Source organism: Anopheles cruzii, chromosome X (genome assembly GCF_943734635.1).
Source record: "Anopheles cruzii chromosome X, idAnoCruzAS_RS32_06, whole genome shotgun sequence".
Taxonomy (NCBI): domain Eukaryota; kingdom Metazoa; phylum Arthropoda; class Insecta; order Diptera; family Culicidae; genus Anopheles; species Anopheles cruzii.
The window spans coordinates 3,298,159-3,367,655 of record NC_069143.1 but is presented as its reverse complement, the minus strand read 5'-3'; the positions used below and the strand labels follow the sequence as shown (position 1 = coordinate 3,367,655).

At 49.0% G+C, this 69,497-nt stretch overlaps 6 protein-coding genes across 9 annotated transcripts; 5 read left to right on the top strand and 1 right to left on the bottom strand.

Moving 5' to 3' along the window:
- The first annotated feature begins 20,050 nt into the window (after positions 1 to 20,050).
- LOC128277569 (forkhead box protein K1-like) lies at positions 20,051 to 25,527 on the top strand. Its single transcript, XM_053016049.1, has 5 exons — positions 20,051 to 20,478; positions 22,309 to 22,888; positions 22,971 to 23,182; positions 23,645 to 23,934; positions 25,403 to 25,527. Exons 1-5 carry the CDS (start codon positions 20,051 to 20,053, stop codon positions 25,525 to 25,527), a joined length of 1,635 nt encoding a protein of 544 aa, XP_052872009.1.
- A 5,172-nt stretch (positions 25,528 to 30,699) lies between these two features.
- LOC128277559 (sodium- and chloride-dependent GABA transporter 1-like) lies at positions 30,700 to 32,691 on the top strand. Its single transcript, XM_053016038.1, has 3 exons — positions 30,700 to 30,795; positions 31,377 to 31,619; positions 31,697 to 32,691. Exons 1-3 carry the CDS (start codon positions 30,700 to 30,702, stop codon positions 31,784 to 31,786), a joined length of 429 nt encoding a protein of 142 aa, XP_052871998.1. The 3' UTR covers positions 31,787 to 32,691.
- Positions 32,692 to 39,764: 7,073 nt separating this feature from the next.
- LOC128271560 (uncharacterized) lies at positions 39,765 to 48,166 on the top strand. Its single transcript, XM_053009144.1, has 7 exons — positions 39,765 to 39,832; positions 40,769 to 41,403; positions 41,503 to 41,672; positions 41,771 to 42,040; positions 44,591 to 44,914; positions 44,993 to 46,842; positions 46,915 to 48,166. Exons 2-7 carry the CDS (start codon positions 40,908 to 40,910, stop codon positions 47,954 to 47,956), a joined length of 4,152 nt encoding a protein of 1,383 aa, XP_052865104.1. The 5' UTR covers positions 39,765 to 39,832; positions 40,769 to 40,907; the 3' UTR covers positions 47,957 to 48,166.
- A 166-nt stretch (positions 48,167 to 48,332) lies between these two features.
- On the bottom strand, positions 48,333 to 51,902 carry LOC128272570 (serine hydroxymethyltransferase). Of its 3 annotated transcripts, none has more exons than XM_053010401.1 (3): positions 51,554 to 51,902; positions 49,937 to 50,136; positions 48,333 to 49,842 (listed from the first exon to the last, which is right to left on the bottom strand). In XM_053010401.1, exons 1-3 carry the CDS (start codon positions 51,755 to 51,757, stop codon positions 48,639 to 48,641), a joined length of 1,608 nt encoding a protein of 535 aa, XP_052866361.1. In that variant the 5' UTR covers positions 51,758 to 51,902; the 3' UTR covers positions 48,333 to 48,638. The 3 variants fall into 3 exon arrangements, with proteins under 3 accessions (XP_052866361.1, XP_052866377.1, XP_052866368.1); XM_053010417.1 differs by lacking the exon at positions 51,554 to 51,902 and adding an exon at positions 50,228 to 50,364; XM_053010408.1 differs by lacking the exon at positions 51,554 to 51,902 and adding an exon at positions 50,201 to 50,353.
- A 789-nt stretch (positions 51,903 to 52,691) lies between these two features.
- LOC128277463 (BTB/POZ domain-containing protein 17) lies at positions 52,692 to 57,541 on the top strand. 2 transcript variants are annotated; one of them, XM_053015921.1, is made up of 5 exons: positions 52,692 to 52,950; positions 53,438 to 53,634; positions 53,705 to 54,704; positions 54,811 to 54,986; positions 55,723 to 57,541. In XM_053015921.1, the coding sequence occupies exons 2-5, from the start codon at positions 53,551 to 53,553 to the stop codon at positions 55,975 to 55,977; spliced, it is 1,515 nt and encodes a 504-aa protein (XP_052871881.1). In that variant the 5' UTR covers positions 52,692 to 52,950; positions 53,438 to 53,550; the 3' UTR covers positions 55,978 to 57,541. The 2 variants fall into 2 exon arrangements, with proteins under 2 accessions (XP_052871881.1, XP_052871889.1); XM_053015929.1 differs by lacking the exon at positions 52,692 to 52,950 and adding an exon at positions 53,191 to 53,258.
- Positions 57,542 to 63,318: 5,777 nt separating this feature from the next.
- LOC128268509 (uncharacterized) lies at positions 63,319 to 64,525 on the top strand. Its single transcript, XM_053005630.1, has 4 exons — positions 63,319 to 63,551; positions 63,608 to 63,863; positions 63,934 to 64,090; positions 64,153 to 64,525. Exons 1-4 carry the CDS (start codon positions 63,417 to 63,419, stop codon positions 64,265 to 64,267), a joined length of 663 nt encoding a protein of 220 aa, XP_052861590.1. The 5' UTR covers positions 63,319 to 63,416; the 3' UTR covers positions 64,268 to 64,525.
- Positions 64,526 to 69,497: the final 4,972 nt, after the last annotated feature.

Below are 69,497 nucleotides of genomic sequence, written 5' to 3'. Positions count from 1 at the left end.
AATTTTGAAACCCTTCGCCACTTTACAAAGGGTGGCTCCCATACAAAATTAGGGTAAATTGCAGCAAAATTCGAAAAGTGTTCAAACAATTTGAGTCAAATTTAGCTGGTGCGAGTTTTGCCATGTATCCAACGGGAAGCGGGAAGGAAAGCCAATCGGATACATCACCGGGAAGCCCTATCATTCGGAACAGAGTAACGGGAGGAGGAAAGGGAAACTGAACAAATACGTCACCGGGAAGCCCGATCGTCTGAAAAGTAGAAGTAACGGGAAATGCAAAGGGAAGCTGATCGGATACGTCACCAGGAAGTCCTTTGAAACGTCGGATAATCGAGAAATGAGGATGAAATGAGGCGTGGCAACGCGCGCCGGGATCAGCTAGTTAGTTATAAGTATGATAAAATGACTCGATGCTACGTGGCATAACATATAATTTAAATAGATTTTAATCGAAAACATGTTCATTTCAATCATTTTGTTACCTTAGAATTAACAAATAGCTGCAATCCCAATGTGGAATATCTCTGTAACCTAATTTAACCAAACATTTATGTATAATAAAGATCAAATTTAATTTAAAAAAAAAAAAAATTATTTCCTTAATTTGCCGATTTTTTTTGTTAATTTAATTGCCAACATCCGCGGGTGAACGCAGCCTAATTTAAGACGTGCCCAAGAAGAGCTGCCCGCTGTGGTGCCCCTCTCTGCCTCGGAAATGTACGCCTACTACAAATTGACGTGTTTGGTTAAAGCACACCGTCCTACAATAAAGGGTGTTACGGACAAAAACGAGTCAAACAAAAACATGTGTAAAAAAGTCAAAAAAATTATTAAAAAATCAAGTTATATTTCACTTGAAAGCTAATTTTATACAGAATATGTGAAAAAATATCATTCAGTCCTCCGTCTTAAGGAATGCGAATTGCCGAGCTTTTCGTTTTACCCCTTTCATCAACTCTTGCACCGTTTTCTTGGTCGCTTTCTTTGCTGCAGACCGCCAACGCCAGGAACGCATTTCCACAAATGAAGGCCAAATTTCAAAATCGAATAATACGTATGATTTTTGACAAAAATATCTTTAAAATAAGAGGTGTACACGATTTTTTGATGCACTGTGACAAATACTGCGTCAAGCTGAAGTTGACTCGTTTTTGTCCGAAACACCCTTTATACAGAGTGTTTCTTTAACGATGCATGATTTCATTTGGTTATAAAAAAAACGGCTGAATATTTTTAATGCTGAACATTTTTTGAAAGGTTCATTCATGACATTTATGTATAAAATATAATTTTGGTTGCAGAAAATTGGGAAATATGAAAAATTATTTCCAAAGTGGTATGTCGCCAAATCATTCGTCAAAAGTACATTTCATTGAAGATCATTTCCACCTCTGTGGCTATGTTAATAAGCACTGTTGTGGTTCGGAAAAGCCATAAATCGTGCAAGAGAAGCCAATGCACCCACAACGAGTGACTGTTTGGTGCGGATTTTAGCTGATTGGTTTTTCGGCGAAATTGAAGCTGAGAACTTGGACGGCGTTTGGTTTGAACAGGACGGCGCTACGTGCCATACAGTGACAGCCACAATCAATATTTATGTTATGCGAACATACCAGCAGCTATTGACAACCTTAAGACCGAAATTCAAGTTGCTATTAACGAAATAGGACCAATACAATCGAAAATGTACTCAAAAATAGGTCGACCGAATGGGCTACGGTTAAGCCAATCGTGGTGAACATTTGACCAAATTTTTTTTCCACAAAAAATTGTAATGAATTAACCTTTCGAATAAAAGTTCAACCATGGAAAAATATTCAGCCGTTTTTTTTTCATAAGCAAATGAAAAAGTGCACGCGTTTTTGACCACCCTGTACAAATCACCGTGTTTGGTTAAAGCACACCGTCCTGGTATACACTTTTTGGGCGACTTCATAGACCGGTGACGGATGTGACGAGTTTTGACCGGTTTATTCCGCTGAGCTCAAAGCGCCAAGCGTCTTAGAAGCCACTCGCCAGTGGAGAACCTTCGCGAAAGAGTAACTGTCACATTTTGCCACAAGTCACAAGTTGGATCCTTCTGAACATTTACTCACACACATACGCATGCAGACGCACATCGAGGCATGCTAATCGAAGGCAATTAATGTAATCAGCTGACACATAAGGCAATGTGCAGACGGAAAATTCCGTACCTTTGCCCGAATGCCAGCAGCTCGGTGTATCGCTAATCATTTTAAAATTCCACCATTCCGCTGCTTCTGGGACGACCTGGGATCAATCCGTGGTCCGGATTGACACAACACCCCTCCGGCCGGGGGTGGTTGGGAGAGGGAATGTTACGTGACACCCGGGGCTACCGGGATGAGGACAATAATAACAGGACGCGTTCCCCATCCTCCGGTAGTAGTCAGAAGAGGTGACCGGTGATTCTTATGCAAATATTTTATTAGCAAACCAACGCTCTATCGGAAGCCGTATCGGCTCATCGTATCGTCAGCCTAACGGCGGCCACCTGAGCCAAACGGCGGCCACCTGAGCCTAACGGCGGCCACCGGCCACGACCACGAAGATGACGTGATGACGTGCGACGATACCGTGGCTACCAGCATGTGCCGGACGTTCTCGAACAGTTTCTAGGCGGTGTTTACCGGCACCAGCACCATCGCTCGCTCTCTCCGGAGCACCGAAAACGATTATCATTATCAACGAAACGGCAGCAGACAGGGTGAAAAAGGTGATTGTTTAGCGTATCCAGCCGCCGTCAAACGCGCGGAATGCTTGCTTTATAAAAATACTTAAGTCTGTCTGTCTGCCGGCAAACCCCGAAGGTTGCGAAAGCACGTCGCCGTCGTAGGGCGAACGAAGAGTTGCCAATTATTATTCCGATTCCGATTAACCACGGTGCGGTGTGCCGTGCAAAAGTTTTCGCCGGGCGCAATTAGCGGATAATGACGGTCAAGTAGAGGAAAACGCAAGCAACGCAAGCAAATGAAAAGCGCAAAAGACTGTGTTCCGCCCGCCCGGTTCAATGGTCGTTTGCAGGAGGTCGTGTATATTCGCCGAAACTTCTATTCATCGACTCATCAGTTGCTTCTTCACTTCTAGCTTTCGAAAGAACACACGGCTTCAGATATCAACGGTGGCCCCGATCAGCATATTGATATATATAGTGTCACCATACTATTTCTATAATATACATGCACCTGTACATAACATTATGCATATTATGTTGTATCATCAATCGTTTTATTGTCGTGATTGAATACATTTTACGTGCGTAAAGCGTTACACGCGTTCGGAATGCACTTCGAAGCTTTTCGTGTCAACCGCACAGTACCGTAGGGCTCATAGGTGCCCTCTGTACCAATTATGTAGCCACTCATAACATTCGGTGGCCTGTTGCCCGTTGGCCCCGAACTTCGAATGCATCCACTTTATAAATCGTTTGCGCACCTTGCATTTGCAATCGTACTTGCATTTGAAATGCAGGTACGCGGAGAGCAGCTGATGCGTATATTTGTAGCCGGCCTCCTCAAGTCGCTTCGCCAGAATGGCATCAACACCACGAATTGCCGTGACGAGCCTATTCTGGTCATCATGGCTCATTTTGGCAATATATCGAAACATCCTGGATCCGGTTGGGCTTAGAATGAACTAGAATAAAAACCCACCATGTTGTGTTAATTTATGCGGTATGGACCACTTTATATCGTTACTTACGTTCAGATAAAACAATTCACACAGGCACGGCACGACAGCAAGCGGTCGAATGAAACGGGGGACCGAAGTTCTTTCTCTGTACGCGAAGAGAACGAGAAGAAGAGCGGCGTAAGCTTCCGAGTAAGACACTATAAACGTCAAAAACAGTGCTACCAACTTTAAGCGGATGCGCAATGATTAATTCGCGTTGTGCGTTTGTATGTGCACCACGCAGCTTCCACCGCTAGGCGTCAAACACCTATACACGCGCACAACAAACGTCAAACAGTAATCCTTCCGACAGTGCACATTCACGATCACGACGTAGGGTGAGTTTTGCGCAGCATAATTAACGGAGCTAAACTTTGAGAATTGCAATTTGATGTGATCGTGTGCTAGGCGTGTTAGTTAACTTCCAGCCTAGCTAAGCCGCGAATGTGAAAAAGTGCTGTGAAAAAGTTCGCTAAGCCGAGAATGTAAGCCGAGCTGCTGTGGTGTGAGTGCTCCCCTTGGCATGGGAGCATCGGCCCTCTCATACACGCGTTCCGAATTTCCCAAAGAAGTGCGCGGAAGCAGTGGAATGAAAGAAAACAAAAACCTTTGAAAGTGATACCAATATTCGCGGGGCGCGCTGCATGGACGGCGGCTTATGGGATGCGCTGGGATTGAAATCTTCAAATGGCCCGCGGGTTCGGGAGTTTGCCTACTCCCGGGAACATTCCGACAGGCGACCGTCGGACGCAGGACGATAATGATAATCGGAAGCGGCCAAGTCTGGTGAATACCACCGCGCGGTTGAAGCAGCTCCCAGCCAAGGGCTTTGAGTGTATTGGTTTGCTTTTGCAGTTTTGCTTTGGAGGCGCCAGGTGACGCCGCCATTGAGCCGCACCTAGCTCCTCCATGGCGACGACACGGAAGGCACGGCATTTTGGTTGTTTTTCGATCGAATGCATGGTTCAATCATTTGATCATTTGTTGCCAGAGCGTTCTGAGCATTTTATTTCCTTATTTTGGCGATTTTTTTAAAATTTAATTGCCAACATCCGCGAGTGAATGCAGCCTAATTTAAGACGTGCCCAAGAAGAGCTGCCCGCTGTGGTGCCCCTCTCTGCCTCGGAAATGTACGCCTACTACAAATTGACGTGTTTGGTTAAAGCACACCGTCCTGCAATAAAGGGTGTTACGGACAAAAACGAGTCAAACAAAATGTGTAAATCAGTCAAAAAAATTATTAAAAAATCAAGTTATATTTCACTTGAAAGCTAATTTTATACAGAATATGTGAAAAAATATCATTCAGTCCTCCGTCTTAAGGAATGCGAATTGCCGAGCTTTTCGTTTTACCCCTTTCATCAACTCTTGCACCGTTTTCTTGGTCGCTTTCTTTGCTGCAGAACGCCAGTTTTTTTTTATTTTCATCTCACTGACAACTGTTTTAAGAGTCTGTGTAAGTTACACTTGACGATTGTCCAATATTTTTCGATTTGGTGGAGCTCTGGCATGTTGCGGTGGGGAGGAGGGGGGGGGGGGTTCATGTCTTTGGGCACCACCTGGACATTGTTTGCGGCATACAACTCCATGACATTTTTCGTATAATTACAAGATGCTAAATCGAGCCAAAATAGAAAAGAACCTTTGTACCTTTTTAAGAAAATCAAAAGATGTTTATTTAGGAACTACAGGACATACATTTTCTGGTTGATGGTCCCGATCGCGATGTAAATGCCACTTTTTAAACCATAGGACCAGATAGCCTGCATACGAGATATTTCTTTGCGAATTTCGACAGCTTATAGTTCTTGTAAATATCTCCTACGATTGCAAACGATACTTCCAGCTTGCTTGCGATATCTCGGACGGAGAGTTTGGGATTCCGCTTGAAACAACTGATCACTCGTTTCGTCGTTTTCGCGGTCTCCTGGTTCCGACTTCCACATGATCCAGTCTTTCTGACTGTCGTCAAACGTTCTCCAAACACTTTTAATACATTGGTGACCATTGGTTTGGCCACATTCAACAATTTCGCTAACTTGACGTGCGAGTAATTCGGTTTTTTTTTTTCGCTGACGGTGCAAAGTTTTGAGACGATGCTCTTCTTGTTTCGACGCTATTTCCACAAATAAAGGCCAAATGTCAAAATCGAATAATACGTATGATTTTAGACAAAAATATCTTTAAAATAAGAGGTGTACACGATTTTTTGATGCACTGTGACAAATACTGCGTCAAGCTGAAGTTGACTCGTTTTTGTCCGTAACACCCTTTATACCGAGTGTTTCTTTAACGATGCATGATTTCATTTGGTTATAGAAAAAAAACGGCTGAATATTTTTTAATGGTTGAACATTTGTTTGAAAGGTAATGATAAGCAAATGAAAAAGTGCACGCGTTTTTGACCACCCTGTACAAATCACCGTGTTCGGTTAAAGCACACCGTCCTGGTACACACTTTTTGGGCGACTTCATAGACCGGTGACGGATGTGACGAGTTCTGATCGGTTTATTCCGCTGAGCTCAAAGCGCCAAGCGTGTTAGAAACCACTCGCCAGTGGAGAACCTTCGCGAAAGAGTAACTGTCACATTTTGCCACATGTCACAAGTTGGATCCTTCTGAACATTTACTCACACACATACGCGTGCAGACGCACATCGAGGCATGGTAGTCGAAGGCAATTAATTTAATCAGCTGACACATAAGGCAACGTGCAGACGGAAAATTCCGTACCTTTGCCCGAATGCCAGCAGCTCGGTGTATCGCTAATCATTTTGAAATTCCACCATTCCGCTGCTTCTGGGACGACCTGGGATCAATCCGTGGTCCGGATTGACACAACACCCCTCCGGCCGGGAGTGGCTGGGAGAGGGAATGTTACGTGACACCCGGGGCTACCGGGATGAGGACAATAATAACAGGACGCGTTCCCCATCCTCCGGTAGTAGTCAGAAGAGGTGACCGGTGATTCTTATGCAAATATTTTATTAGCAAACCAACGCTCTATCGGAAGCCGTATTGGCTCATCGTATCGTCAACCAGAAAATTCGTGGCACCCCCGCCCCCGGTGCCGCGTGGGCCTCCTGGGCCTAACGGCGGCCACCGGCCACGACCACGAAGATGACGTGATGACGTGCGACGATACCGTGGCTACCAGCATGTGCCGGACGTTCTCGAACAGTTTCTAGGCGGTGTTTACCGGCACCAGCACCATCGCTTGCTCTCTCCGGAGCACCGAAAACGATTATCATTATCAACGAAACGGCAGCAGACAGGGTGAAAAAAGTGATTGTTTAGCGTATCCAGCCGCCGTCAAACGCGCGGAATGCTTGCTTTATAAAAATACTTAAGTCTGTCTGTCTGAACGCAAGCAAATGAAAAGCGCAAAAGACTGTGTTCCGCCCGCCCGGTTCAATGGTCATTTGCAGGAGGTCGTGTATATTCGCCGAAACTTCTATTCATCGAATCATCAGTTGCTTCTTCACTTCTAGCTTTCGAAAGAACACGCGGGGCATACAGCTTCAGATATCAGCGGTGGCCCCGATCAGCATATTGATATATGTACTGTCACCATACTATTTCTATAATATACATGCACCTGTACATAACATTATGCATATTATGTTGGAACATCAATCGTTTTATTGTCGTGATTGAATACATGTTACATGCGTAAAGCGTTACACGCGTTCGGAATGCACTTCGAAGCTTTTCGTGTCAACCGCACAGTACCGTAAGGCTTATAGGTGCCCTCTGTACCAATTATGTAGCCACTCGTAACATTCGGTGGCCTGTAGCCCGTTGGCCCCGAACTTCAAATGCATCCACTTTACAAATCGTTTGCGCTCCTTGTTCAAATGCAGGTACGTTGAGAGCAGCTGATGCGCATAGTTGAAGCCGGCCTCCTCAAGTCGCTTCGCAAGAACCGCATCAACACCACGGATTGCCGTGACGGGCTTATTCTGGTCATCATGGCTCATTTTGGCAACATATCGAAACATCCTGGATCCGGTTGGGCTTAGAATGAACTAGAATAAAAACCCACCGTGTTGTGTTAATTTGGCGGTATGGACCACTTTATATCGTTACTTACGTTGAGATACAACAATTCACACAGACACGGCACGACAGCAAGCGGTCGAATGAAACGGGGGACCGAAGTTCTTTCTCTGTACGCGAAGAGAACGAGAAGAAGAGCGGCGTAAGCTTCCGAGTAAGACACTATAAACGTCAAAAACAGTGCTACCAACTTTAAGCGGATGCGCAACGGTTAATTCGCGTTGTGCGTTTGTATGTGCATCACGCAGCTTCCACCGCTAGGCGTCAAACACCTATACACATGCACGTCAAACGTCAAACAGTAATCCTTCCGACAGTGCACATTCACGATCACAACGTAGGGTGAGTTTTGCGCAGCATAATTAACGTAGCTAAACTTTGAGAATTGCAATTTGATGTGATCGTGATCGCTAGGCGTGTTAGTTAACTTCCAGCCTCGCTAAGCCGCGAATGTGAAAAAGTGCTGTGAAAAAGTTCGCTAAGCCGAGAATGTAACAGCTGCTGTGGTGTGAGTGCTCCCCTTGGCATGGGAGCATCGGCCCTCTCATACACGCGTTCCGAATTTCCCAAAGAAGTGCGCGGAAGCAGTGGAATGAAAGAAAACAAAAACCTTTGAAAGTGATACCAATATTCGTCCCTCGGGGCGCGCTGCATGGACGGCGGCTTATGCGCTGGGATTGAAATCTTCAAATGGCCCGCGGGTTCGGGAGTTTGCCTACTCCCGGGAACATTCCGACAGGCGACCGTCGGACGCAGGACGATGGCTACCGGAGAACATTGTGTACTGTAACTTTGACATTGTGCACTGTGTGTTTGGTGTGTTGGTGGATTGTGGCAATTTATCGTACCAGACAGAACCGAAATCGGTTTGAAGCTGACGGGCATGTGTCAAATGTAGGGCGCGCGGGCGCGGGCCAAATAAAACATTGGAACTAAACACCCGGCCATTCAGCAGTCAGGTGCGCCCGATGCATCGTGGCGTGTGGACGCTCCACCTTGGCTACGATGCATCGTTGCGATGCGTCTGAGCAGTGTGATTCACTGTTTCACTCAAATGTCACTCTAATTATCGTTCGGCTCGATGTACGACCGCAACCGGGAGGGTTACGCTTCGCCGGCAGCGGCGCCACAACAATAGCGATCCTGATTTGCCAGGGGCGTGATAGTCGTAGTGGCAGGGCGTTTGTAAAGCTACCCGACTGCGACTTGGCGGCTTGGCGGCTCCATAACGCGCCGTAATGGCAGTCGCGTGACGTGGTTATTTAAACACGAAAACACGCCATGAGATGTGAGAGAAAGAGCGGCAACAAGGAGTATCCTATCCATACAATGTATCTTAGCGGCGATAACTAATCGAATAAGGCGATTCACTTTGCCTTTGGACGAACGATACGGGCGGTTTCCGGGAGAGGAGTAGGGGGGGGGGGGTTCGGGGATTGTAGCATGGGTTATGAAGTGGCCTATATGTTTATCATGTTTACACCTGGCACGCGGCACGCCCGGGATAGCAGTAGCTTTTCGTGTTAACGCCCTCTCGAGTTAGTGTTATCGCCGGGGCCAACGGCGTGATAAGGATCCACCCGACAACGTGAGCGGGACCGGGGTCCCAGCAATAGGCATTGTAGGCCCCGTTGGATATGCCGTTGACCAACAAAGCACATGGCGCAGCATGATCCGAACCGTTGCTGTTTGCTCGTCGCTCGGTTCCGTTGTTCCGGTTCCGTTCGGATTGGGTAGGTTTTTGGTAGCCCGCCGTAGCCCGCCCAGCCCCTTGGTGTGTACCAAGCGTACGTTTCTGGCTCTGAAACACAATTGTCAAGTAATTGTGTAGGGCCCTTGTGGCCATTTCTAGCGCCATCCGTACCCCGGGAAGTGGCTGGAAGCGATTAATTAAGCGCTTCGAATCACAGTACGCTGATTCCAATCGGCAATGCTTGCGAACTACAAATACGGCAAATATCCCGGGTGAGGTCCCGGGTGAGCCGCCGAGCATGCGGGTTCTTCGCAAACGGAAACCATCGGCTTCGGAACGGAGGAAAACATAAAAATTAAATTCACTTTCAAGACCGACCACCGACATCCGGCGTTGCCAAGCAGCACAGTTCACAGGCTCGAATTCGATTAGCCGCGGAGAGCAGGAACTGGCGCTTCCGGGATCCGTCCGGGAATTTGCGTCCGATTGTCCGGAATGTCAGGTCGGATCCGTCGATCCAAGTCGAACTGAATCCGGCCACCAACCCCCCTCATCCATGATGAAAGGCCCAAGGCGCCCCCAAACTGGACCGCTTGGTGTTTCGCATTCGGCCCAGCGAGTTGGGGCAGATGTACGAGGTGTGTTCAAAACGTTCTGACAATTTTAGTTTTTTCGCAGGCTACGTATGTATCCGATTTTTCGACTTTTTTTTTGTTGCTCCTGTTCACTCACTTATGGTGACAATTGGTCGGTCATTTTGAGTAATCAGTCAATCTTTGACAGCTGTTTTACTGTACGCGTGTTTTGGTCCATCGGCGATTTGTTTATTCCGAAAACTGGATGGCAAAGAATTTCGACGCAGTTTTGACTTTGGCTAATGGCAATCCGTTACTAATGATGCCAAAGCTACCGTCTATTCCCCGATCTGGCCCTCGTGTTACTTTGTCTTATTCCGGAAACTGAAGGAAGCCATGAAAGGATGACGCTACCATACGATTTAAGCGATAAAGACGGCACCGCCGATTAATCAAAACCAAGCAAAACAGCTTTAAAAAATAGACTGATAGACACTGAAAGTGGCCGAAATTTGCACCATAACTGAGTGACGTGAGTAGCAACATAACGCGTAAATACAAAATTGTCAACACTTTTCGCAACACACCTCGCATTCTCGGACTAAGAGAAAAAGGATACTCCATAGGCATACGTTGGTCGCTCGCTGTGGGCGACAGGGCGACGTCGTCTTTGCCTCTCGCTGCAATGGAACCCATGGCACGCACGGCACAATATTTGACTTATTTGCTTTTGGCTCGGGGCCCGGGGATCGGAGGGCTCGGACGTTTCAGATTTTGGTGGCCCTTTCGAAATTTCATCGCACAATTCCGGTGCGGGCCGCTGGCAAAGGGAAATTTAATTTATTCGCCTGTTCCCAGGGAACTCCCACAGCTGTGCTGTGTGCATCCTTTGAAAGCGCTCTACCGTAACCTACCCCTGCCCCAGTAAACCCCCCCTTCGCAGGCCCCCAAAGTGGAACGGATGAACGGACACTGTACGGTGAAGGCGAAAAATGGAAACCTAGGCTCTATGTCTTCTAACCTTTTTCTACGCCATTGCCGCCCCGCCACCATCATATTTACCATATTTGCCTGGCTGCCAAAGGCAGGCCGGGGGGACAATGGCAGTAAATTGATCGGTAATCGATTGGTGATGGCATGGCACAGCAACGAAGTGATTAATCGAATTTTTCACGCGTTCACGGGCGGCTCAAGAGAACGAGGTTCAACATCTCAATCACAACGTTCAACGAAGAAGTGCGAGCCTTCCCCCTCGTCCCCGTCCTCGTGGCAGTCAAGGACGTGGGATCCCTCGAAAGCCTCTCCTGCCTCTGGGGGCTCGGCTGGCTGGCGACCAATTTGTCGGCTGTATCGCACATAGCGCCATCCTGTTGAAACCAAATGTCGTCCAAGTTTTCAGCTTCAATTTCGCCGAAGAACCTAATCAGCCAAAATCCGCACCAAACAGTCACTCGTTTTGTGTGCATTGGCTTCTCTTGCACGGCTTGTGTGTTTTCTGGACCCTAAAAACGGCAATTATGCCATCGAGGTGGAATTGAGCTTCAATGAAATGTGCTTTTCAAGTATCCCTACCAGTTTGAGTTGAAGACCCTACCACTTTAGAAATGAGTGTTTCATATTTCCCAATTTTATGCACCCAAAATTGTATTTTCCACATAAATGTAATGGATGAACCTTTCGGATGAATGTTCAACCATGGAAAAATATTAAGCCGGTTTTGTTTTATAAACACATAAAAAATATATCCTTAATGGTCCAAATATCTTATATCACGCCAAGCCGTGGGCCACGTTCCCGCACCACTTGACTGGTTCCGCTTGTCTCGTGCTCTTCGAGTTTGTGTTCGAGATCGGCAAACACACACACACACAGCGAGCGCGTGACGAGGGACAGAGATTGTGAAAAACGAACAAGTAAAAATTAATAAAGTGTCAAGCACTCGCAACGCAACGAAATCAGGGAGTTGAAGACAAATTCAAACGAATTGGAGCACCTGCCGCCGTGGTGTCCTGGTCATCTTCCTGGTCGGTGGACACAAGCAAACTGTGAACGGCGGCAAACAGCGGCTGTGCCGGAAATAGTCGCCTCCACTCCGGATGCCAAACAGTAAAAACGAAGTATACGGCATGTGCCTCCGGCTGATTATTTCAAGAGCAATCGCTTCTTTTAGTTCGCTCCGTCGCGGACAACTATCACTGATTGGACGAGTCCGTAACGAGTGATAGAAAAGCTTCTTGCTTTGCCTTTTTGCTCCTGGGACGCTTCCAAGTGCTCGTGATTCCATTGCTGCCGCCGGCTGATGATGTTCGAACGCAATTGCCGCATTCAATCAAACGCTGAGCATAAAACAGAAAACAATCACCCGCCAAACTAAAGCCCAATCAGTGGGGGGCAACGTTAATCGGCAAATGAATGAATAAATAAAACTAATAAAAACAATCCACAATAGTGATGGGCATTTTCCGCAGGAAATCTGCTACGACGCCCCCTCGCTTTCTGTGGGCAAATCGTTCCATGCCGCTTCGCCTTTTTCGCCATTCGGTACGGATGATCAATCGACCGGATGGGGTGGAAAAAAAAAAGTTGAACCATTTCGCTCCGCCTCGTTCGGGTGGTGCTGTCGGCGTAAATTAGCCGTAACAAAGTGAAAAAAAAACAAAAAAAAACGTCCCGAGCCTGGGGCCTCCGGCTTGTGCACGGTCGCTTCACGCTAATCGAGATTTGATGCTGATTCCCATTGACTATTGTGATGCGGAGTTAATGAAGCATCATTCCCCGATCCGATCCGAGCCGGCTAAACGGCCACGCCGTGACGGCGCAGAAAATAGCACGCAACATATTCAGCCTAATAACAATGATGCCAGTAACAATAATAATAATTTTCCGTCGCGATCCACACACACACACAATGCTGATCCCGTGCGTTCAACATGCCGCAGCATACAGGAAAAACAACACAGACAACCACAGATACACAGTGCACACTGCGCATTGGCTTTGTTGTTTACTTTTGTCGCTAAGTGGTAGAAAAAGAAACAACACCCATACAGACACGGCGCACGGCAACATAAATCGTACGTTGCTTCAGGATCGCATAGCGCCACTTCCACCGTCGGCTCCGTGTCGAAATGAAACGATAAAGCTCACACACACACACAACGCTTTATTTTAGTTCCAAATCCAAAATGTGCGCCCTTTTCGTGGTACAGTCGTCGTGATAGACAACGACCTCAACCGGCCGTAAAAACAGAACGTTACAGAGCGCAACAGAGATCAACATTGTCTCTCTGGTGCGGCAGGGCCTGCGACCGCCCGGTGGCGGTTGTAGTCGGGCGGAGAGGAACCTAAGTAACTAAGCACCACGCCATCCAAAGTACTTCAACGTGGCCGCAATGTTGGGCTCTTGGGACCTAGAAGACCCGCTTCTCGATCTCGATCCGATCCGAGAATATGGACGGAAAACGCGCGAGAAATATTCGGTGTAAGCCTTCATTCGTACCGTGTTTACAATAGATGGCATAATACGCACTAAATGTCACAATTGTTGTGCAATGGTACAAAAAGGTGTTACAGACAAAAGTGGGTAACACCCTTTATGTGTGTTTGACAGCTGTTACTTGTCATTACGCGTCTAACACGCAGTATATAGATTTTTTGGTCACAGTGTACACAACAATCTGGTAAAGTGGTTTTGGTTCCTGGTTCCTTGTAAAGTGGTTTTTGCGAGGCGTGTTTCTTCATTAGTTCAATAAGAAGCAAACTGTAAACTGCTTCCATCAAATATTAATGGAAGTGTTATGGTGTTAATGCAAGTTACTGGCAGAACGTGTCGGCACGGTAAGCACGATTATCAGAACGTGGGGATTTTTACTCGCATGACCAGGATCAACCCGGGCGGCCAAAAAAAAAAGTTTCATGTTTCATGTTGGCAGCGTTGGCCGATCAAGATGCATGCTCGCAAAGCTCGGGACGCTGCGCATGCGTGAATTGGGCCGCTGTCGGTGGCCAAGGAGGTGCGCGTACCTTCCAATCCCGTAGCCATTCTTTGCGCCCCCCGGCACCTCGCTTGCACCTCCCCGCTCGTCGGCCATGGCGGCCGCTGAGCTGTTTTTTTCGACGCACGGTGTCCTCACTCTCGCGACGTCAGCGAGTTGGCGTCATCTTCGGTTCGAGCGGACCGTCGAAGGCTTTTGCTTGCATCCGCACCGGTTTGGCGGTTCGATCGTGTTGACCCAATTCGTGGGCCCCCGTTGTTGTCCCCCGTCGGCCACGGCGGCCGCTGTCGTTGAGCCATTATTCCGGCGCTCGTCGGGTTGGTGTCCTTACTCTCGCGAATACTCCGAAACTTCTGGACCGATTGACTCGAAATTTGGTGTACAGGGGTTTTAGGGGCCGGGGAGTGTCGTTGTCATGGTTAGAAACCCCTCACCCCCCTCTTTCTTTGCCATCCCATACAACTAATTGTTAGAAACATCAATTACTCCACAAGTTATGGACCGAACTTCATCCAAACTTGCACAACAGTTGCTGGTCACCGGAGAAACCATGTGACAAAATTTGGTCCCTGCAGGACGAGGGAAAGGGTGGGCGGGGTGGGGGGGTCCCGATACAACCCCAATCTATACAATACGTCCTAGGGCAATATGGTATCGTTTCTTAGGTTTTGGTGGTCTCTAGATCGATTGGTTTTTCTTAAAAGCCTTTTCCTTCCTTCTTCCACCTATCACCACCCTTCATTCCATCCATCTTGAAGAAGTGGGGGGAACTGCATAGTTTAATTTTTGAAGAAGGTGAGAAAGAGAGGGAGAGAGAGAGAGAAAGAGAGAGAGAGAGAGAGAAAGAGCGCGAGAGAAAGGCTCGTTGAGAAAAGAAGTTAGTTTCTCGGAACCCTCGCAGGCGCGCACAGTCTTTGACAGTTTCCCGAGGCACACCACGATGGCCCCCGGCATGCGATGGAGGCGCATGGCGCGGCACGCGCCAGATACGCGAAATTGAATTCCGCGCCGGTTTTCCCGGTTGCAGCTTTTGATTTACTCGCCATTACTCGGCATGGCTTCGGCAGCCGTCCATTTCCGTCCTGTAACGCAATTATGCCGCCCTGGGACAGGGCAGACCGCCGCCAACGTCAAGGGACCGGGTCTGTCACCCGGGTTTAAGCTTTCCCCGGGTTTTGGGCTTTGGCCTCTGGCCCCCTCTCTGACGGCGAGGAGCTTTGACGGCGCCGCGGTGTGGAAATCAAACATCACCGCACCGCACACGCGGCGTGGCGTGTTGGCGGCGCGTAAATGTGCGCGACAACGATGGGCAATTTATTTTCTCGCCACAACCCCCCCGCCACCCACCGTCGTCCCCGCCCCCGCCGTGGCCTAGGTTGCGAATCAACAAGCCCGTGTTTGGTCGGGGAGTTGGGCACGGCAAACCATTTATATTGGTGGGTGGGGGGGGTTGGGGCGCCAACCCTTGTTGTCGAGTGTGCTCACTTCGTGTGAAATGAATGACAGGGTTTTTTTTTTGTTTCGGTTCCGCCCCAACACACCAACACACCGTCACAATCGATAGTTATGGGCGAAAACCAAAACCCCACCGGGCTATGTCGGGCGCCGACCCTGAAGGAGTCGGCAATTTTGTGCCCTTTTTTTCGCTGTTTACTTCACCACTAAACATGGATGGTAGAGGGGCGGTGGGCGGAATGAACAGCATTTAGCATAACAGCGAAACAGCGAAGCAGTCGTCATCTGGTGCGTGCGTCATTCGAGGCTCGGCCCTCCAACTCCGACCGGCCGGCCAGCCATCCGGCCGAGAAGAAGTGAAAAAGTCAATAAAATTGCACACACAGTGATGTTTGCCTTCGAACCGTCGGGCGAACCGTCTTCCTCTATCCGTTGGCCGTTTGATCCGCCTCGGATCCAATCCCGGCAACGTGGTGTTTGCTCAATTGACAAGAGATCGGCCAGGGGTCGCCAGGCTCCGGGTTTCGAGTTCCAACGGTTCCAACGAACCCGATTAATATCTGGAAGAAAACTTCACGGGGAGGGAAACCGAGAGCTTCGGGGGGACGCTTGGACAACATAACGCGGGGGCCCTTGGACCGCGGGGGCTGGAATGGCATGGGGAATGTTTCGATTCGAGCATCGATGGCCGGCTGTTAGGCGCTTTTAAAGCGCTTTTTACAAACGGTCAGCTTTGCTAAGGACTACGAAATCCGACGAACGGGAGCAACAGCTGTGAACGAATGGAGTATGGGCACTAATGTTCGGCTCGGAGCGAGCTATGGCTACACGCACGCACGCACGCTCGAAGTACGTTGCCGACGAGGGGTGCCGTCGTACGTTCGTGTAGTCGTTGGCACCCGAGGCCGTTGGCTGCCGAGCGCGTTAGTGTCCTGCGAGCAGTGGCGCCGACGGGTGCCGAGTGTGCTCGTCTCGGCTGACTGCGAACCGGACAGCGGGCCTGCAGTCCTGCGGAAGTCTGGGTGAACATTTCGTGGATCCGAATGTACAGGGTGCGCCATCTAGAGTGCCGTTTATCATTTGGTTGTAAAATAAAAAGCGCCGTAATAATGTTCGATGCTTGAACTTTTATTTGAAGGTTGATTCTTAGTTTTTTTTTTTTTTTTTTTTGAAACGCAATTTCGGTAAAATATCCACTGCGACTGGCTTGGTAGTAGCTCATTCGGTCGACCTATTTTTGAGTACAGTTTCGATTGTATCTGATCCTATTTGGGCAATAGTAACTTGAATTCGGGAATTGAGGTCAGCAATAGCTGCTGATTTGTTCGTGTAACATAAATATAGATTGTGGTTGTCGCTGTATGGCACGTAGCGCCTAAAACCAAAGGCCGTCCATGTTCTCAGCTTCAATTTCGACGAAAAACCTAATCAGCCAAAATCCACACCAGTCACTCGTTGTGGGTGCATTGGCTTCTCTTGCCCGATATGTGGCGTTTCCGAACCACAATACTGCTTATTAACATACCCACCGAGGTGGAAATGTGCTTTTGACGAATGATTTGAGACCTACCTCTTTGGAAAAATGTTTTTCATATTTCCCAATTTTCTGCAACCAAAATTGTATTTTATAACAGCCGTTTCTTTTTATAACCAGATGAAGAAGTACGCGTTAATTTGCTCACCCTGTATATACATGTTAAATTAAAAAAAAAAAACTATTTGTAACTACACTGCTTTTCATAATGATAGCCTCACCCGTTTTTTCAGACTGAGGTTAAGATAAAACGCTGAACCTATTTTTCGTAGATTAGGAATCAATTAGTTTTGCAAAAGAAATAATATCCATTGTTTGATTTTTCGAAATAAAAATTATTTTGACTTAGGGAGCCAAAAAACGATAAAACGGCTGTTTCAAAATGATAGACTCATTATGTATTCTTCAAGAAAATAGGGCCACCCCGGTAAAAATGAATGACAATTATGATGTTTTAATAATCGGTGGAGTCTCCACTACGATTTATTACTTATAATATACGTTTTGGCATACTTTCGGATAGGTTCTTTGGCACGTTCATCGACAGGGAACCCCAAGCATTTCTAATCGCTACTTCAAGCGTCTGTATGTTTTCGTACTGCTTGCCATCCGCATAGATCTCTCAAATTAGAATTCCCCAAACATTCTCAATAGGGCTGAGGTCTGGAAAAACAGGCGGCCAGGTCATTAAATTGATTCCCAAATGTTCCGAGTAAGCTTTTGTTGCTCTACTTGCATGGACAATTGCATTATCCTGCTGGAAAATTAGCGGGTGGTGGTTGAAACGATGCAGGTATGGCTTCAAATTACTCTCCAAAATGGCTATGTAACCTTCACTGTTCATTCGTGAAGGAACTATTGCTAAATCACATTTAGCTTGGCTGTTAAACGCACCCCATACCATGATGGAACCTCCGCCGTAATTCCGTCGTCTAAAAAACGAGGTCAAATCTCGCCAGTAGTGGCAAAAACCATCCGGCCCATCAAGATTGAATTTCTTTTCGTCACTCCAAACGACCTGAACTTAAAAAAAACTCAAATATTGGAGAACTCAATGTATCGATAGCTTACATAATTCCATTCATCTTTCCATGACATATGCTCGTTCGCAAATTGCAATCTTGCTGCTTTGTGGTGTGTCTTCATTACTGGAATTTTTCTCATTGATTCTCTGGCAATGCTTACAGAGGAACTAAGAGTTCTCCAGATTGTAGCATAGCAAACATTCATGTGGAATTAATTTTTAATACGCCGAAAACATTTCGTAGTGTTAGACGCAGTTTTAACTACTCTTCGTTCATCTCGAAGGTAAAGTAATTTTGGCCGTCCAGATGACTTCCGAGTCCCATATTCCGATGGATCTTTCAAGTAATTACTGACAACCTTTGGAAATCGTTTCTAAGGCTATTTCACGATTTGACTTCCAAACACTATCGTACGCTTCAATTTTTCACCTTCTCCTAATTGAGTTCCACGATCCATTTTTTATCAAAATGGCCAATTGACTACAGGAAATATGCGAGACTACTGAGATAATAAAACTCAGTTACTTGACAATTCAACTACTTTTAGTAGGACTGGACTAGGACTGAGTTTTACAAGTGAGGCTATCATTTTGAAACAGCCGTTTTATCGTTTTTCGGCTCCTCAAGTCAAAATAATTTTTATTTCGGAAAACCAAACAATGGATATTGTTTCTTTTGCAAAACTAATTGATTCCTCATCTACGAAAAATAGGTTCAGCGTTTTGTCTTAGCCTCAGTCTGAAAAAACGGGTGAGGCTATCATTATGAAAAGCAGTGTAGTTCAAGGTCTGATAAATAATGGAGAGCGATGTTTGCATTTCCAGCAAACCAAAACTAGCATTTTACTTCTTATTTTATGCCCAACGCTCCAATCCCCCTGTCACACCGGACTAGGAAATCGAACCCAGGCCAGGTCCCAGGACAACGCGAAGCGTTTCTGACTACCCTGAACTACCCAAATTACCGAATGAGCAAAACCAACGAAGATGAGGGAAAACAACTAAGATGGTGATGGCTTGAAATTTGTATAATGTCCCACATGCACTGTATTGTAAAGTAAATCATGTGCGTCTAGCGTCTATATCTCTTCGACAGTTTGTACATAGCTTAACACTGTGTTGTTATGGATTATTTGAAGATCATTAAGCTTGTCAAAAAAAATTAGGCTTGACAAAATTTTGTTTTGTCAAAATTGAAATTAAATTGAAAATTGAATTGAGACTAGCTGTTTTAACCGGCTCGCCACTAAGGCCATTCAGCAGCGCGTTACTCCGTAAAACTTTTATTATTAATTTTTGCTTAAACACTTGCTGAGTTGAACACTGAGATGAGATCATGTCGGTCGGTAGACGATTGGCCTGTCAATAGTAGCTCCGACTCCAACCAGGGTTGCAGGTGAATGTTATGAAAAGATCAGTATTTCCGTAATGTCTCATATATGTTATTGTCTTCCTGTGCATATTCATGCATGTCTCTTGGAATTGCGTATCGTATCGTCTAGGACATGTCTATGCATAGCGGGCAGTATGACCAGTTTCCCAATATTGGCAATGTTATCATCATTCGCGACTGCAAGTGATAAAGAAGTTGCGTTTGCGACCATTACAATAGCCACAATACCTTTCTAATAGCAATAATACTTTAGGTCGTTGTCTGTTTAGTTCTTCTGTTTGTTTAATTCAAGTTATTCCTTTCTCGTTTTTGTTTTTTTAGAAACCAACATGTAATGTGGAGTGCTGGAAGAAATACAACACATTGACTATAACTCAAACATTTTGTGCAGAAATATACACTCAAAATACCCGTAACGTTTCCTAAAGCTATATGCTCGTGGCTGTACATAAAATAGCGTGTTTTAGTGCTTGTTCATGTGAATTAAATAATAAGTTGGCCTACTTAGCGGAAGTGAACTAAACTACAGACTAGCAGCAGGAATAGTTGTGTATTGGTGCAGTCGGTTTGGGCTGCTTATTTTGCTTGCTTTCGTGATTGTGGGTTCTCAAATACTTACCGCAGCATGATGTCAGGTGCAACGCAAGATTGTATACCATCCCGTGGTAATGGCGAAGTGAGTGTGATTACACCAGAACCGTTGGGTAATGTGCCGCAACATTTAAACATTGGCAGTAGTGTTATGGGAACGGTTAATAACTCAGCTGGTGGTATTAGTAATAGTAATACGGCGATCTATTACAATTTCATCGGACGGCTGATTAGTAAGGACAACATGTTGCTGATAAGCGAGGACGTAATCGAAGTTGGTCGCAATTCATCCAAGTCGCTGGTCGATTTTCATGTTGGGAAAAACAGCTTGGTCTCTCGAAAGCACTTCATCATTCAACATGATATGAACGACGAGTTTACGCTGTTCTGCCTTAGCAAGAACGGTGTCTTTATTGACAACGTATTTCATCGTAAAAGTGGCGAACCGTACAAATTGCCGAAACTGTAAGTAATTAGCATGTGTAAATTGGATTAGTATTGGATATGTTTTGTGATGTCACATTGAATACACATTATTAGTAAAGAAATATGTGTTAGGTTATTTTTACTTTCATTAATCACCTTTCACCTTTCTTACCTTCATAAATCATCTTTCTACATTTCAATGCATGTTTATCTCTTGTATGTCTTCTTGTAAAAAAACGGAATTTGTTCGTAATTCAGAAACTCTATATATATTTTTCTAAATTCATTTGAGGAGGATATACCATGGTACTGTCAACATGACCTTGATTTTTAACTTGCTGTAACGTGTTTTTTTCAGTTTGTGGCCATATTTATACAAGGTTAACCTTTATCACTCGATTATTCACTCGATTGGTGGGTCGTGTCCGAGTCGTAAGCGTAGATTCATGTCTCATCGTCAGCATAGATTCATGTCTAGTTATGACGTGGTTAATTTTGTTTGTTTTCATGCTTTCAATTTTCCGATTTGCGTCAAATATGCACATGACAAATGGCTTAAAACTATTTGATTCTTAATCTTTAGGTTCTGGTCGATGCTCTGACTACTAACATGCCGATCAACTTTGATTGCCGATGTCGATCAACATGCCGGCTTTAACATAACTGACACGGGTCGACAAAACCAAAATTTCACGTAGCTAGCTGTTAGAGTATCGGCACCATAAACATCATGCAAAACTTCAGCTGCCTAGCTTGAATTTTCGCCTTTTTCAAAGAAAAATTGTAAAATGTACCGAATTTTCTCTATGGTGACTTCCATTGTTAACACCATGTAACTGCACAAACGAATGGAACAAACAATAAATAGTGAAAGCATCTGTTTAAGTGTAAAGTATCAGCTTTAAAACGAGCCCAAAACTTGAAACTGTACAATCGATACTTCACGAGCTATCGATCACTAAAGCATCTATCGTGAAAAACGTCGATTGGCTTTTCCCCAACCTAATATATAGAGTGTGTTTTAAAATTACAACTACAGTATCAATAGTATTTATAGTATTGATCATAGTGGTGCACGATTGGCTTGGAAGCTGTCAGAAAATGCATTTAACGCTTGAAACGTTAACCACATAACGGTTTGGAATCATTTATGAAGAGCAGGTTTATCGTAAAAGCTCGATACTTGAGTGGCATATTAATAGGTACGTTCTGTTGTTTGATGAAACTGAAAAGTTTGATTTTCCGAAGTACCAACATTGAAACCCTAATCTAAAAACTAAACCTGCTCATATCTTCCCTGCTAGATCTAACCATTTTTGAAGCGACTTATTTCTGAAAATGAGGAATGGATTAAATATGAGAAGAATCAACGCAAGCGCTTACATGATTAAAACATGATTAAAGCAGGTGATCTGTCACACAAAACACTTCAAATCATGAATTGACGGCTAACAATGCTGTGCGTTTGATGGGATTGAAATTTGGTTAGAATGTTTTGGTGCATCCACACGGATCATATCCGACTACTATTTTTTGGTCCTTGCCAAATTCTCTTAATGGTATAAAATTGGTTAAGCGAGAGCCAGTAAAAACTGGTAAATCACAGAAGTTCTACACCGATTTAAATATGAAGTTACCCGAAAAATGAAAAAAAGGTAACGATAACAACGGCCAATATGTTTTTTAGTAAAAACATTGTTTATAAAAATCATAAAATAGGCAATAATTTTTACTTTATCCTACATCACTACCAGTATATTAGTATTAAATCGTTACAAATATGTTAGTTGTCATTGATTGTATGTATTCATTATACTATCAATAATAATTGCTTACATTAATACAAATTTTGTTTTTATTTCGTTGTAGATGCAGTATCCGCTTTCCAAGTACGAATATCAAAATCCAGTTCGAAAATCTGATTGGTCTAGCCAACAATGGTATTATGATCGATTTAAACGAGCATACACCAGTAAAAATCACTGGCTGTCCCATGAGCATCCCACTGCAAAATATCACCAGCAATAGCGTGGGCAGCGGCGGTAGCAGTACCAGCACCGGTGGTGCTCTCTGCGTTTCGGGCAACAAATCACCATCGTGCAGCGTAATCTATGCGCCACAAAAAATTTCGATTCCTTCCGAGCAGGGGGCTAGCGGTGGAACCGGACAGGGCCTTCTGAACGACATTCCGCGTGGACGCTGTCGTGGTAGTCTTGTTGGTGGCGTAAGTGGAGGAAGTGGTGGTCGTGGTAGTGACATACACGGCGGTGGTGGAGGAAGTGTCGGCAGCGGCTACCCGTCGCCGACGGGTACGATAAGTGCTGCAAATAGCTGCCCAACTAGTCCTAGGCAAAACGTCCCCGACTTTGCCCAGTACAGTAGCAATCATCATCACCATAGCAACATTAATCACTCTACTGGCACCAATACCAACAACAACAATTATTCTGTAGGTGTATGCTAACATATGCGCATATATATGATCAATTTACTTTATGTTTAATCTTTGTTTTTTATTTGTTTACCAATAGGAATTTCAAGCACCTGCTACACAATCTTTGGAAAGTGACAAACCACCGTATAGTTATGCGCAGCTTATCGTGCAAGCTATATCTGCATCGCCAGAAAAACAGTTAACATTGTCTGGAATCTACTCGTTTATATTGACAAATTATCCCTATTATCGTACCTGCCCTATCAAGAGTTGGCGAAATTCAGTCCGCCATGCCTTGAGCATGGGTAGGTAAGTCACTATGGAAGTCGAGGATTACGTTTTAGTCAACCTTATATTTGTGATTTATTTGATTTGGAGAATCCGAAACCCAAATCTGTTTTCGACAATGACCTTGTGATTCAAATTTTCTAGAAGCATACAAAAGCCTGACTCACTTAACGTAGCGTCACAACTATACAGTATTTTTGTCGTAAACCATAAACAAAATACAGATATATTTGTAGTTTGCATACCGATTTGAAGAACAAAACTATAATTATCGCTCAAGCATATTTTAAATCGAACCAGGTACCAAACAAGATCCGTCGTCTCATACTCTCATATCGCATTATCATCAAGTACTCTCATATCGGATTGTCATCACACGGATGTTTTCGTTGCCATTGTTGGATCGATCTATAATCGTGTTTCTCTTGTTCGCAATTAATTTAATTTCTTTTTGTATTCTGTTTTTTTCTGTTTCATCATAAGTTATTTCAACAAAGGGAAAATTGCACCAAACCAACTGTTCAATGCCCACTTTTGGACGATAGATCCATCCCGCAAGCAGAAGCAGATAGACCAGTGCTATAAGAAAAAACCCAAAATGCAATGTTCGCAATGTGGTCGTTCTCCATTCGGTATGCCAAGATCTGCGCCGGTTTCTTCTAATTATACGGACAATTCGCGCGAAGGTTCCCCAATCAACGAAGAACTGCTGCTGTCTGCACCAGGTTCTCCCGGACAGAACAATAGTAGCTGCTCTGCGAACAATCATGATGGTATGTAACATTGTTAGTGTTAAAAATACTAAATTTGTTTTATCTTGTTGATGATATCACGTGGGTCAGTATATACAAATACGTATGCGGTCCGGTGTGTCGGGCATAATTTTATAAAATCCACGTGATTTTTAATTAGTTAGTTAGAGGCATGTTCTATATTTTATACATAAATATAATGAATGGACCTTTCAACTAAAAGTTCAAGCGTCGAATTGTGACAATAAAGTATCCGGAAATTTGTGATTTTAAAGAAAATGCTTTATTCGACTTTTATGTGGCGTTAGGTTGCTACACATGTCAGTGACTTATGGTGAAAATTTCGGTTATTTTCAATGCTCAGTTTATTTTTAACAGCTGTTTTACTGTGCACGTGTCTTGCCCCGTCGGCGATTTTTTCTCTTCAAAAAAAAAAAATGAATGGCATAGAATCTTTATCAAATTTTGTGTTAAAAACGAAATTAAGAGCATGGACGCAATTGAAATGTTAACTGTGAAATGTTATGGTGAAGCTTTTAAGACCAAAAGCATTGCTTATCGGTGGTTCAAAATTTTTCTAGAGGGCCATGAAAATGTGAAAGTCGAAAAGCCACTTTTGATCGAATGTGAACAGCTTTGCTTACAGTTTTCTTGGATTGCAGGGTCGTGGTGCATCGCGAGTTGTTGCCGGTAGATAGAACGGTCAGTAACGAATATTACCTGCAAGTTATGCGCAATCTGCGCGAAGCAATCCGTCACAAACGCGAAATTTGACGAAACATTTTCGTCATTGTCCATACCATTGTCTAAGTTGCCGCGAACTCCCGTAACACCAAGGACGAAAACATCGTTCATCGCCATAGGCATAGTTGCGAATTTATGTAACACACGTTAGGATATTTAGAAAAGTGCCACCATGTTTTTTAACACACAGTAAACAAACGCAATATACAATCGAACCATGCAATCGAACGAATCTTTTCAACTTTTAGTGTCTCAAATTTTCAAGACTTGTCGAATCGTGGATCGCGAAGAAGAATTCTCGCATGGTGTTTATGATTTGCTTCCTCGTTTGGTAACGGTAAATGACAGCAACATGCGATTTTGGTACGAGACTAAAATACAAAATAGGTAAAATTCAGCAGTCTTATTATTCGATAGTGGCATTCGATAGTGGTATTCAGTGGAACGATCTAGCCGGTTGTTTAACAATATGTTGCAACAACTCACTTGTTGAAGGTACTCAGGTAGTTGAACAATATCACGTGCGTTGCTAATTTTGAACAAATCAGCTTTATGCTCGATCTTCTGTAGGAATCGTAATATGAGTGAACTTGGAGTACCATTTTATTTAATCGTAAAATCATTTGGTTTTGTTTTTGGTTGATGTAAAGTAAGACAAAATCAATAATTCATTCTTTTTGCAGGCAATTTTGCAACTAGGTTATACTATTTTATTTATTAAAAAATGTTTTTTTTTTCTCAATAGGTTCCCATCAATCTTCTTACCCGAACACAGCTGATCACCATCCGACCGAAGTGTATGAAGAAGATGAGCAGATGGAATATGAAAGCGACGACTACGAAGCATGCAACAAACGTCAGAAGATGTAACTGTCTCCTCATTGTGACGCAATTTTATGAGGTTGATATGCGGAACGACGTCCTTTATTGCCGTCGTTTTCGTTTTCATGGCATCGCTTTTACCGAGTAGTGAATTGACGAAGAGGGAGGGATATGTTGCTCGATTCGGTTTGATTGAACTTTAGTTTTGCTCAATCATTGAACTTTAACGATCAACAAGGTCCACTACACAATTAAATTAAATTTAAAAAATTAAGCATTTTCTTTTCGTTTGCCAAGTTCATTCCCGCTGCCCGAACAGAAAATGCTTCCTAATTTTATGGGTTTTAGCAAAAAAAAATACATGTTTTTCGATTCCATGAGAAGTAAGCGAAGAGCACCTCTGTCCATTATTACAAAACATGTGAAGATTGTAGAAGAGCGCTTACTTAGAGTGGACTTGCTGATTATCTTTGTAAGGTATATTACTTTGTCTGACAACAGATTTAATAACTGCTTTGTCCTAGTGACTTGGTCGTCCTAGTGACATTCAAGTTTGCAGAAACTTTACTTATTGATGAGCGTTTTTTAAACATGTCATCATTGCGACATTGTAGGCAGAAATGGAAAAATTAGTTTGGCCTGCGTCAAGTTATGATGCAATCAAAGGTCCAAAGAATGAGAAAAAACATACCAGAGAGAGAAAAAGAGAGAGATAAGGAGAGAGAGAGAGAGAAAGCGAGAGAGAAAGAGAGAGAGAGAGAGAGAAAGAGAGAGATAAAGAGAGAGAGGAAAGAGAGAGAATTTAGGTATGTATTTAATTAATTTGAATTTATTTCGGAGTAGCATCTGTCTTCCGTTAACAAAATATTTGTCTGAATAAATGTTCCATATTTCCCGATTTTCTGCTGCCAAAATCATTTTTATCACATAAATTTGGTGAAACAACCTTTCACATACAAGATTAAACGTAAAAGGAAACCTTTAAAACCCCCTTTTTTTAATGTTCAAGCATCGAAAAACATAAAACCGTTTTTATTTTATAACCAAATATAAACGGCGCTCTAGATGGCGCACCCTGTAGCAGGCGCCGAACTGCGTGGCCCTCAACGAACTTGATGGGCAAGTTCTTCGGTTCGGAACGCATGAAAGCAGCAAAGCATAAGCGGATGTCTTATCCTTATATTCTTATCTTATTCTTATATAAATGAAAAAGCCCCAAATTGAGAAGCTCCCCAAACGACACTGCTGAAATACTTGATCCTCATCCATCCCAGCTCCCCGCCTTAACAGATGGTTTTTCCATTTTGAGTCTTGGAAGAGCATTCACTTAAAGCACAAACAGTGCAGCAGCACCGTTCGGGCCGAGTGAGTGAGCGCAGCTGACCAAGATTGAGTCATGCACTCCGTTTCCAGCCTCTAGAGTGACTGCAACTGTTTCTCGCCGAGCCTACTGGTACACTACACCATTTTACGATTAACTACATGCCGTGTTAATGGGCTTAGCATGAAGTGCGCTCCGATTCCAGACGATAGGTTTGAAGTACGAATAGTTCGCTGGTAGCTGGCGCCTTCTACGTTGCTGCTGTCCGATAGCTTCCGACCTGGTTCAGCTTTTATGTTTTGATTGTCCACGTTTAGTGTCGTTTCGGTAACCATCGTTTCGAACAATTCGAACCGCAAGCAGCAGCGAACACAGACGGGGATTGGGGATCTATTATTATTTTTTCTCTCTGTTTCTCTGTAATTTTACGGAGCCACCAGAATCGATCTGAAGATCTAGTGAGGTCGCCGCCGGGCCGCCGGATTGACTTCCTTTAGAGCGATTGCTTCATTTTCCGCTTCACCGGAAAAGACGAGCAAGAAAAGTTTCAACAACAAAATTTTACCCCATCCCCATTAGCGGAGACGTGGCAGATGGAGCAACATAGGACACGGGAACACAGTGGGGGCATGGTAGAGGAAACAAGCGTCAGAAAACTTTTGATTGAACGCCAGAGTAGGTATTTCGCCGTTCGGTGCAGCACTCTGGTGAGCTGGTTAAGTTTCCGTTTCTTGTTTACCTTCCGAACGGGGGAAAAAAACCCCAAACCGAGACGAGTGCGTGAACCAGACGAACGATCCTGTTTTTTGGTATTTTTTTCCTAAACTTTTTGCTTTTTCTGAGCATCTATTTCGAATGGAATGGCTTCGAGGAGCACTTAGGCGTTACGCAGGGCGCCAGCCAGGCGATAGGCTCAACCGAAAACGGCAAGTCACACCGCCAGCTTCACACTGAAACACCTGTAACGTGTCCAACGCCAGCACAGAAGCCCAGAAGTCGGGGTGCAGGGATGGGAAAAACTTATTAAATGTCATTTCTCCAATGAATATTGATGAACTGGAGAGTGGATTAATATTTTAAGATACATCCGGCCATCCGGCCGGGGTCCCCACGCAAGTTGTGGCTCGGCCAAAATTATGACCAACCCTTCGCAACCCGGTGGCAGGTCAGTAAATGTCCTGCCCGTGCCCGTTGGCAACATCCGGTTCCGATGTTGCCCAAGCTACCCAACAGTCGGCTGCCCGCTGCTCTAAACGAAGCAAATCGGACCCAATTCTCCAGGGAAAAGGAAGGTGGAGGAGCCTGGGACAAGGACGATGCACACACACACACACACACGCTGGTGAATGTGAAATAAGCCGTGCCTGAAGGAAGCCGTGTGAGGTAATTTGGGTTCAGCATAAAACAAATTGGACACATTGGACACCTTCTCAAGGATGAGGTGGCCTACCGCCTGCCTGAAGTGGCCATTTGTTGCTTTTTAGGTTGACGTGCTGAAAGCAATGAATGATTTTGAGCTTAAAGATCAACTGGTAGAGTAAACAGTAGCCCATGGCAGTTGTTTATTTGTGTTCAAGCACTGTTTGCGCCTTTTCTTGAATGTCTGCGTTTACTGTTTCCTACGTTAACTGCTTGCGATAAACCACAACCATAATATCGCTTACATTAGGACCAACTCGTACCTTCTACTCCAGCGTAATAGTTCTTCTCACATGACATTTCCTTCAAGAAAGGCATGTTACCGCCTTTCTATTCACGATGTCCACCATTTGGATGATGCGAGTCTTTTTTAATGATGAGATCAACTTTGCACATGAATGTACACCAGCCAAAACGCATCGCTTCCTGCCTGTGGGACCACCGTTCACTCTCATCCATCACGTAACGTAATAGAAATTCGTATGAACTTGAAGCGCTCATCGAATATTGCGGCTTATAGTTTCCACATTCTTTCAATATATAAGGCTGGGGAAAATGTCATCCATTATTTTTGGGTGAAATTCAAAACTTTATTTAAGATACTTCCGATTGTTCGATTTACGTCAAATATTACGCAGAGTTTTGGTGTAAAATTTGTTGTCTTTTCAAAGATTTTATAATGCCTCTCTTGTAGAAGACTTGCTCGTTATTGGCAAAAAACTCGAGCAATCCATTTTCGCAATCCTTTTTTGATCTCAGTTTTTTATCGCTCAGGAAACTTTATAATGTGCGAAAAAGCTGTCAATCGCTTGGCGCAAGGTCCGGACTATACGGTGGATGCATCAAAACTTCCCAACCAAGCTCCTGGACGTTCTGGCGAGTCATTAAAGACGTGCGTAAAATTTCGTTATCCTGGTGGAATACAAAACCTCTTCCGTTGGCCGATTCTGATCATTGCTGGTCAATGGCTAGTTTCGAACGGTGCAATAATTGACAGTAGAGATCTGAATTTGGTGTTTGGCTACACGGAAGCAACTCAAAAAGAACGGTTCCTTTCTAGCCCCACCATATACCTAGTAGAACCATCGTAGCCGTTATTTCTGGTTTGGCCACAGGTTATGCTGCTTCAACACGCTTAGACCGCGACCGATTTCACACAATATTGTCGTAAATGACCCATTTCTCATCCCCAGTACCCATCCGTTTAGGAAATGGGTCGATTTCGTTCCGTTTGACCAAAATTGCGCCGATGGAAATTGGAGCCATCATGTTTTTTGGTGTACATAGGGTGGCGCCCAAACATCGACCTTCTTTGTGAATCCAGCTTTGCGCAAATGGCTTTAAGCTGTTCGATGATTGATTTTTAGCTCCTGGGCGATGCTCTGATTACTAACCGATGCCGAGCAACTTTGATTATTTTACTGTGATTTTATCAACATTTTCGATCACGTGTCTGCCGTGTAACATAAAAAATAACTAAAACGGGTCTTCGGAGCCTAAATTTATCAGCTACTAGCTGTTAGAGCATCGGCACCATAAACACCATGCAAAATTTCTGCGCCCCAACTTGAATTTTCGCATTTTTTTAAACAAAAGTTGTAAAATATAGTCAATTTTCTCTTTGGTGACATTCATTGTTAACACCCTGTAACTCACAAACGAATGGAACAAACAATAAACAGTGAGAGCATCTTTATGCAGGTGTAAAGCATCAGCTTTAAAACAAGCTAACCTTAAAACTATACGATCGATACTTCACGAAATATCGATCACTAAAGTCATCTACCAAGAAAATAATGGATTACTTTTTCCCCAAACTTATATAAATAAACTAATGCTTAACTAATCATGTTACGGAAAAAACCGGCTCACTGCTCGATCCACACCCGTCCGATTGCGCCTGCAACAATGCAACCCGCCGAACATGGCGATCGTTCAGCCCGTGCGATCGCGCTGCATATTCGCTGTATCGTTGGGCGATCATGCTGAGCTCATGCTGCGCCTGTCAGGCCGCGCTCGAGTCGACAATTGGTTCGATCATAAGTCAGTTCGAAGCACGTATGCAACACACAGGTCACCAAAGTCCGGTATCCAGTTTTGTGCTGTGGTTCGCCCTCACACGCCAACGCCACTCCAGGAGAGGTTCAAAAAGTTCCGTTACCGTTCCGGTGCAATACCACCCGAAACTGGCGTACCGGAGACATGCACCCGTTCGCTCGACGCTTCGGAAGTGAGTTATCAGGGTTATAACCACTGCCGCTAAGCTAAGCAGGAAGTGATCAATTGACCAGCAGGCGTGCAGGCGAGCAATCGGTGTGTGTCTGTGAGCGGCACAATTGCGGTTGTGCCACAGCGATTTGTTAAGCAAATTTTAAGCACCATTTCACCATCAATGATCACCAGCAATTGCATGCTTCCTGCTGCATAGAGAGAGAGAGAGAGTTGCAAGGGGGTGAGGGGAAGAGTGTTATTTAATAGGAATGTGCCCCACAGAATGGCAGAACGTGGAGAGCGCAACACCGTCGTCGGTTGTCACGATGCGCAGCTCGAGTCAGTCGTCCCGAACGCAGACCCTGGTGAGGTTGTTCCTTCGTCAGCAGCAGTGGAGCAGTGACAGTGATGAGTGATGTGTGTGGGCGTTTGCGCGGTTTTGCAAGTGCACAGGATACGTACCACCGCCAAATCAACAGCGAGCAAAAAAAAACCCCAGCAAAGAATCCACCGAACGAAGCAACAACCAACAACTGTTTTGCAGTTAGCAAGGCATCTACTAGCAACACCCAAGCAAACAGATTGTCAAAAAAAACACAGCCCCAGTGGAGCAGCCATCAGGATATCGGTCCTACGTCGAATTTCGCAAAGCTTTCCTCTCTCGACCTTTTCGCTTTTCTCTTCCGACAGCTGACTGGCGCAACTGGCGCTGCATCACGGAGGCGTCGAGAAGGAGCCGGCCACAGGATGATCGCGATTGTTGCCGGAGGGAGGGCGAGCCGCATGTGTTGGTTTTGTGTGAAAGTGTGTGCGATTGTGTGTGAGACGGGGGTGGGCGGATGGGTTCCGTAATGGGTTTACTTCCGCGTACCGCGTAGACCGCGTGCTGTTGTTGATCGCACTCACCCTGTTGATGTCCGGAGGGACACCAGGGCCAGGGCCGTAGGGTGTAGCGAACGGTGTCTCTAAACACGGGGGTGTCTGTGTGGTTGTGTTCCGTTTCTTCCCTTTCTTTACGCAGGGTGTGTTCTTCTTCAACATCGTGCAGTGGACCCCGATCAAGTACCTCGGCTACTCGTACCCGTTCTGGGCCCACGCGTTCGGCTGGTTCACGGCCCTCTCGTCGATGCTGTGCATCCCCGGCTACATGATCTGGTTGTGGAGAAAAACACCCGGAGATCGTGCGAACGTAAGTTACGCGCCCCAGCGCGACTGTGCTCCCCCATCCCTTTCGCTACATCTGCTGTACTCTTCATTTCCGTCCAGAAAATCCGTCTGATCGTTCGGATCGAAGACAGCGTGAGCCAGCTGCGGGAGAGAATGCGAGCTGACGCCGAAAAGGGAATGGAGTTATAAAAGGCCAGCGCCCGCCTAGGGCAGCACCATTTCACCCCTTCGCAACCCCTTCCACACTTCACTAGTAGCAGCACACACACACACACACATACACATGCCTCCTAGTAACCCTCGCCAGCCAGCCAGCCAGCCTACCAATCTTCGCCGCCATGAGTACCGCCCGGACCGGCCTAAAGATGATGCGATGCAGCTTGAGAATGGCCCTCAGTGTCAGGACATAGGCAGGCAGGAGAGGCAGGTCGTCAAAGGCTACCACACTTTAACGCGCGAGGCGCGCCTGTCAAATCCTTTTCCGATCACTCCAGAACAGTCTCGACGCTTCCTCCCTTATATCAGAAGTCTACGAATGATTGTACTAACGAATGATAGTACCGACGCACTATACACCCCCCGCCCCTCCACCCAGCACACAAAAACCCCTGCCGTACCCCGCACACCTAAGCTGTCTTTTTCTGATGATAAGAACGTGGACGAGGTGAAGAAGTAACTATATGTTCCGTAGCGTGTTAAGATTATCCAATGCTCCGACGGCATCCCGATCGACGAGAGAGAAAGAAAGAGAGAAGGGAAGAGAGAGAGAGAGAGAGAGAGAGAGAGAGAGGGGGAAAGAAGCCTGCGGGGCGTTCGTGCCGCGTTCAACACCAACAACCGAGGCGCACCTCAGCGTGAGGGTTGGGCGGTTGCTGATAACCAGGCAACCAGGGACCCGTCGGATGGGGCCGCGCGCAGGCTTCCACCACCAGAGGCGTGTGGAATCTTGTGGAAGGCAATAAATGTAACTCAATCGACCCTCTATTTATTCACGGCACTTTTGCACTTCGGACGACGCTACGACACGCGCGCGTGCGTTGCCAAACCGCCCACCAGGGGACGGACACCGAGGCCCGAGCCCCGAGTGAACCTGTGAAGCGATTGCAAAAATAAAGCCTTGTAAGGTACCCGTTTGTCGTACCCGTTCCTGTTTGCTGTCCCCTCCCCTGCCCCTTCGGAGAACTAGGTGCAGAGTGCGCTTGCGGAAGGCTGACCTGTCAACGGGCTGCTGCATCCGGTTATGCATATATAGGGTGGTCCAGTTCCGGTTCCGAAGATGCGCCCCATGATAATATGACTGTATGGCCCCTAGTCGCACCGTCCAGCGGTCGTCCAAGTTTCCCCGTTTCGCCCTTCGTCGAAGCCAACCAATCAGCCAACAATTGGGAGCCGCCAGACTCCAAAAACCCGGTCACCAAACCAAGTCACTGTCGTTGTGGAACTTTCCAAGTTTCCAGAATAGAGTTTGACCGTTGTAATCAACGTCAAGTAATCAGGTAAAGTCCACCACCTAACACTCGATGGAGCACCACGCGGAGGATCCGACATACGCCATCGAAGATCGGCCCTGTGTTCCTTTCCGGGAACTTCACCTTTTTCTGTCCTTGGTTTTGTTCGGCCCCCAATACCGCTCGCTCGCTTGTTATACATTTATAGTGTCGGCGCTTCCTCGTTGTCGGTGAGCCTCCGCAGGTATGCTGTATGCTCACGACGTAAGCCTTTCATAACGGGCGTGCGGGCGGACGGGGGTGGCTCGGTGCCGTGAGTAAACATGTGCTCACGCCGGTGGTGGCTCACGGCCCACTGCACTGGTGTCGCGTCGCGCGTTTATGACGCGTTCGCGATCGCTGGCCGAAACCACCAGCAGGCAGGCAGTTACCGTGTGGCGCTGGGCCCATTAGCATGCGCGCAGTGCGCAGACTGACGAAGTAAGCCGACGACAGGTACACAGGATCACACAGCTGCCCCCCCCCCCCTCCCGCCCTGCAGGTGATCCTAGTCCTAGCAAGCAAGGAATTGGCCACGGACTAAATTGAGCTAACGGTGAGGTTGAGCGATGTTTTCTTCGACTAAGTCCATTGATTGACTCAACCGTTTAGTGTGCGTGCGTGCGTGCGTGTGTATAGAAGGGCTGCTCAAAAGTTCCGGACACTCCGACCGGGGGTTACTACAGAGGGTTGTTGCGCAATGTGCAACGGACGGATGATGCAAACTCTCGGAGGTTCTCCGGAACAGGTCTGTGTGTCGAATACAGGTTCTCCTTGCGGGCAGTGCGTGCTATATTAGGGCAAACCTACGGCGACAAGCTTGGCTAAGCAAATCAAACAGCTCGCACACACACACACACACACAGCCGCCTGCTAACAACGCGCCATATTTGTCCACCGTGATCTCGTGTGTTGTCTCCGGTCCCGGTCGGCGGAGCCGCGATTGGTCATCGACGTGAACGCGCGCGCCCGCGCTCCATTCATTACGTCTTCGACGTCGCCGTCATCGTCACCATACCCAGCAGTCAGTGCCAGTTGTCAGTTGTCTCTCATTCTTTTTTCTATCAAAGAAGTCCTACGCACGGTACGACCTTTGCGCGGATTTGCTGGCCTGACTGGACGGGAGGCCCACTCATGGTCAAGCTCAAGCAGCCAAGCTTCTTGCGCAACAACACACGCACACCGCTCGAGGCGTATCTTCGCGCATCATTGGCCGGGCCTCGGGCTTTGGTCCTACACACATCCGATACACACGGACACGGGCACACACTATCAGAATCGCGGATAGACCGCGGATCCGAACGGAACGGTTGTGCTTGCGACGATATTATTTCACGCCTCGTGTGCAGCAGATCGGTTGAGGATTTCGGCTCGCGGAACTGGGGCGGTGTATTTGGCCCACCGACTGACGGACGACGAGGGCATCCGCATCCGGTTTTCTAGTGGCCAGAGTGACCTGGGATACCTAGTGACTTGTGATGTGCGTCGTGGTGGCTTTCTAGGGATACATCAACACTTCCGCTCACACCTGTCCCACTTTTGGCTTGGGAGAAGTTCGTGATGTGGAGCTGACCGGAGGACGACCGGAAGGCAGAGCCACTGGAGAAAAGCACAAACCAACAACAAGACCGAGACCAGCAAATATAGTAGTGCGTAGTGCGTGTGCATGAACTCAACTCGCTCTCAATCAACCTAAGACGCTGTGAAGTCCCACCAGGTAACCAGGTGCACTGCTGCAAGGATCACGCGCGCACGCTCGCGAATCGGTAAGAAGATACCGGGGGGAGAGATGCTCATTTCACAGATCCGACCAGCACCGCCCACACGGTCGCGTCAGGTCACCAGGTTTCTAGAGGTGTCGCCGGACGCTTCTGAAATAGATATTCGATTAGCGTAGAAGACAGCAAACGTGTCGACGTAACCTTGAAGCGAGGTGTCTACGACAGTGACACGCACCTTACCGGAGGTCGGCGTGGGCCATCGGGGTGTCGTGATCAGTACGGCACTTCCCCAGCCTCGGGCGGCGGCTCTCTAGATAGCGTAGGCCTCCCCGGGGAGTTGCCTTTGGAGTTGATTCTGTGGGCTCTCTTGCAGGCCCGACTACGACCTACGACGACCTTGACCTTGAAGCAATAGACCAGTGGCAGCGGCCCCCCCCCCCGACACCAGGCAAGGCTCGGCACGGTTCCGGCAGGGTGATCCATCAAGTGTTTGGGTTTCAAAACAACCTTGATTACTTGACGTTTTCAAACGTAAACATAAACACGTTGGAAACTGTAAACATTTCGCAAACGAAGATTGTTGCGTTTAAAATTGGGAAATATTAAAAACTTATTTCCACCGTGGTCCAAGTCCTTGCACGAAATTTGAAAAGCTCATTTGGGGGGGGGGGGGGGGGGGGGGCGGGGGTGGTGGAAAGGGATTGTCGTATTTCGGTCGCGTGCAACAGAAGCCAATGCACACCCACAACGGGTGACTGTTTGTTGGGGTCGTAACCGAGATTATTTTATTATTATTGGGACGGACCGTAGCAGCCACCTTAAGTTTTGCGCGCGCTCTCCGGACGCTCTTGCGCGTTGAATTCGACTAAATCTGTGATGGGACACCGGGACATTGAACGAAAATTGAAAGCATCACCCCAACAAAATGGAATTGACTCTTGGCGGACACAATAGCGTGGCAGATTTAATTAGAATGTTTACTGTTTCTTCGTCGTCGGCGGCACTATAAACATTGCCACCTCACTCACACACGCGCTACACGCTCATGCATTAATCATCAGCATTACAAATGATTCGCCCCCCCCCCCCCCCGACGTCCTCCCGCTACCAGCTGGAAATGACAACCATAATAGGATGGCACCGCACGCTGACCTAAGCCGACGCGCACTATCTAAGGCCCGACCCCGAACCAAGGACATCCGTTGCTGGTTGCTCTATTTAGTGTAAGGCAATAAGTAATTCAACCCCCACGTGCCCCTCCACCCTCCCCACCCGACACCTCACCACACCAGCTGCTGCCCTGGGCCTGGGGTACCCGAGGGGGGGGGGGAGGGTTGTGTAGGCGTTTTGCCACCAGGAAATAGCTCACATTCCACTAACGGCTACATCGCATCGGCTGCATCGGCGGTGATTTACGCGCCAGAGCCAGACGGAGCAACAATATTGACGCACACACCTTAAACAGTGCAGCAGCGGTGACCGCCATCCCACGATCTCCGTAGTGAAGTCGGTAGTCGGTGCACTACTGTGCACAAGCCGAAACCTTGGCTAGGCATTGGCAAGCAAGCAGTTAAGGTAATTCAATCGGGACCGATAGCGGCACGAAGCTCTAAGCTCATGTGAAGTCAATTAAAGCCCCCCCCAGGGTACGCGATATGGCGTTGACCGATGCGTCAGCAGTGTTCCACTAAATGTGGCTCGTGCAACGATCAGCTGACCGTGTATCCACTCGGGAGTGTAAAACTTCAAATTGATGAAATAATATCTGACCTATAACTGGCCGATGTAAAGAGCGTTTGCTTTCGATCGTCCCGTCCAATCAAATTCACAGAGTCGAAAAAAAATCGAATGGACACTAAATACTTTGCCCTGATGGCTGACCACTTGGTATACTAGGCTGTTCATTAAATTCTGAGCTTTTTCAACAAAGGGCGCTGCTACGAGGCTGATATTTTTGGTGATATTGGTACACTCTTCAATTGAACGTATGTGAAGATTCATTTCAATCGGTCACTTACTTTTTTTTTACAAGCCATTTAGTATCGACGCGTCACAGTATTTTTTACAGCTGTTATGACGTCATCATTTGATGTAAAACGCTTTCCGCGCACGATTTTTTTTTTTAGTCTGAAAACATATGGAAGTCGCTAAGGGCCAAATCTGGTGAATAGGTTGGATACTCTAACAATTCGAACTTTAATTCATGGATTTTTGACATTGTTTTATCAATTTGCAAGTAATCCGCTAGCAAAATTCCATTCGCATCCCACAAAACTGATGCCAACATTTTTTTTGGCAATTTCTGGACGAACTCGTTTCGGAACCGAAGAAAAAGGTTCAACCCATTCTTAGACTCTTGTTTTGATTCAGGATCATGATGATAGACCTAAGTCTCATCCGTAGTGATGATTCAATGCACAAAATCCACTTCATCCTATCGAAAATGCTTTAAATGTTGTCAAGAAAGATGCATTCGAATGCGTTTTTAGCGAATGCGGCATCCATTTTGCAAACAGCTTTCTCGAACTCAAAACTTCAGTCAAAATATTGGTTATACTGCTCAATGAGTTGGCTAACTCTTGTACTAAATCTCTTTCAGTGGTTCGACGATTTTCCATTACGAAATCCTGTATTGTTTTACGATTTCCGATGTTGTGTCTGTTTTTTGACGTTTTTGACATGGATCGTCTTAAAGACTACTACGACCGCGTTTAAACTCATAACCGCCCCTTTTAACCACCTAATTAAAGGTAAAGAGTCCTTATACACTTTCAACATTCGTTCATAATTTTCCTTTGCTTTTAAATCTTTCAAAAATAAAAATTAAATCACTGCATGACACTTGATTTTTTCCATTGTAAAAAATACTGTGACATGTGGATACTAAATGGCTTGTAAAAAAAAAATAAGTTACCGATTGAAATGAAACTTCACATACGTTCATTTGAAGAGTGTACCAATATCACAATAAAAAACCCAACCTCGTAGCAGCGCTCTTTGTTGAAAAAGCTCAGAACCTAGTGAACAGCCTAGTATAAGAGGCTGACAGTAAATTGGGGCAGGGTCCGTAATCATTATTCTGGGTTGGTGTCAAGAGCCATGTACCAGAAACCCTTGGAAGTGTCCGAAGCAGGTGAAGCTCGTTGAAGCTTCGGTCCATGTAATGCCCAGCACCCACCCAGGTGTTAAGGGGTGTGGCTGAGCGAGGGTGATACGTAATCTGGCTGGGTGGGTGGGTTTAACCTTGCCGCCGTCCGAACGATCGGAATTGCCGTCCGTCGGTGCGGTGAATTGTTGCCGCTTCCTTATTCTTGCGTTGCGTGAGCCGCCGCCGCCGCCGGCCACCGCCGATGTTGTGTTTTTGTTTTTCTGCTCCGCCACCACCAATTTCACTTGGCCGAGGTTCGTCACAGTTCGGCTACCGTTTGGCGTTTTCCACTTCCACACACCACCGCGACAGACCGCGAGTGACGGAGCATCAATCGCCCGCTTTATGATGTCGGCTCCTTTATTGGGGGGCGGTTTGTGGCGCCATTGCAGGATAGAATAAAACCACCGCCACCGCTGGTAAACTAATAGCATCCCACGGCATGTCCGTTCGATGTCCTCTGCTGGCGGCGACATTGGCGGCGTCTGCCGTCTGGAATGCCGCGACTTTCACTAGCGTAGACTACAACACCTACGTATAAGTATATATTCCGCTTTGTTTTCATCTACAACTTAGGCCGCAAGTTTTGTGTGTGGCACCCGGAGCCACACAGCTACGCATGGTGAGATGCTCCCGAGCGAACAGCGGCATGATGAGGCTACTCAGGGAACGACCGACACCAAGCACCAGGTACGTATAGATTTGGTAGTGTTAGCTTGACGAATACCCACACGCGGGGGCGAGCTACTACGGTCGTTTCCCAGCTCTTGGAGAGTGCCAACTGCATAGATCTAGGCGCTCCCGATTCCCGATCCCGATTGCTCGACAATTACAACCAGCTACACACATGACGCTAGGTCAACTTCGTCCGCCCCCGGGGGGTTCGTCCGAACGAACCACGAGTCTTGGCGAAACGACCGACCGAGCTCTACATTCCCGATCTACCGCAACGCATTCCGTGCACATTGGTAGGAGCACGACTAGCCGGGTGCGCACCGGTAGCGGAGTTGCGTAATATAGAGTCAAGAATGCCGCATAGCGCCAAACTCCATGTGCCTTCAATCGTACTGGGGGCCCTAGGGCCCTAGCTTCGCGGAGTGTGCTTTGCGGAGAGCTTTTCATCTATTCTGGGATTGGGATTCTGCTCGGTGCCGCAAGAGCTGAGAGGCGAGCACCGGGGCAGGGCCGCGGCCAAGAACTGGTATGCGAAAGGCAAACGCATCGGGCGGCATCGACCACATTTTCCCACATTTTCTGCCTCGTTGGCCTCGAAGCGGGGTTGCAGCCGGCCTGTTGTTAGCAGAGAGATTAGCACTCTCAATGCACCACCGCCCCCCTCTGGGTGCACCGTGTAGTGGTTCGGTTCGCGATGATCGTGACTGGGTCGTGACGCGACACACATCGGCACATCGCCGTGGCCCTCCCGGGCGCTGGCGCTGTGTATTGGTGTACCCCCGCCACACTATCACCTAACACCGCGAGCACCCTGTGCGGTTCTTGCCCTGTCTATGGCGAGGTACGCTATGGGGCCGTAAACTACACTACACTACAGAGTACACTACACACGGTCCGGGTCTCTACTAGAGATGTGGAGTGTCGCGAGCGCGAGGCGTTTAGTTGCTTCTTACTCCCCCATCGAGCTCGTTCGATGAGCAGGGGCTGGTTAAGAATTCGATCGACCCGCGTGACTACTCACAGCAGTACAGCGGCGTGCCTACCAGCCGTGCGACTCTTGCGGTCGTGTATATCCGAATAGACGATACACGATCGTCAGGAGCGGCACAGGCCACGATTGCAAGGTGCCACCAGGATTGTTGGTCTGCGTGCGACGCAGTCCCCCGGGGCCCGGGAACTGGGCCCATTCCGGCGTCAGATCCGTGTCCGTCAGGGTCCACAGACAGCACCCTTTAGCGACGCTAAGTCGGCTTATCTAAAACAGAGGGACTTGCGGTGTACCTGGGGACCTGTGGACCTGGACCTAAAATCCCCGTCGGCATCCGTCGTCCGGTGCGCTCTAAAAAAAAACGGAAACTTCCGTAGCCGCGTAGCCTGGCGGTAGAAAGTGAAATGTCCACGTCTTCCAGCAACCAGCTTACGCTGGTTCGGCGACTTACGCGAACAAAAATACGCAACAACAAACGAACCTCAGACAATGAACGGTGTGGCGCCGATGTCGATGGCGGAAGATGGTGCTGGCCGGTGCCGGTGTGTGTGTGTGTGTGTGTCGGTATGGGTGACTTTCCGCAGTCGCAGTGCTAGCTGAACACTAGCCCCCCCACCGGCCTCTGTCTGCCTGCCTGCCTGCGCACCGACCGTGTCGTCGTGTCGTCGAGACCCCATTCTGATCAGGCCGGCCCCAACCGGCAGGCCCATCCCCTTCCTATGCGCTCACCGCATATTCTTCGCTGTGCTAGCGGAAAACACACCGCGCACCACCACCGCGGTCAAACGGTAAGGCACCGTTCAGTGTGCGATTAGCGAACAGGCGGCGTCGACCATCCAGCACGTTTGGTAGTCTGCCCGCCCCGGCCCAACCCCGGTCCAGGTCCAGGTCCAGGTCCAGAGGTGTAGTGTCCGAAGTAGTTCCAGCATTATGGAAACTCTCGTCAGCGTGGCGGGCAGTGCGTGATCTGCTTCTGCCTTTCGTGACTTGCGGCTTGCTCATTGCACCCGCACCGGGGTAAGGTTTACATGTGCCGCCCGGGGGGTGAAACCAGAGCGGCCTTGAGCTGTGATCGCTTCTGCGCGTGCAGCGGTGTTGCGGCCTTGGGGTAACATTTGTTTGCACACACTTTCTTATTACACTCTATAGCAGACGGGGGCACCAACAGTCACGAGAGTCACACATTTCGGCTATCTGTGTGTGTGTGTGTGTGTGTGTGGGTGATTGTGATTCAGACCGAGTGTTGAACGAAACCGAACCGAGACACCGACCAAAACAGGAGGTACCACGAATGGTCATAATACTGATCGTACTGCCAGCAGCATGCCATCTTCACCAGCCGAAACCCCAGTCAGCAAGTCGCCGTCGTCCGCCGCAGCCGCAGGCTCCTGGACCAACTCAGCCGGAGTCAGTCCCGCACCGCGACCGAGCCTCCAACCACCGGTCAGCCGGAAACGGCGGAACCCATCATGCCCGGCCCACCGGTGGACGATGGGCGGACAGACCTCGCACACCCGATCCCGATCGTCCCGTGGCCGGTGTGGCCCGACGGTCCCGTGTTTGGGTGCCGAATCTGGGAAACGATCGTATCGCTGCTAACAACAACAACAACAACACCGCAAACAACTGCAACGAACCACAGCGGCAGCAGCCCTCGGCTGGCTGGAGCTACCTGACGCGTATAATAATTTCCGACGACTTTCCACAGGTAGCAATCAGGGGGGGCGACAACGCCACCGACAACGCCACCGACAACGACGACGAGGTCGAAACCGTCAACCGTGAAGGTAATTGTGATGAATTCAGGCCCCCTTCAGAAGCGCAGCACACGGTCTGCAGTACCTGACGTCTTCTTGTTTCGTGGGTGTCACCGCCCTCTTTCACAGAGGAAATCATCAAGAAGCGTAAGACGGAGTTGACCACCACGCGGCAGACGGAGACCCGCATCAAGCGGCAGCTGCTGTTCGAGGATGGTAAAGTCATCGAGGACTCCGGGCCGATCGTGTCGACCAACACGATGGAGGACACCGACCGGCAGGAGACGGTGCAAACCGAGGTAGGGCTCGCTCGCTGCCGGTAGTCGTGCGCACGGCGCGGCCCAAACACTAAAACGTATCCTTTTTCTCCCCACCTTCCCATCATCGGGCATCGCAGCATCGCGCACTGGGCGATCCAGAATCGAACCGGGAGCAACCGGGCACTCCCGATCCCGAGCAGCGGCAGCAGGACGAGCTGCCGGCGCCGGACAGCAGCGCAGCTACCACACCAAAGAAGCGAAACGATGGCACCACCACCGTTGCGGCCACCCGACCACCCGACGGGCTGCTGCGCAACGTCAAGGAGGAGGTGTCCGTTTCGCGCGAACTCACCACCGAGCGCACCGAAGTGGCCGAGCAGCAGCATTTCGGTGACTTTACCGACGAGGTAGGCACGGGCGGAACATCATCACCGCATTTTACACGCCAAGCACGTAGCCGCGTCAGTGCGCGCTTCCTTTCTGCCTCCAGCGGGACCATGACGGGTACCGGACACACACCATACCATACGCGGCGGGACGAAAGGTTCATTTGCATAGTCCCGTACAACGGGCCGATCGATGACTTCAAGCTTCCTGCCATTTGCCTGAAGCTGGAACTCGATGTCCGTTTTCGAACGACCGATCCCATGTACCCCCTGGAAGGTCGGCTCGATCGTAATTCTCTGCGCTGCTGCCGCTTGATCGATTCGTCAGTCAGACTTTAAGGTGCTGGCTCTAGCAGACGAAACAGTAAGACGGAGTTCACCGTCTTGACCTCTCTCTTTCTTCGCTCTCGGTGCAACCATTCAAAAGATTCTTCTGCTTCTGAGAAACGAACGAACGAATCCGTCTCAGGGTTACGAAAGCATTATGTCTGGAAGCCCCCTTTCGTGGTGGTCGCCTGAGAAGCTCGTCTTGGAGAATTCCTTGGTTCGCTCTGTTGGATCACCGTTCTTGTTGCATGCACTCTCTCTCTCTCTCTCTCTCTCTCTCTCTCTCTCGGATTTATGCTGTCCCGGGTCATTCGTGTGGAAGCGAGCTAGCGAACACATTCCCTCTTCCTTTCGCCTACCCCCTCTCCTTCACGCGCTCTCTCTCTCTCTCCACTGGAGGAGATGGCCTTTCTCTTGTGGTTGCTTTGGCAGCATCTTCGTACGAACCCAATGGGACTCCGTGCGGAAGGGCCAAGTAGCAGCCGGAATGGTCGGTATTCCGGGCACCGCGGCGTGCATCAGCCCAGGATACAACATGCCCGCGCGCGAGAGAGAGAGAGAGCCAGCCAAGATTGGGTGTGAGGGTCGCGCTCGAGGAGCCCGCAAGAACGAACGGCACGAGAGCGCCCGCAAGGGCTACCGCGAGCAAGACACTCGACTGCTGCTGCTGTTGCTGCTGCTCGGTGGGCCAAGAAAGAAGGTGGGTTAGTTTGTGCGCGAACCCGTTCGACAACCTGCTCTTGCTGCGCGTTGCTCCGTCTCGTTGCGGGCACACACAAAGCGGGCTCCCCGGACTCTGTGCGGGCTCTTCCTCGGGCGGAGTCGATCGTCGTCGGGGATCGAGTGTCAGCAGCGACCCAGACTCCAGGCAGGTTGCCGCACCGCAGAATGCACGCAGAACCAGCTTAGCATAGGCACGCAAAGACCAGGCTAGGCCAGCCAACCTAAAAATGGATCCTTATGCCCGGACCAGCATCATCGTGCGCCTCGTGTTGTGACAGTTGGCGCTTGATCGATTGTTTTTACTGCAAAAATCAACAGTGCGGTGCGGTGCGGTGCGGTGCGTGTGTAGTGAAAGGTGTGTGTCGCGCTGCAATGTGCCGAGTGCCCCGTTCCGGTTGTTTCGCTTCCAGTGACACGAAACTCGGTGTCACGCGAACGATGTGGTATGTACGGGGCTGATACTTAACAAAGTGAAGGCTGTTATAGGCGCTACCCTTTGGTTCTGATCCGTTGCCCAGAACCTGACCATCAGACCCTTCGAGTGCGCTCTCTGCAGCAACCCCTTCGCCCCCGCTATAGCAACCTGTCTGCGGAGAGAAAAAAACAGAGTATAAAGAGCCGTTTTTCAGGTTGGTCCACTATACCTAGCTCTACCTTGGGTGTGTGTGTGTGGGTGTGCTTGCGAGTCTTTCTCCTCGCTTTGCACTGCTCGCGTACTGTTACAGCGATTTTACACGGTTCAGCTCTAATATCCAGTTGCGCTGCGCACAATCAACCACAACCACAACACAGTAACCGCGGAACGCGGTACATTCTGCCCGAACTCATACCAGTAAACCCAGGCCCAGCTCAGGGAGGATACCAACACTCTCTGGCAAGGCGGCGCCGGCGGATCCGCTCTCTGACCGTGTGGGGGGGATCGTGATCCTACAGGGCCATCGCTCGGATGGCCCAAGAACGGAACGGATCACGATAAGACGTAGCGCGCGGGATCGCCCCAAGGCGTCTTGCAGAAAACGGTGCGCTACATTCCTGCACACCCAACATTCAACTTCCAAGCTGCAGCACGCTCCGGTCGGTACAAGCAAGCGATTACGTAACAGTACACATCTTCTTCGGCAGCATAATGTAGGTGTGTAATGTGTGCGCTTAGCGAACCACTGAGAGCAGCGCGAGCCTATTGTGTTGCAGCGTCTGCGAGTAGCTAGCACACGTCTTCAGCAGCACCGCGCGAGAGCGGAATTCTCTCAGCCAAGATTCTCATCCGCGGCCGCCTTACCACCTCCAGGCGCGCCGCACTTTGGATTGAAAATGTTACATGTTACGATTGGAGTTGAAGTTTACCATTTACTTTGTAAAGGTATTAGGTTACGCGACACACACAGATGTGTGATAGGTTTCCTGTTTCCATAACGCCGGGAACACCCGGGACTTGATACTAATGCGCCATGTCAATTTTTTATTCGGCCCTTAATCCAACGTCACAGTAATCGTGGTGGTTCTTTCTGTCCTTTCTGCCAGGCGTACCTTGGCGTAGTCCGTAGTGGGGTAGGGGGCGACATCCGGGAGCTGCTGCTATCGGAGAAGGCACGGGCGGAGCTCAGCCCGCCGTCTGGCCAGCCGCAGATTGTTCAGCACACGGTCCAGACGAAGAAAGTGATCGACAGGGAGGACACGGACATCCGGCAGCTGGTGAAACCGGACGGCACCCTGGTGACGGAGAAGCAGCAAACGCGCCAGCACGAGGAAGTGCACGACGACGAGCTGCCGCCGGACTCGGCCGGGGCGTACCCGGTGCCCGGCTCGGACCAGGCGCATAACGACGAGCGACTGATCGAACAGAAGGTAGGGAATCGGAAAATTGATTTGCGCCCCGTTTCTTGTGTTGCGCTAACAGACAGTTCGTCGCCCCATCTTTTGCAGTCGTCCGCGCAGCGCTACTACAAGCAACGCGACGAACAGCATGTGGATCTGCTGGCGAACGGTAGAGTGATTGGCCACGAGATGCGGTACGCGGCGGAGCAGACACAGCTGGAGAAGGACGGGCAGACGGCCCCGGGCGAGCCCGGCATGCTGTCGGACTGGGACAGTCTGTCCGATCGGTTGCGCAAGGCGCGCCGGTTGGGCCGCCACCCGAAGGAACTGGCACCACTCGTCCCGGGGCACAGCAAGGGGCCGAACCAGCATGGGGCCGGGCTGGGATTCCCGGCGGCCGGCCCGGGTGGCCCGGGGCCGAACGATCGGCTCGATGCGCTCACCAAAAAGCCGCTCGACTTCGACATGGAGGAGGAAACGCGCAAGCACGAAACGAACAAGTGGCTCGAGTGTCACTTTGGCAGCGAGTCGCGCTCGTCGCGCGACTCGCACGAGGAGCTCGACGAGCTGCTGGTGGAGCCGACGAAGAAAACCTACTTCAACGTGACGATCAAGTCAACCGACGGAAACGGCTCGCTGCTGGGCCCGATTGATGCACCCGATCGCCCGAACTACTCTGGCCCGAGCGCTTCCACCGGTGCCAAACGGGACCCGCTGGATGCTTCCAAAGGGGAGCCCGGGCTCTACCCGGCCGGTACACCGTTGAATTGGTCCAACCGTGGGCCACGATCGACGTCGCCTGGGTGCCGCCGTGAAGACACACCGTTCGGTAGCGGTTCCGGTGGGCGTGGGTACCGAAAAGGGTTCCGCGAAACCAAAAAGCACGAAAGCCCGGAGCAGATCGGAACGGACAAGACGGGCAGTTACGTCATGGAACCGCGAGCGACGGAGCTGGGCGGAGATGGGCTTCCGCGAGATCGGCCTCCCAGGCAGCCGTACAGTGGCCATCCGGAGCAACCGGATGGCAGACCGCAGGTGCCGCAGCGTCGTAAGCAACTCGCACAATCGTTCGCCGCAGGACGAGAGAACCGCTCGCTTCAGGAGCACCAGCCACTGCAGCACCAGGCCCGGCAACACCCGGCACACCAGCAGTATCCTTCGAATGCCCGGCCACAGTATGAGGTAAAGCCGGTTAGAGGGGCGGCAATAGTTCATGGGTACGGGCCACGCAGTCGCTCGGTGTCGCCGATTCCAATACCGCCCGTAGCGCAGACAATGCGCAAGCCTTACCAGAAAACGCGTTTCAGCAGCATCCAGGATCTGAGTCACGGTCATGGCCAGGGCGGTGGCGAGCGATCTGTAGGCAGACCGCAGAGCGCACTGTCGAAGTCGAATTTCGTTGGATCCGCCATCGGAAAGTCGTTCCGCAAGCTAATGTGCAAGATACGTTCCAACAGCGCTGAACGGAAGCTGAAAATGAAGAGCTCCAAGCTACAGCAGCAGCAGCAGCAGCAGCGGTCATCGTCGCCCGTATCGTCACTCACGGGGCAAGGGTCAGCGCGGCTCAAGCACCAATCGCCGACTTACCAGCAGTACAACGTGATCGACGGTCACATCAGTAACAGTGGTTCGCCGCCGCCGCCAATCCACGAACAGCAGCGGGACGCTCACGTCGCAACGGACCTGCCGCTCTCCGATGGAACTGACCGACCCACGCTCAGAAGGAACGGACACAGGACGCAGCAGCAGCAGCAGCAGCATCAGCAAGAGGTCGTCGATAGCACTAGTGGCAGTGGTCTCACGCCTAGACAAACGTACTATCTCGGCGAGAATCCCTACGGTGCTGGCATCTACGGCAAAGAGAACAAGTATAATGATGCAACGGCCACCGACATGTCTGACAGCGTCGGTGTGGGGCCCAAAGTGCCCGGACGTCACTACACGTCCTCGCAGCCACGGTAAGTACCCCACCCTTGCTCTGAATGCCGAATGGCGATAACCTGGGTGTTTGCGTTTCGTCCACTTCAAAGGGTCTTCCAGCATCTGCCCCACTCCAATCGCCATTCGAACCTCGGTCGATTCAGCAAAAGCACCAACCGCCTGCCGACAAGCAGCCATGGTGGCCATTATGAGCATCCGGAGGTGCAGTATCTGGGGCGACCGGTCGCCTCATTGCACTCCCACAGCTCACAGACACTGCCGCGCAACGATCTCCACCATCAACACAATAAGCTGCTGCACGGCTCGAAGCCATTGCACTCATCCACAATCAACGTGTCGATTGTGAACCGGGTTAATCTGCCGACGGCGAGCCCGGTGGCAGGCCAGTCCCAGGTGCTCGCCACCGCCGGTCCGGTCAAACCGGCGCGGTCGTATAAGACCCTTAACCGCAGCAAGTCTTTCAACGTTCACGGGCTGAACGGAACCAACGATCCAAGTCCAATTTACCTGGAAAAATTGCAACGCAACCAGCATGCACCGGTTGGCGGATTTTATCGGTCCAGCTCGTACTTGGAAGAGCAGAAGGATCCGTCGTCGTTGCAGCTCAAGAGCCCGTCGATCGTCAACTACATTAGTCGCAGCACGCGCGATCTAACGAACGGACCACTGTACGAGAGTGATCGCATCGATGCCGCGAGGGAACCGGATAGTGGGGGGCCAACGCACACACTCGACAAAAAAGGTATGTTCCTGCGGAACCTGCAGAACCGTGCCCCAGAGCTGTATCGTACACTGCACGAAGGCGACATGTGCCGTGAGTCCCCGCGCTCAGCATCCCGCGACTATCTCAACACTTACATCACCCGTGGCCAGGAGCAGGCGCTCGGGTCCCGGATACCGGTCGGCCCGAACAAGGACACGGCCAGTATCGTACCGCGCAGTGGCTCCAGCCCCGACGATTATTCGGATCAACGGAAGCACTTGATAATCCGGAAAGGTTCCGCTTTTGGAATGGCCGATCAGCAAAACCTGCCCGTCCGATACCGGGTAGAGTCGGATTTGAAATATCAACGAATTAATGATAGCCCGAACGTGGGCGGGGTGGTCATCGAACTACGCAATAACTCCTAACCGACGTGCGACGTCAGGGGCCAAAACATGAGTGAGGCCCTTCTGTACGGAACATTAATTTTACGCTAACTTATGCTTACATCAAAGTACTCATGTTGTGCCACACGCAAGAGACCGCATACCCGTACTTCGGGGTAACTTCACTGAATTAATATGAACTTTTTGTACGCCCTAAATTGTGTTGTCGAATAACAATCATAAAATTTTATCACACACGTACGAAACGTTATTCTCCGACGTCGTAAACCAGATGAGATAGCAAGCACCGCGAGTTAGTGTCCCACGTCAACCGCGACGCAACCATGCGCAACGCCAGACTATACAGGGACTGAATTACTCAGGTGCGTAAGTTGATGAACAAACACATAAGTTTCAGGAGAATTTAATGTTTTCTTTATTCAGAGTAATCGCTGTCAGACACATTCGCACACCCCTGCCGCTCCTTAATACGTTTATAACGTTTTGGCGCGAGCAAATTTTTTATCTTCGTCACTCGACGATCGTAACGAAACTGTTATGGGCAGGAGCATGACCATTTTGATTGAGCGGTCAGGGGACATTAAAAGATCTCAACCGACACGCCTTCATTCCCCTTCTGAGTGCGCTGTTCTTCCTTAAAAAAATCAATCTGGGAAATTCATTGTATGTGTGCAATAGCGTTGCAACGGAGGCTTTTATTATGTTAGAATTCCTCATAGCCAGGCAGAGGAAACTGTTCACTGTACCGTTCCACCTCCTGTCGCAGGGCTTGCACCTTACCGCTGACCTCGGCGTTCTCGTGGATGGTGCGCTTGAAGTCGACCAGCTTCGGCCCAGACAGTGTGGCAATCTCCTTAGATAGTCGCAACCCCCGATCGATGAAAGCTACGACCTGCTTCATGTCGTCTTCCCCTAAACCACGCGTCGTCAGGGCCGGCGTGCCAAGACGAATACCGGATGGGTTGAGGGCCGATTTATCGCCCGGCACCGTGTTCTTGTTACAGGCGATGGAAATTTCCTCCAAAATGTATTCCGCCCGCGCACCCGTAATGCCCACCGGGCGCAGATCGACCAGCACCAAGTGCACATCGGTACCACCCGTCGCCACAGAATACCCCGCATCGAGCAATCCTTGGCAAAGGGCACGCGCATTCCGAACCACCTGCTCCTGGTACTCACGAAACTCGGGTGTTTTCGCCTGAAGCATACATGTTGCAATACCGGCTATCGCATGGTTGTGTGGGCCCCCTTGCAGCCCCGGAAAGACGGCCTGGTTGACGCGCGCCTCCAGATCGTAGAGTACCTTATCGCCGTTGGGCTTGACGCTTCGTACACCTTTACGAAAGAATATAACGCCGGCGCGGGGTCCTCGTAGCGTCTTATGAGTGGTGGTGCTCACTACATCCGCGTACTCGAACGGCGATGGAATGATGTCGGCCGCAACCAGTCCGGAAATGTGTGCCATATCGGCGAACAAATACGCTCCGTTCTGGTCGGCAATTTCACGGAAACGCTTGTAGTCCAGGCAGCGCGAATAGCACGAGATACCGGCAATGATCACCTTAGGCTTGAAAAGCTTGGCCGACTCCTCCATCTTGTCGTAATCGATCAGGCCAGTCTGAGGGTTCACCTTGTAAGGCATACTTTCGAAGAAGATTGAAGTCGCAGAAATTTTCTTTGTTTGCGTCATGAAACCATGCGTTAGGTGACCACCGTCTGGCAGATCCAGCCCCATAATACGGCCGTGCGGTTCGATCAGCGCTGTGTACACAGCAAAGTTAGCCGGTGAACCCGAGTACGGTTGAACGTTGCATCCCCACTGCTCTGGGTCAAGACGGTACGCTTCCAATGCTCGCTTCTGAGCAAGCAACTCGATCTCGTCGATAAACTCATTGCCACCGTAATACCTAGAATCATACGGAAAATGCTCACCTCAACAAAAGAGCTACCCTGGATGACCGTAGCTACAGAGAGCACGACTACCATACGCAAATCACCCACCTTTGGCCGGGCAGCCCCTCCGAGTATTTATTGTGCAGACAAGAGCTCAGGCACTGTAGTACGGAGAGTGAGGTGAAGTTCTCGCTGGCAATCATTTCCAATCCACGTATCTGCCGTTTCTTTTCTTTGCGTATCAGATCCATAAGCTCCACATCCTGATCCCACAAGTTCTGGTGCAACAATTTGGCACTGCCGGACATCTGGAAAACAAGGTGGATAATAGGAAAAATGAAACTGCAAAAGATACAGTGCACGGCACGAAACCTTTCTTGGAGGGAGACTATTATTTACAGTGGGTTTGTTGAATTTACTCATTTTAAGGCCCGGAAGCTTAGTTGCTTAATGTTGCCCTTGGACGATTACTACGACTCAACTGATACCAACAGCAAGCGAAACCGAAACTGCACCACCAAGCGTATTCGTCTTTGATTACTGAATGATTGATGCTACCATGGGTTGAACTTATAAGCCACCCCGTGAGCAGGTTTGGCGTTTTAGTTGTTAGCTTGATCTGATTGAGTACGGCCATGACGTGGAATGTGTTCCTTTCTACGGTGCGATAATCGCGGTTGCCCAGCATCCGTTTCCTACGCTCTTGATCGGGATCTTTTCAACTAGAAAAGAATAACAATCTTGAAAACATCTCGCTTGTTTTCGCTCGCTCGCTCGCTCGCTTGAGCTCTCTTGACATGGGGGCAAATGACGATCGTTCGCTTATCGCTGTACGCGAAATGGAGGTACATTACCAACCAACATCGTCCGCGTATCATGTTGTTGCTATAACTGTATCACTATCATCGGTGATGTGCCACAAAGTGTGTCCAATCCGGTCTGCATTCAGTGGGTCCGATCGACGACATCGATCAGCAACAAGGGCGATGGGGCCGGTTATTTATTGTTTTGTACAACCACACGGAGCAATGCAAACTCGATGCCACGATTTGTAGCCTAACTAATATGGAGCCGACCTTGGCTACTTTATCGCGTTTATAGAGCACATACATAGGGAAAAAAGGAATAAACCTACCAGTGTGTCCTACCACTGGCATTGTAGAAGTGGTACGCACAACGCGTTACTATTGCCGTGAGCACCGTTAGCAAACAATAACAAAAAGTACTGTTAATAGGTAACAAAATACTGTTACTGCATGTGTTTATTGTTGCATACAAAACCGTTATCGCCCGCAGTCGATCGTAACTGTTACCGGGCGTGAATGGGGCAATGATGATTACCCACGACCACGACGCATCATTTGGTTGTTTGGATGGTTGAAAGTCACCAATTTCAGGGATTTAGCCCGCAGACACCCGGGTTATAATTAATAGCGGGTCCAGTCTACCGAGATTGATAAGGCACAAACGCATGGATTCTGAATTAAAGTTAACCAGCTTGCATTAGAAGCCACGGAAAAATGGCTAACAATTGACTTCATTGTGATCATAAAACCTCACCGGTTTTGATCAATTTGCAACTATGTGATATTTATATTCCAGGATCATTTGAAACGATGATCAATTTTCGAGCGCGCCACGTGCTCCACAGTAAGTCTATTCCATTATTCACTTCCCAATATCCGTATTTCTTTAGGCCATTATTATAGGACACATAAAACTTACGTTGGATGATGTTTTCGGCAAGGACGATGATGCAAAACGAACAGATACGGTGCTGGCTGATGGGGAGCTGAAGCTATCGGGCGACAATGCGTTTACGCCGTCCGCGTTCCATGCGGGAGAACCGCTGTGCCGCGGTGATACGCGAAAAGCCGCATAGCGACAGTGCGTAGAAACGAGAGCAATATATCGTTTTGCAGCGAACATCTCGTTCTTTGTTTGTTGCAGAAACAGGTTTTGCCGTTACGATCACGCCGGTCGGTTGTCCTCTTGGTCGTTCCTACGCTTGCTCGCTGGTGCCGTTTCACTTTCGTTCCTGCTCAACCAGGATTGAAAACTTAGGACCGTGCTAGGCGAGCTGTCACGAATTGAGCTACACTCCAGAGGCTGCGTGAGTTCTGCGTGACCTAACGCTGTCGCTGCGGGATTATTTCTGCGCTTCATTAGTCTCTCAAGAAAATTCGAATATTCTTTTTTTGCGCTAACAAAACCAGCGACCAAACTGGTCACCGCACATCACGTATCAATGCCTCCACTGGAGGTTATCAGTGGGTCGCTCAGGTCATCTTCTGATGATAACCAATTCGACGCACAGTTTCGGATGTAATCGTAGCCAGGCAAAATAAATATAATTTTGGCACACTTCGCGACATGCTTCCGCGGAAACGGCGTTTCATTGTATTTGAGTCTAGACGAGCTGGCAAAAGATAATTTTTGTTTACACTTTATTTATTGACAGATTGATGACGTTTCATAGCACACCGATTGTAGCAACCTTGTTTTTCGAACAACATACCTACATATTTTCTACATACCAACTCTTTACGATGGAGCAAAGCAATAACAGTTTAGAGCTCTGAAACATAGATTGGTACTCCTATCTAACCAAATCAATAACACATCATAATTCAACCAATCTTACAGCAGAATTTTTGACACATTTGCAATCATCAGAACGCGCAGCCAATCAGGATGTATAGAAGCTCTGGTGCGAACAGTTTGTTCGAAGCTTTTACGAGCGTTGTTATATAGGAGTTTCACCGTAGAGTTTCAACTGCGCACTTTTATACAGCAGCGTGCATTTGTAGATCAAAGCTAATGGTGCATTTGCATACACAGTATGTATAATTATAGTATTCGTAAGCGGTAAGCTAACGGCGACGGGCTGCATTGGCAAGAAATTAAATGTATCTAGTGCAAACTGGTTGAGGCATATTGATTTCGCACATTACTTTACACCGTGGCAATTCATCTTCAATATGCGTTTAGGCTTTCTACGAGCGGAAAGCTAGCGCAAACTGCAATCAAGCAAAACAACAATCATTCGTCGTTCATCGCTAGTAAACTTCAAACTAATCGTTCAGAAGTGGAATCAATTCTATAAGGTGTAAAATTCCGTGGTAAGTAACCGAGTCTTTGTTTACATATGTGTGTACGAATAAGCGAAAAATTATAATTCGTTCAGGATGCTTGGTCTCCATAACCTATAAGCACGAGTCGAAAAGTACAGGGATGGAAATCTCCCGTATCAAAATCACGGCACAGTGTCGATCTGAGTGCTAAACAGGGGCCGCCAAGCTGTCAACGTTTGATGCATGTTGTAATTGTGATTCCTAATTCCTAAAGCGAAACTACAGAACAAACAGCATCGGCATCTTCGCAATTTTCTATTTTTGAGAAGAATCAAACATCCCAAAGGGTTGCAAAGGTACTGAGTGTAGATCGCCGAATTTGTTATTAAAGTGACGATGCTTGCTTGCGGGATTCCGCTTGTTGCATTAACTGCACGGCTATCGCAGCTGAATGTAGCCAACTATATACGCACCAGATAATGAAATCTGATTTATTGTGTTGTTTCACTCCTCTCATGTTTCCTTTTCCTGGCAGGTCTATTAAGGTCCACCTTGACGAACTGAAGAAAGCAACAATAGTGCGAAATAGTGTGCCGTTGTGGCGAGTCGATCCGTTAACCCTCACCATACTCTTCGCGTTGGTCTGCAATGAATGTGGAAAATGATGTCGAAGAGCAGCAGGATTGTGAGATGAAAGAAGTTAAAACGAACACTGATTACGGGATGCAACTGGTATGTAAACGCTAGTAGCTTTCGCGTGCATAGGCTAACTTTTTCTATCCGTTTGATTTACCACATATAGCTACACAATACAAAAGGTGTTTTGACAAAAATAGCCAACTTGTACGCCGAGCGTCTGACTTCTGATGTCATACTAGTTGTCGGGGAAAAGCGATATGCGGTTCACCGCATAATACTTTGCGCCAGCAGCGATGTCTTCGACGTAATGTTAATGAATGGCAGCTGGCGTGAGTTTAGTGACAATGTCGTCAAGCTGCAGGAGGAGGAAAGGTGTCAGCTGGTGTTTCCGCAGTTTCTGCGGTACATGTACCATGGCGAGATTAATGTGTCCGTCGATACGGCCGTTTATATATTGAAGCTAGCGGACAAATACAACATCCGCGATATGGCGCAGCTCTGCGTCGATTATATGAAAAAACACATAACCAAGGCGACGGTGAAGGGGTACTTTGTGGAATGGCTACACAACTCTCTGCTCATCTCGTCACAGCGCAAACACCTTGCCACGCTATTAGAAAACTTCCTAAAATGGAACCTAGAGTTCGTGCTCTCTTACTCCGGCTGGGAGCACCTCAATCAAGGTGTTATGCAGTGGTTGGTGCAGCAAAATGATCTGGCTATCCGGAGTGAGTATCGGCTTTACGAAATGGTCGAGAGCTGGTTTCTTTACCAAAAAGCCCTGATAGAAAGCCGGACGGACCTGCATCGCGCAAAAAAGGAAGATGCCATTCGCAGCATGGTTTACAGTGTGCTAATTCACATACGTTACCCGATGATGAGCTTGATCGAGATGGCCAATGTGCTGATGAGCCCGTGCACGCAATTCATGAAAGAATTTTTCGTGGCTCGCGTTGCCGATGGAATGAATTTTCACTCGGAGCGACTCGATATAGTCAACGCAGTGTGCCAAACGGAGGCGGGTGAGCACCAGTTCACGCCACGGCTCTATACGGCGGACTTTTGGAGTTTGCAGATTGCTTGTAATTTTTTTGAAAAGATGGAAAAGTACTCGAGCATTGCATCGGTTTTCTTTTCGCCAAAAACCTTCATCGATAATGATGGTAAGCCATTTATGTCTTTCACGATGATTCCTTACTTCGGAAAACCCTGATGGTACCCTTCGGCGACACATTAAAAACGATGCGTTTTCTTTTCCCTCTTCCACAGAACAAAGTGATGCATGGGACGTGGAATTTTACCCGCTTGGGGTACGTTATAAGCCGGCGCAACTAATTGGAGTCTACAGCGCCGCTACTAACCAAGAGATTCCGGAAAGCATTATTCGTACTGTACGGTTAAGAATTACCAATCAGGAACCAATGAACGAGGAACGTCGTTACATGGTAAGCTAAATATGCATACATGAAAGTATCAGGATGAGTGCTTACGAGGCCTGCATTAAAGCGAGGCGGAGGAGGAAATTTCCATTGACAGCAATCGTAGAGGAATAACCTGCGGCAACGACCATATCAAAAGTAAGATGTACATTCTTCTTTTTCGTCTTCTTCGAAAACAACTGCTGAGCTGAGTCTTATCCTGCACCAGAGACAATGTTAATCTCTGGTGTTCCCTGTAACGGTTCGTTTTTACGGGCGGGGTTGTTGGTTCCGCGCCAACCGCCTTGTCACGGTATCCGGTATCGGGCCGGGCCAACCGCCGCCGGTATCGGGAATTGAAACCATGGCCGGCTGCGTGACAACCGATGCAGGGATTCGAATCCAGGCCAGCTGTGTGACAGTGACGAACAATACCGACTGCTCTATCAGCGGGGGTGGAATCAGCGGATCATTAAAGCGTGGCGGAGGAGGAAATTTCCATTTGCAGCAATCGTAGAGGAACAACCTGCGGCAACGACCATATCAAAAGAAAGAAGTACATTACTCACGCGAAGTATAGTCACTTTATGTGATGTTATGTCACTGCGAGATGTTTCGACACTCACATCAACCATAAATCCCGTATATATATAAAGTATTTTAGTACCCTGACTGTAGCATTAGCTCATTGTTTACTATTGATTATTGATAATTATTGATATTTTGAAAGGGTTTTATTACTATTATCTTGTTTTTCTTTCAGATCGGTGTCCTGATTGCTGGCATGCAAAATGATATCGAATACGTCCATAACTGCCGCGTGCGGATCGCATACTTCTCCAGCGACCAGCGGGTGGTAAATATCGACAATTTGGTGCCGTTTGACGATCTGCAACTCTGCGGTGTCCATACGCCTAGTTTGTACATGGTCGGGGAACGGCGCGATACGTTAAAAATTCACGTTATTATTGTGCCATTGAACCAGCATTCGAACGTGTTCAATCCTACGATCGAATAATTTTTTGTTTCCCTCGTTTTTATAGGGGTTGTCTCTTTCTTTGCTTTGTCTTGTTTGGGCGTGTTTGACTGGTTTACAGTTATTTGTATACGCATCTAAGTTTCATTAAATACACCATTCATACATTACTCATGTAGTTGCCTACTAACACCGTTGTCGCATCTAGTCTACATAATGTCCAGGCGGTACCTAGTCAAAACATCTTAATGCTTAAAAAAGCAAATGGTTTTTTTTAAAGGCGCTTTCATTTTGCGCAATTATGTTGGTGATTATAAAGCATTTGTTTACATTTCTTATTATAGTTTTTTTGAACAAACCTAGCTATCCCGATTAGGTATGGGCCGGATGCGGCGGTGCTAGTAGATAACTGACTTCAATTTCTTATTAGTATATTTAGTGATGCGGCTCTTTCGTAGATTGTCCGTGTAAGCTGCACCGAATCGTATATTTAGTGCAATGTGAAACAATTTTGTATGGATGGGCTACAACGTTACATAGCAGAATTGCTTAGTACTTGTTTACCCTATTGTTAAGTTCGCCTTAGGCCTCGTCGTGAAAATTACCTAAGGTTCTGATTAAGATAGGATATGTTATGGTATGATCACATAATTCGGTATAGCAGAAACATTGACGTCCATACACGGCGTTAACTAGTATGTCGTTTGCGGTACACATGTGCAACATTCACAATTTGAACCTTGTTCAAAGTAGCACAATTCTTCTTCAAAATTTATTGATTGATGGATTGATTGATGGATGTTAACCGAAAAATCTGATGTGATATATTAGCGTTTACTGTGTATTTTTGCAGCAAAGTATGTTGGTTTTAGTTCATATAGAGAAGCAGTTTGTGGTCTGTAATTGTATCAAGAGCAATTTCAAATCCCGTAAGTTAACTTAAATTCAATTGAATATACAAAATTATCTTGATATCTTGATACGGCAATTATTATATAAATGAAAAACACTGCACAACTGTGCTGCGATATGTTCTATTTATTTTTAATTGCCCAAAATCATAGGTAGCAGTTACATCATTATTGATTATGCGCGGTTTATTATTATTAGGTGATTGAAAGCTACTCCCAAGGCATTCAAGAAAGGGTGTTGAATGGTGCCGCTCACAAAATAGATCCTTAAGGATGGTTCGAGGCCACAAACAGTATGAAATGTCGCATTAGATTAAAACAACAGGGACATATGCAGTGCAATTAGCAAGAAATTTGGCTAAATCATGGACACAAAAGAACCCATCGTTTATATGGGATTAGTGATACAAATTCACCGAACGTTGATGTCGAGTTGGTGCCAGTTTAAAGATCAGAGTGCTATATGAAAGAGCTGCTCAATAACTCGAATTTGTAAAACCATAAAACCAAACTGTTAGTAGGTCATTTAAATCATCGGTACGGTTGATCCGTGACCAAAGAAGCATCCTTTGTTGAAGACTTTTTTCTGTCGAGTTTAAATTAACTTTACATCGATAAAACCGGCAGTATAAGGCATCACTAAAACCAGTACCAGTTTTTTGTACAACGTTAAGAAAGAAATAACTTAATTTAAAATAAATAGTGAGATAAATTCAACGAGTGCAGTACCATCCATATGCGTTTTCTTTACTTTACTTTTTGCGGTCCATTTCAGTACTTTCTAAATTTACGCGTCAAAAGCAATTTACGAGATGGATGAACGAGGAAATCAAATCGAGCTAATGGACTTTCCTGCTGTATGTACGGTTAGGCAGGTTTTACCATCAACGAACAGCATTTTTTACAACGTGGAACGGCGTGGTTTCTTTTAATAGTGAAAAACAGACGGAGCCATATTTGTTCGGCGTCATTGTTTACCCTTTGGTTGTTTCATTGCATCGATCGTATTACCCTCACCAGTTCCATTTGCAGAAAATCTGTCCAAGATTATTTTTTTGCATATTACAAAATTTCCACCCGAACCACGCCACGGTATCTAGATTGTAAATAAATGTGCCTTAATAGAAAAAAATGCCGCATTAATCGTTGAAGCACCATTGTTTCAAAGTCACAGATACACTTATTCTTGGTTGATTTGATTTAATCAAACTTCCCGGTATTGTTGGCTTCCTTCGGCTGGCGAGTTGAATATAGCGAAATCCAAGCAGTAATGTCTCTGAATTGGCATTTCCGCACTTCGATGTGCGTATATAGGGGGTACATCGGTTGCACATTTTACACCTTTTACTTCTGCTTCTTCGTCTCCTTGCTTTTTCTTCTTCCTTTTCCTTCTTATTTCGTTTTGCTCCAATCTTCTCACTCCGCTCATCCGTTCCACTTTACTGTCCGTTCGCTTACCGTAATTTTACCGATGGCGATAACGAAAGAATTTAAAAAGGGAAATTGACGTCCGTTTGATCTTCACTTTCGTCTTTAGTCGTGCGAACCGCTTCTCTCGAGTTCGTTCACGATATCCGCCGGCGGTAATTGTTCCTATATCGCATTGTGCCCAGATCCGAGTCCCAAACTTTTTCTATCGAGTTGACGGGCGTGTGTGATAAGCTACCCGAGCTTGGGTGAGATTAATTCAAACTTTCAATCAAACTTATTCAATTTGAATAAGAATTACTTATTCAAGAATCAAACTTATTCAATTTCGGCAGAGAATATTTTGTCATTTCCTTAGCACACTTAATTTGATAACGCAGATCGGAAATTACGAATTGAAGTGACGTCTGCCGCATTCGAACCGACTGATCTGGGCGCGAACAAGATGAGTACTCTCCCAAGAACCTAATCCTGACGGCTTGTTGGTTTAATACAAAAAAAAAATAAAACATGTTATCTTCACTGACGCGTCAAATCTATGCTCGCTCCGCTGCAGTTGGGCTATAGAGAGCCGGGACGACACATAGTCGTTGCTCCTTTTCTTTGTGGGTTCCTAATTACGGACACAACGAAACCCTCATTCGGTGTGTTGTCATTAGGACGACAGCTCCCATTGCAACTTGCTGAAGGGGATGGACCGTTTGCGGTTGACCCGAAGAAGACATCAAACGGGTATGGCGAGAATAGTTGCTACAGGACGATATCCCATCCAGAATGGTCACGATTTCACCATCGATGCAGCCCAAAACGACACGTCCTGTGGACGTGGCAGCACCCCACGTAACAGCAACAGCGGCCACCATTTCGCATTACGAACTGCACGAGAGGTCAGTAGGTACGTGTAGCGATTTTATCGAACAACCAGAGAAAGTATAACTTTTAGCTCCAAAAGAACTGTAACCCTGTGGGCCAACAAACAAGAAAGGAATATAGATGTTGACTCGATCTGCTGCGAGTTCGTGCTTGATCATATCGAGACTTGGGGTCACGAGAATGTTTGGGATCACGTTCTGTCGCTAGTTCTTCGAGCTCAGATATATGATGTAACAGTCCAACCTTTCAAGTCACCTGTAGAAGTGATAAATTAACAGCCGATGGAAAGGCGCAACAAATGACTCAGTCCCCAGCCTCATTTGTTCGTACATTGACTCAACAACCAATAGGCAGGGGTTGATACCCCTAACCCAGGCACTTGAGTGTGCCAGCTCATTGGCCGTGGAGTGGAGCAGAGCGAACGGAGCATAAATTACGCACCGCACCGATCTCACGATCCTCGCGCAGTAATCGATTTACGTCGGGCCGGTCGGTGGCCTTCAAATTTCACTTTCGCCCAGAAAGTAAAAAAAAACACCACCCTGGACTTCTGAGAGGGCAAAGCGTAGGTGAAACAAAGCAATCCAACACACTCCAGTCAATTGCGCCTCTCTGGTGTGATTTCGCACGCCATCACTCTCGCACGCCGCCATTGTGCCTCATCCCGAGGCGCCCCGCACTCTCGCCTCACCTATCGTAATCATTTCCCTAACCAACCGTAATGGGCCAACCGCCACTCTCGCCGGCGAGGCGAGCCCATGCGAGTGCGACGCGGAAGTTAACTTTCCCCGTCGAACGGGATATTAAATGACGGCGGGGCGTTTGCTGCTAGCACCACCACCACCACCACAACCTGGAAAGGCCAGTAATTAATGCTTCCAATCGCTTACGCACCTCATCGCACCCGTGCCCGTGGCCAGGGGGTCTAGGATAAGAGCGAGAGCCCTTTAATCGGGGACCCTCACCAACGGTAGTGTTGGAAACAAAGGCCACGGCCACGTGAAAGTCGCTTCATCGGAAGCCCCCACCCCCCGGGGGATGGAGACATATCCCACCGGTGGTCTTCCCCAAATCGTCAGTGGACTTGTACCCTGGCCCAAAATCTGGTCCGAGTGTCTTGCGTTTAAGATGCATGTTTTGAAGGTACCAACTTCCAGCTTGCCCACCCTTCGGAGCAGTTAGAGAACCTGAAACATCAACCACAGAAGATCTGGCGTGACCGTGGCGCGAGTGAACCAACACTTTCGGCATTGTTCGTTTGGGTAATTTCTCGCCGCTTCCTTGAGAAGCGCGCCCAGAGATTACGAAAAGCAGGTGCGCTGGGGGAGCTCGTGGTGCCACCACCATTTCGTTGGTCAGGCACTTGGAACATATTTTAAATAGGTATAAACAATCCACCCGTTACGCGTTACGATCCAAGCCTAAGCACGATAGTACAAACTGTTTCCTCACTCAAGAACCTCACTCCAGAACAAGGGATGCTACGCTCTTGGTGAGATCGGACACGCGGATAAAGTATGCCTACATAAACACCACTCTCGCTCTCACGTTTCAAGAACCGAATTGACATCATTTCAATAACAACACTCCACGCCCGCTAATACCGGCTTACAGCTTGCTGGTACACGCAAAGGATAGGGGAACTGATTCTCTCAAAATGCTTACGGAATGCATTCCAGGAGCTGTGCCAGGAACTAGGCCCCTGCCTCTCTAGGCCACCTTTTTGCGCGATGGAAACGTTCGAAAGCGACGCGAGGTGATCGCGGCGCCGCACATCGCGCCGCGTTGCGCGCTTTCGGAGCCTGCCGAATCACTTTTCGGCATCTAATTGTACGCGAACGACCACCGGGCCACCCTGGACGCGGGAGCAGCCGCGAGGCAGTGATTCATTCAGCGAAGCATCTCCCGGCCGCGTTGCCGCGTCATCGACTACGCGGGTCGCAGTCGTCGTAGCCTAAATTTGGGTTTGTTGGTGCTCGGAGGCACAAAAGAGAAACTGTCCTCCATTTCGCCCCATTGAGCGCCGGACTCTAGGCCGGACAGCGCACGCAGCTTGAATGGTTAGTTCCGCGAATGGCGCGCGCCACCACACCATCAAACCCGTCGACGTGGTTTTCCGTTTTCGCCTTTATTCAGGATAATTTATTCTAACAAGCTTAGTTGTATGTTTATGTTTCGTGTTTTTTCTTCCTCCAAGTTCGTTTAAGATTAAGATAAATAAAAGCAAAACTACATACACTTCCGGCGTTATTGTGAAGAAGGGTTCCCCTAGGTAGACTGTGATGGGGAAAATATTCAGGAAATCAAACCGCTAGTTACCGAATTTCCGAAGGCCACGTGTTTGCAAGCGCATTACTAACGGGCGCAGCGGTTCGTCGCTTGCAGTCTTTTGATTGCGCGCGTGATACACCGATATACGGAGGGTGTGTGTGCGCGCGCGCGAGGGTTTCGTTTCTATTCTACCAATTCGACTACCTCTCCCATGAATTAATGTTTGCTCCGTTTCCGTCCACTTTCTCGCCCGCAGTGGACACCCGACAACGGGTGACATCGTCCACGTTCGCAACATTTCCGAGCGGGCCAGCCCTTTCTAGCGCTCCACTGCTAAGCTTCTGCCTTCTGCTTCTGCATCCCGTTCTCCACCGGCCGGCGGCTGGTGGCTTGGTCATTTCGTTCGTGCTCTCATTTTTTGTTTCTTTATTTCTTTATCTGTGCTATGTAGCGTGTTTCTACTAGTGCGGCTTTCTCCACTATCGCTTCCTACAATACGGCTGGACACTCACACGCACACACTCATGTGCTGTCTCCGCGTAAGGCGCGTGGCCTGGGTTTTGCTTATCGAACTTTTGGTTTTGGTTTTTTTTTCTCTTCATTTTGTCATCTTACTTTTGCTTCTCGCGGAACGCGGGCTGTGCGTTTATTATCATCTTGGTTCTTCGTTTTCACGGCACCGCCGTTTGCCGCCCGGTCTTTCGGTACTTTCTTTGGGTCACAGCTCGGCATCGTCCGAGTCTAACGCTGCTGGTCACAGGTCCACTAGAGGGGCCGTTGCTTAGCAAGCGGTGAGAAAGTCTGAAATGAAACCTGTTGAAGAATTTGCACTGTACACCGTGCGTGTTTGGGCTAACCTCATCCAGTACGTTTTTGGGCGGCTCCGGGTCCTGGTACATCATCACCGCCTGGTCGGGCCAGGGAGGATTATGACACATCAGCAATATGCATCAGCCGGCGCGCCGGCCGGCGCGTTCCAAAGTTTCCAAGTGCACCGATCGCACCGTTCAATTAGCGTACCCCGTCGCAGCCGGCGCGCACTTTCGCCCGGTGTCACTGGAACACCGGGCCTGCATTCGAAATGCTGCGCCGTCTCGTCGTCGATTCTGGTCCACGGTGGACATGACTTTCTCGCCATGGGACGCGATCGCGGGACTCTTACCCAACCGGGACCGGGTGTGCGTGAGAGACTGTGCCGCGTCAGAAACACGAAACGAATACACTGCGAAGCGTGTGCGATCGGCGATGGCCTTAGTAGGCCAAATAAGGATGCTCTGCCCGTGCCCCGTGCGAACAAAGCGAACGGCCAAACGGCCCGAATGATAAAGTAGCTAGTTTTGCCGTCTCTCACACGCTCGAGCCGCATATTGTTATCTGAGGCTGAGGCGAGAATGGTCGGCGCTCGCAGAACGCCCTCGCATTCTCGCTTATCTCGCACTCACCCGTACACACGGCACTGGTGCCGTTCGGTGCGACGCGCCGACGATGCCATTCCGCAACTGGCAACCAACAAGGCCAGCTGGTGATAAATACACCGCCGATCGGTCCACTCTTCAAAAAAAAAAAAAAACCAAAAACCTGGTGCTGGTGTGTAGCTAGTGTGCCGGGGTAAGGTAGATGAACACCCGAGTCCCGAGTGAAAAATAAACCCAAAACCAACACTACCGAACTGAACGGGGCGCAGCTGCCGGAAGTGTTGCCCTTGCTGCTGCTGCTGCTGCTGCGCTTCATAGCGGCAACTTTCGAACGAATTGAGCGCGCAATAGCGATCGGCGCGCAGGGCAGGGCAGGGCGGTGAGTGAACAAACATACCCTGCGGCCATCCGTCGGCCCGCCGAGCCGAGCCCTGGGCCGCCGGCCGGGAGAAATTTGATTATTCATTTTCGCCAATCAAATCAAAACACCATAAATCGGCCCCATCGGCATCGGTCCGCCAAAGCTGTCCAATAAACCGGAACACGTTCGTCCGCAATCAAGCGCGGGGAGCTGGCAGGGACTATGTCTGGTGAGCGAGGAAGCCGGCGACCGGTAGCGCGCCCGTGGCTCGCCCTGGCGCTGCTCGTAGCGCTATGGGTGGACCAGTGCGCTCAACAGATACCTCGCAGCGGGACACCAAACGACCGATGTCCCCGGGTAAGCATCATCCCCTTCCCGCTGCCCGCACGTCAGCTTCCCGTTTGTTCCGGTAGGTACGGGCGATGCGCAACTTTAACCTGAACGCCATGATGGGCGCCTGGAACGTGATCCAGTACTACGCGTCGTCGGAGGCGCTGCCCGAGTACGGGTGCATGCGCAGCTCGTTCTCGACGTCCGACGGGTACGTGACGATGAACTTCACCTACGTCTTCCTGGACGACCCGGCGGCCGCCTTCCAGCAGGGCAACATCACCTGGATCATCCCGAACTACGAGCAGCCGGCGCACTGGGTGCACGCCGAGAGCAGCTGTGAGTACGCCGCCGAGTGACACAGCCCCCACAGGGACCTTACTACCTGATTCTTCATTACCGCACCCAGACGAGGAGATATACAATACGTACGTCATCGACACGGACTACGGCTCGTGGGCCCTGCTGATGCACTGCGCCGAGAAGACGAAATCGCAGAAGTATCTCTCCGCGCTGATGCTGTCGCGGGAGCCGATTCTGGCCCCCAACGTGGTCGCCTTTCTACGGTAAAAAACGCGCCACTCCCCCAGTATCGCTTCCACCGATCTTATCTTTCGTACCATTCTAGCGAGAAGCTGCCCCGCTACGACATCGACGTGGAGCAAATGTTTCCGATACCGCAGGATGGTTGCGCAAGCAGCGACGTAGCCGAAGCGCAACGGTACTACGTGCACAACGTTTGACCAGCGCCGAATTTGACCAGCAGGCGCATTGCTAAGTACAGCGCGTGCTAACGGTGACAGTGTTCTTCTTTCGGATGGCCCGGTGAGAGAGTGCCAGGCGCGAGGATATCAGCACAGACTGGAACAGGATGTGGTTGAGGAGAAAACACGGAACGGAACGCAAAATCTATGCCAACCCGGCTCGAGCCGGCGCATCAGAGAGAACGAAAGAGAGAGAGAGAGAGAGAGAGAGAGAGAAAGAGAAAGAGAAAGAGAGAGAGAGAGAGTGCCTTGGATGGTCCGCCCCTAGGGGAGGGGGGATGGGGGGCGAATGACTAAAACAAGTGAGCTGCGGAGGCCGCGGACTTTGTGAACCAATAACAAACAAAACGGCACACTAAACATGATTAGAAATCAATTGATGGATGTCTTCGGCCGCCGTCGTCGTCGCCGCCGCCGCTGCCAGTTGGCAAGCCGGTTCCCGGAATGAGATATGAATACGGGGGAAAACACCACGGGGAAGCGGGGGGGGTGGCCATCTCACCAGCTTCAGCGCCGCCGTCGCCGCCGCCGCGCTCGAACCGGACGGCCCGGCTGCCCGGGTGTCCGTGTGAGAAAGTCACCACCACCGGGGCCGCGCGCGAAAGGAAAGTAACAAAAAAAAAAGGCGAAAGAAGAAAAAAAAAAGGTGCTGGACCACGGGTCCGGATAACCCTTCCCCCCCGCCCTCCCCCCTCCCTGTGGGCTGGGCCGGTCTAAGGGGAAACCAACAACCAACCCGCCATCAGCCATTTTTGCAATCGATTCTAAAATAGTCGAACGGGGCCGGTTCCGGAGTGGATGTGGATGGATGGATGGAAAGCCAACCGTTGGTGCGAGGTTGAGAGGGGGGGGGGGGGGGTCCGGGATGATGGGATGGGAATGGTGAAACGAAAATCGGAGACATAGCGCACCGCACCGGCAACCGGTGCGGCGAGTGAGTGACAGTGGGGGCCCTAACCCGGAGCTGCGCGCTAAACCTGTTGCGCGGCCGATCTCACCCGGAATGAAAAGCTACCTCTACCACAGCAGGGTGACGTAAGGGAGCGGGGTGAGGTATGGTGTCGGCCGGAACCACCGGCCGGGTAGAAAACGGTGCGCGGTGCGCAACACAATTGCACCAAACAACAAAAAAAAAGAAGCGACGAAGAGCGAAAGGATCTCGCGGCGACGACCGGCAAAGGACCGCAGAGAGCGCGTCAGGCGCGCACGAGTGTGTGTGTGTGAGAGAGAGAAAGGGAAAGATGATGATGGAAAGGGGTGAAAGAAACGGAGCCCAGCGCGAAGCGAAGTGAAGTGAAAAGTGGCACAAGACACGCACAGGTCAAAACTGAGGCGGCACATTTTGATGGTCCCGGTGTCCATTCGGCACAGTTAGTCTGTTCCCCCCCCGAGGGCAGGATATGTACACCCGACCCGACCCGGCCCCGGCGGACCCAGGCGATCAGGCTCCCCACCCTGCCAGCCAGCCAGCCAGCCAGCCAGCTAGAACGACGGCAGCGGCGGTAGAAGGGCAAACCGGCGACCACCAACCAGGTCCGGATGGCTCTGTGGAGTCCTCTGCCGGCCGCGGTCCGTTCGTCGTACGCACTTTGCTGGAAAGTTGCACCGAAGCTGCTGGACGATCCCAGCAACTTTGACCTCATTTGTGCAATCCACTTAACGGTGGACGGCGGACGGCCACCTGGCGCGGGACACCCTGGGAGGGCCCCCTCAGAAGCGCTCACTCTCACTTCTTCAGCAGCGCGTGACGCGACATTCCTTGCCACGGCGGCGGCGGCGGCGGTGGCGGCGGCGAGCGAGCCCTCCAGCGTCCAGTGTCCAGCGTCTGGTCCGGTCCGGACGGTATCGTTCAGATTGGCCGTCGGCCGGCCGGCCGTGGAATCTGACGGGTTCCCGGCGAAGGGAAAAGAAAATATTTGTGACTGATTTCTTTTCCCTAATGGTGTTGTCTTTCCTTTTCGTTCCGTTCGCGCACAGACACATTTTTTGGTCTGCATGGAGTCGTCGAGATCTGGGAACTGCGCGAAGCGCGCGACTAAACCGGCTCCCCGTCCCGCGACTCCTCGCGTCTTGTCTCGCGGCGCGCGCGTCCCATTCATCATCTCGGCACTGCTCGGCTGACATGGAAACACATCTAGCCTAGCATCTCCGTGCCGCGCACTTGCCGCGTTCGCCGTGCCCTTGACTCCCGAATGCTTTTCGAGTCACCTCGGCGGGTCATAGGACCTCCGGACGCAGACTCGTCCGGGGCAGACTTTCTGGCAGACTGTCCCACTTCCCGTTCTAGGTCCCAGGCCCGGCCAGGCCATGCACATTTTCGGTACACCGGCTCGGCGGCTCGATCAGTTCGCCGGTTCAACTTTCTCTCTTCCACATTCTGGACGGCCCTTCTCGACTCGACATCTGCATACTTTCTCATATCACCCCACGTCAGCAGCTCGCGCTCAGGTCTGTCGGTCGGTCGTTCGTTCGGGTGTCCGCACTCGTCCGCACCCGGGTGCCGGTGAAAAGGTGGCGGTCACCGCACGAGCGAGAAGGTCACTGTCACGAGCTACGAGGTTCGTGGCCCAAAACAGATGGCCCAAAACGGGAACTTTCGGGGAGGGGGCCTCGTATGATTGCAACTAGGACAATGCAGACAAGGAAAAGGGTTATATCACAGACCATACAACACACCAAACTGTGCTTGGATCCGCCGCTGTTAGCAGGTAACGTAGTCCCCGTACGGACATCCCAGACCAGTCCCAGGACCGAACTTGACCGCAGTCATCGCCCATCATGATACGACGACCCCGTGCGTGACCAACCAAACGGTGACACAGAACGGTTGATGTTAAAAACTAAAATGCCACAGGCCGTTCGGGGGGAGAAAACAAGCAGCAGTAATCAGCGTCAAAATCAAACATTCCTACCGGACAAGGGCACACGCGATGGTAACCGACCGACGAAGCACAATTCACACCAAAAACAAACAAAAAAACACGAAAATGAAAAATAAAAATGACCACCAGCAACAAACAATAAATAAATAAAAAGAAGAAAGCAGAAGAGAAAGAAAGAATGAAAGAAGTGAAGATAAAACGGAAAACACAAAAACCGGTGCTTGGAGAAACAGTGAATGAGATAGAGAGTGTGTGTGAGAGAGAGAGAAAGAGAGAAAGAGAGAGAGAGAGTATAAATGTAGAATGTAAAATGGCACAGCAGTGCGAGAGAGAGAGAGAGCGCGCGGGCGCGGGCGGGGGGATCGAAGCGAGGCCCGGTCCGCAGATTGCCAGATGGCCGTGAGCTGAATTAAGACATGAACACACACACACGATACGCAGAAATGCGAAAATAGCACTATCACTTTAAATTGGTACTTTCCAAAACCGTCAGGCTAACGGCATTGTCGCTCCTGGCCCGTTACTACTTTCGCACCCAAATAGGCGTGTGTGTGTCTGTTTTTTTTAAATATGTCCAGAGCCCGCAGACTCCAGTTCGCCGTAGGCCGTAGGGAAACTAGTAGCCAGCAGTACCGCAGCAGTAGACCCAGTAGGTCTCTAGAACATTCAGGGTTTGGGGCCCGCTGTTTTAGCAATTTGGTTCTGGTTCCCCGGGGCCGCCTTTTATTGGGACTAAACACTGTTGGGAATGCTACAACCATACGTTGTAGTCGCCGGACTCGTGGTATTCGCACGGTTCCCGGTCAGAGGTCAGCAAATGGCTAGCAACCCCGAACAGAGATAGGTCGCTGAGCTGGGTGGCACGATTTCAATCCACTGCAACAATCAGGTCCGAAGGTTGCTGGCGGTTGTCCTTTCCCCGTTTCCGATATGGCAGGTCCACAGATTGTGGACCAAGTTATTACGGTGCGTCGTTTGCATTGCCCGAGTCTCCGTGAAGAATTGCAGGTGCTTCTGTCGGTGGCGTCGGGGCCGCCGTGTGTGGAATCCGGAAGTCAAGGCCAGTGATGACTCCAGCCTGTCCAGGCTGTCTGGGTCTTTGGAAAGGGACATGGGTTCAGGAAGGCTTCAGACAAGCAAACCTCTAAATTCTCTAGGGGTCCTGCCAGGGAGTCCACCGCTGCATTCCGATTCCGGGTGCCTCGCGTTATCGAGTCTCACTTCTCAGCACTTGGTCCCCGTGGTACTAACCGCAGCTCTCTCTCTCTCTTTCTCTCTCTTTCTCTCTTTTACCCACTTCCCTTTTCTCGTTCTCTACCGAGGATCGACCAACGACTATCTTTTTTTGCCTATGTGCTTATCTCCGCCTCACTTTCTTCCGGGTGCGTGGTGTCTGTGTATGCATGTGTGTAGCCCTGTGTTTTGTGCAAATCGTCGATCGGTTTTCGTCCGTCCGGCGGGGCGCAGTGGAAAGGAAGGTCGGTCACCGGTCAGTCCGAACGAACCAGAACAAAACCGAAGAAATATTTCCAACAGCGAACAACACGAAAAAGGGAGCGCCGCACTCCACTCCAGAGGAAAGCTGCCAAAAAGCGGACAAGAAAAAAATGCGCAGCCGCCGGCAGCTCTAGGGCAGCCGAGAGGGATGGAATCTCCCGGGACCTGCAGCTCCGAGCTGCGAGATCCAAGCCAGGTCCGTGCGAAACTCGTCGTCGTCGTCCCACCACCGATCGGGTCGGTCTGGTCTGGTCTGGTCTGGTCTCTGGTCGGTCGGTCGGTCGTACACACTCTCGTTTTTGTCCGGCCCCACGCTCCGGCTTTCGCGCGGAGAAGAGCGAAAGCGAGAAGAATGCCGCCGCCGCCGCCGATTCGCGGCCCAGCGAAAGCAGCCCCTGAGAGGCCCGCGGGACGGCCGGATGCGAGGATCGCAGCGGCGCAGGGCGGTGGGAATGGGTTGGGGGGGGGCGGCGGGGTGGTGATTCGGAAGGGGCTAGAAACGAGGCCAGCCACCAGCCGCGGGTGCTTTCTTTCCGTATTCGGCTGATCGGCGGCGACGGCAGCCGCAGCTCACCTTTCGGGGTGTGCTGCGAGGCGACTGCGCCGCGATGGCTGCGATGATCATCATCGTCGTCATCGTCGCCGTCGTCGTCGTCATAGTCGTCCGAGTCGACCGAGGCGAAAGTCAGGAGAAAAGGCATCACCCGGGCCCGAAAGCCCGAAAGCCCGAAAGCCCGAGTGCACCCCTGTAGGCCCGAAGTGCTGTGCTCTTCGTTGCTGGTGGGGTTGCTACTTCATCTTCACCACGACCATCATCATCATCATCATCG

Bases quoted from the DNA above. Each gene is read 5' to 3' on its own strand.
- LOC128277569 (XM_053016049.1), top strand. From the start codon at position 20,051: ATGTCAGGTGCAACGCAAGATTGTATACCATCCCGTGGTAATGGCGAA. The intron at 22,889-22,970 runs GTAGGTGTATGC...GTTTACCAATAG, and splicing joins CCAACAACAACAATTATTCT to GAATTTCAAGCACCTGCTAC. The intron at 23,935-25,402 runs GTATGTAACATT...TTTTCTCAATAG, and splicing joins CTCTGCGAACAATCATGATG to GTTCCCATCAATCTTCTTAC.
- LOC128277559 (XM_053016038.1), top strand. From the start codon at position 30,700: ATGTGCCCCACAGAATGGCAGAACGTGGAGAGCGCAACACCGTCGTCG. The intron at 30,796-31,376 runs GTGAGGTTGTTC...CCAGGGCCGTAG, and splicing joins CGTCCCGAACGCAGACCCTG to GGTGTAGCGAACGGTGTCTC. The intron at 31,620-31,696 runs GTAAGTTACGCG...ATTTCCGTCCAG, and splicing joins CACCCGGAGATCGTGCGAAC to AAAATCCGTCTGATCGTTCG.
- LOC128271560 (XM_053009144.1), top strand. From the start codon at position 40,908: ATGGTCATAATACTGATCGTACTGCCAGCAGCATGCCATCTTCACCAG. The intron at 41,404-41,502 runs GTAATTGTGATG...CCTCTTTCACAG, and splicing joins CGAAACCGTCAACCGTGAAG to AGGAAATCATCAAGAAGCGT. The intron at 42,041-44,590 runs GTAGGCACGGGC...CCTTTCTGCCAG, and splicing joins TCGGTGACTTTACCGACGAG to GCGTACCTTGGCGTAGTCCG.
- LOC128272570 (XM_053010401.1), bottom strand. From the start codon at position 51,757: ATGTTCGCTGCAAAACGATATATTGCTCTCGTTTCTACGCACTGTCGC. The intron at 50,137-51,553 runs GTAAGTTTTATG...CTTGTTTTCCAG, and splicing joins TGCCGAAAACATCATCCAAC to ATGTCCGGCAGTGCCAAATT. The intron at 49,843-49,936 runs GTGGGTGATTTG...GTATGATTCTAG, and splicing joins GAGGGGCTGCCCGGCCAAAG to GTATTACGGTGGCAATGAGT.
- LOC128277463 (XM_053015921.1), top strand. From the start codon at position 53,551: ATGAATGTGGAAAATGATGTCGAAGAGCAGCAGGATTGTGAGATGAAA. The intron at 54,705-54,810 runs GTAAGCCATTTA...CCTCTTCCACAG, and splicing joins AACCTTCATCGATAATGATG to AACAAAGTGATGCATGGGAC. The intron at 54,987-55,722 runs GTAAGCTAAATA...TTTTTCTTTCAG, and splicing joins ACGAGGAACGTCGTTACATG to ATCGGTGTCCTGATTGCTGG.
- LOC128268509 (XM_053005630.1), top strand. From the start codon at position 63,417: ATGTCTGGTGAGCGAGGAAGCCGGCGACCGGTAGCGCGCCCGTGGCTC. The intron at 63,864-63,933 runs GTGAGTACGCCG...TACCGCACCCAG, and splicing joins GGTGCACGCCGAGAGCAGCT to ACGAGGAGATATACAATACG. The intron at 64,091-64,152 runs GTAAAAAACGCG...GTACCATTCTAG, and splicing joins AACGTGGTCGCCTTTCTACG to CGAGAAGCTGCCCCGCTACG.